The sequence below is a fragment of the Gavia stellata genome, chromosome 4 (assembly GCF_030936135.1).
Source record: "Gavia stellata isolate bGavSte3 chromosome 4, bGavSte3.hap2, whole genome shotgun sequence".
Lineage (NCBI taxonomy): Eukaryota > Metazoa > Chordata > Aves > Gaviiformes > Gaviidae > Gavia > Gavia stellata.
In genome coordinates this window covers 1,918,002-1,985,083 of record NC_082597.1, presented here as the reverse complement: position 1 = coordinate 1,985,083, position 67,082 = coordinate 1,918,002, and the positions used below count along the sequence as shown (strand labels likewise).

Sequence of the window (67,082 nt, the reverse complement as noted above, 5' to 3'; positions counted from 1 at the left end):
GTTAACAGGGTGTCTTTGATTATTTTAGTTTGACCAAAGACATGACAGGGAAGGAAGATGTATACCGAGGCCCGGCCATCAGAGCGCTCTGCAGGATCACTGATGTAAGTAGAAATCACATCGCTGTTGTGGGAGAGATGATGGGTGTATTTAAAATAAAAAAACTACTCCCATGCAGGGTGTATTCTTATAGTAGTAATAGAACTGCTGCTTTAGGGAGGACTGCTCTGAGGCACTCTGCAGATGTGAGGAACTCTGTGGAGCTGTAGCACTGTAAACAAGCACTGTAAACATGGAGTTAGAAGGCAGGAGCTTTGGAGCTCTAGTTTCGAATCTGAGATAGCTTTGCTGTAGACTTTGATTGTGTCACTGAACCTTCAGGACTGGGCAGCTGATACTCATGTCTCCCTTGCAGAACTACATGTTTTCAGAATTAGCTCAAGATTTTTTTCTGAGGGCCTTTTGAATATGCTGTGCATATATTTTAGCCTTACACTGCTTTTATGCTCTGCTGCAATGTATGAACACTTTTCTTTTTTGCTTTCATAGGGTACGATGTTACAAGCCATTGAGAGATACATGAAGCAAGCCATTGTGGACAAAGTCCCCAGTGTGTCTAGTTCTGCACTGGTGTCTTCCTTAGTAAGTAAAGCAGTAGATTATTGTAAATCTGTGCATTGTGTTGTGGCTGGGAAGACTAGTCTGCTGCATGTGTAGCTCTGCCTGGACTTTGTTTTGTTCTTTCTTCATCTCCTTTTCCTTTGAGATGACTCTTCATCTCCTCACTGGAAAATAAACAAAAATAGTAGCAATGGAGTTTCCTTTATCTCGAGCACACTTTGTCTTCTCAAACTCCCTCCTTAATGTTCTGCTGCTTTAGAGTACATCAGTTGTAATAACTTCAAGTGCAAAGTGCTCAGTTATCTCTCTGCAGTTAGTGTAGAACATTAATTTCTCTGGGGAGGGGCCTTGTCAAGCCCACTGATGACTGTGAAAGTGCTTATTAGTTTGGTGAGAGTAAGTAGAAACAACCTGTTCTGTGCTGTGGAAGAGCTAACTCTGATGACTATGAAAGAGCATGTGAGTTTTGTAACAGGCAATAAAAGCAGTCTGCTTTGTGCTCTTCCAAAAACAAATCCATGAAATTGCTGCCCTGATAAGACTGCAATTCAAGATTATTTTTGCTAATATGTAGTAGGAGGGCAAGATGAAGAAGTTCACTGTTTTTCTGTCCCTTGTTTAGGAGAAAAGGCTGGAAAAGATCTCGTTAGGTTAATATTTTTATTAAAGAAGAGAACACAAGTGAAAGCATGGTAGTCTGAGACTGAGATGTAAGAAAAACAGTGGTTTATAGGTGCATAGGATAAAGAGACTGGCTGCATTGGTAAATCAAGAAGGCAGAGCAGGAGGTAAGAGGTCCAGCTGTTGAGGTGGAGTAGAGCCTGTGTTAGGACCCTGAGGGTGCAAACAAAGCTGTATTAATACTGACAACTGGAGTCTTCCTACTGGACTAACCATAGGCAGGTGAATTGTCCTAGTCTTGCCTTCTGTCCTCTTTGAACATAAACAAAAACTCTCCGAGTTACTTTTCTCTTTATTAAAACAAGTGCATCCATACAAACTATGTACTTGGGAGTTATTCTTTCTTACCTGTAGTATGCAACAAAGCCCTAGATTATTGTGAAGTCTTTAAACTTAAAAACTGAAAACAAGGTTCACGGTACTTCACTGTGCTTCTAATGTTAGTTTGTCTGCAGTCTCAATTTGTGGCTTCTTCCAGCACATGATGAAGATCAGTTATGATGTAGTCAAACGGTGGATCAACGAAGCTCAAGAAGCAGCTTCTAGTGACAACATCATGGTGCAGGTATGTTTGAGGGTGGTTGCCCCAGCAAGCTCTAAACACACTACAGGGCTTTAATGGTATTCTGTGAGCTCTTAAGATAACCTTAGAAAAAGTAACTGGTTTTCCTTTTTCCCTTATTCTTTTAAAAACAAGAATTGTGACTTGAGGGAAACAACTTGACTGTTTCAAAAAATCACCAGTTTCTCCGTGATCCCAGTGCAAGATTCTTAATTAAGAGCTGGCTTTTTAGTGCAGTCCTCTGTCCTTCCCCTGCTAACCTTCTGGCAGCTGGGATGCTACTGACTGTTTCACAGTAGTTGTTGCAGAAGGGCTTTGAACCTAAGTTTTCAAAAAGCTTAAGAAATTATCTCGCTGCCTCCCAGAACACCAGCATCTCTTGTCTTGGCCTTCAGAAAACTGGCAAGTTGCTACAGGACCACAGAGATTGGCCCAAATATCAGTAAGATATCCATATGAGCAAAATCTTTGCACAAATATTCCAAATAGCTGTGGAAATGAAAGTGTTCTGTATGTTCAGTCAGTGTTACAGACTAACGATCAGAAACAAGACTGTAAAATCAGCTTTGTTCTTGCCCAGTTAGCAGCTTCATTAAGCCTTACTGTGAATAAGTCTTATGGCAAAAAAAAAAAAACCCCAAAACAACTTGGCAAGCAACTAGAAATGTTCCTTTGTACTTTCATCATAAATGCCTCGAGGCTTTTTGTAAGGTCAGGTGTCATTTAAAGGCCTTGGGATATCCTGGATGTTGAGTGTGCTAGAAATGGAAGTGTTATTGTGCAGTATGATTTAGTAAGCTGAAGCCTTTGAAGTTCTGATATTTAATGGGGAGAGAAGGGAGTAAACTAACTTCATAGCTCTTTCAGAAGAGCTCTTCATAGCTCATTCAGAAATATGTTGAGGCTTTCTTACAGTGAACAGGAAGGGGAAGGAAATACTGCGGATCTTTGTAACTTGTCAGGGAACTTGGATCATTTGAGGTTAGAAGGCATTTCTGCTAGGAAACAGCTATTATTAGCCCTCTTTTGTGTCTTAACAGCCTGGCTTTTCCAACTGCAGTGTGTATTCAATACCTGCACATCTCTGTTTCACATTTCCTAGTACCATGCTTTGGGGCTGCTTTATCACCTTAGAAAAAATGATCGCCTTGCAGTTTCCAAGATGTTGAATAAGTTCACTAAATCTGGACTGAAATCCCAGTTTGCATACTGCATGCTGATCCGAATTGCAAGCAAACTCTTGAAGGAGTCTGAAGAGGGGTGAGTAAGAGGCAGCATGTGAATTACAAAACTAATTATAGTTTGAGGTAAACAGTAGCTGGGAAATCTGTATTTTTTTTAAAGTTTGTGGAAATCTACACACAGAGAGAACTGTAGTGTTAAAAATAAAACACAGGTAGAAGCAGAATGCTAAACTGAACTGGGTGTGAGTATGTGTGGCAGTTGTGTGGTGGGGCTTGGATTGTTGGTTTGGTACCATACCACCAAAACTTAGCTGAAAAGTATGAGTAAAACTGCAGAATAACCTCTGGAGAGGTTTTGTACTTTAAAATGCAATAAGGATCTACCTATGTTGTGGGGATATAAATAAAAGGATCTCTCTTATTCTGGTCTTGTACTAGCAGAGGAGGGTGTAGTTACCTGAGAAATTCACCTCCTGATGAAATTCTTTTATCAGTGGAAATTTTTTTAGTGGTGTGTGTGATATGTGATTAATAATAAATTATGTATTTCTGGAGTGTAGCATTTCGAGCTTGAAGAAGATAATGTAAAGATGAATAGAATAACAGTAAATAGAAAGTTTAGAGCTCAAGTATGAGTTGAGCAGTAGGGCAGTGTAGGAAACGTGAAAGCCAGTGCATTAGCTGTGCTTTCTGTCAAGTTCTCAGAAATGCAATATTAGTGGTTTGTACATAATCCAGCATCACACTGTGAAATGTCTTCTGTTTGTAGCCATGAAAGTCCACTGTTTGACTTCATTGAGAGCTGTCTGCGGAATAAGCACGAAATGGTTATTTACGAAGCTGCTTCTGCAATCATCCATCTCCCAAACTGCACAGCCAGGGAGCTGGCACCGGCTGTTTCAGGTTGGTCATAGAGTCCTTTGTACCACTGATGCAGCTGAAAGAAAGGGTGGTAAAGCACGTCAGAGTCAGTACAGAATAACTAAAATACTGGACTCAAAACCCGAATTTTCTGATTGTCCCCACGTTAGAGGGCTTTTGGATGAGAAGCAGCTTGATCCCTTTTTCCCATTTTATCCAAAGCTTTAGAGAATGGGCACAGGGTGATGCTTGCCTTTTTCCAGCTGCAGGAAGTTGTGGTGGGAGGGAAGGTAGAGGAGAACTGGATAGCACAGATGTGCCACAGACGACTACACAAACAACCTATTACTGATACAAGATGAAAAACGGGAGGTTATTTTTAACTTGCTTGTGAAGCTAGTGATAAATTATGAATAGAGCTGCATGAATGTTTAGCGGCACATAGTTTAATGTGGATACATTAGACTTTCCTCTTTATTCCCTTTCTTTGAAAGAGACCATATCTGGTGTTCTGCTGTGGTGAATTCTGACTAAACTATTTGCACCTTTCAATATCAAAGTGTTGGCACAAGGCAATTTCCCTTTCCTCATCTGGTATGGTCATGAGGGCTCTCGCCTTCTGCTCTCCAGACAGTACAGGTGCCTAGAGTTGCAGTAATGGAAGCCAGTTTTTGTTAAACAGTCTCTACTCTGTAACATTTTGTTGTGAGTTACTTCTCTTGGTTTTATTTATTTATTTATGTATTTATTTTCAGTGCTGCAGCTTTTCTGTAGTTCTCCCAAACCTGTCTTGAGATATGCAGCTGTACGGACCCTTAATAAAGTGAGTGCTTCCAAAACCTTGTAAACAAGCGTAAATCTCTGATCATCAGAGGAAGCCAGGCTTCAGTGCCTAATGATGTGCTACCTAAAGTAGAGCACTGCTCTTGTGACTGCTGTATTTGGAAATACTCCGTGCTGGAGAATTGGCTTTTCCATGCCAGATCTCCTGGTGTGAAATCTTCTTTGCACTCAAGCTATGTTTGCTTATTTCTGGACCACTGGGCTATAACAAGCTGTAGTCAGACAGCTTGTGAGCTCTCAGCTGTAAGGAAGCAGAGTCTCATATATTTAATACTGCAAAAAGTGTGAAAAGGATGTGTGTGAAGGAAGTAACATTCTGATTTCAAAGCTGCACATCACAACAGAAGCAGTTTGTGACTGTCAAACCCATGAGCTCTAACTTAGAGGAGTTCATTGGAAATGCTGAAACAAGAACCTGAGCTTTGATTGCATTCTGCCAGCCGTCATATGATGTAGGTTTAGTTGTGATCCTTGTGGAACAGAGCAGTGCTTGAAAAAAAAAATACGGGCTTTAATCCTTGCCCCATCGAAAGCTTTGAATTGTATGATGTTATTGCTCCCATATAATTTGGAAATGCATTCTTTACAGGTGGCCATGAAGCATCCATCTGCCGTCACTGCCTGCAACCTGGACCTGGAAAACCTCATCACTGACTCCAACCGCAGTATCGCTACCCTTGCCATCACCACGCTGCTGAAGACAGGGAGTGAGAGCAGTGTAGACAGGCTCATGAAACAGATCTCTTCCTTCGTGTCAGAAATATCAGATGAGTTTAAGGTGTGGCATTGGAGGCCTCTGCTCTTTCCAGCTGCAGGTTTTTCTCCCATTCTTGTTTTTATGAAGCTTTTCCCATTTGTTAATCCTTCAGTGACTTAGTCTGATAGAGCAAAGCCAGCTTGAAATTCGGGAGGTGTAGTCCTCTGCTTTCCAACTTAAATATACTATGTCATTTCCTCCCACCGCTCCAAGAAAGGATAAATGTCATTTGGTGGATTCCTGGCTCCTGTGCAGTACCCTGCAAAGCCTTATACTGCCTTCTGGTTGCCTCTTGGGAGAGGAAGAGGGATTTTAACTGTTCTGATTGAGTCTGTATCACTTCAGTCTCATATAGTTAGGAAACAGTGTGAACTGTAAATTTCAACCTAATTTGTTAAGGTTAGTCACTATGAACTCGGGTAATAACTTGGGTACAAGTGAACTACCATTCTTAACAATCTCTTTTACACCATGGAGTTGCCTTGAGGAGCATAGCGTCTCTACAAAGTCATTATCTGCTGGTGTTCAGTGGTCTTAAGTTCTGTTTTTATGAGAAAAGGAAGTAAGTATTAAACAAGTATAAAGTTGCAAAGAGATATAATGACAAAATGTAACTAGTTAAGTTAGAATTAGATCAGTATCATGACTGGGCAGAGGAAGCTAGGGGAAGCCTTTGAATTAATGTAGTCCATCCTAAATTACAGTTTCTCTAGCAGAGCCAGGTCTTGCAGCACACTAGCACAAGGTTGTTAACATCCTTATGCTGAGAGTCCACCACCTGATTTTTATCCTTCTTGTACATGAATTTGATTCATCAAGGTGACAGCTTGAGATAGTGAGAAGCCTGTATTTTTCATAGAAAAATAAAGGCATGTGACCAACGTTCTTCTTTGTTGTTTTGCAGGTTGTGGTAGTACAGGCTATCAGTGCTTTGTGCCAGAAATACCCTCGGAAACACAGCGTCATGATGACCTTTCTTTCCAATATGCTCAGGGATGATGTACGTTTGAAACTTTCTTTGCATAGTTATTGGCAGGTGGCTCTGATAGATAGTATGAAGGGTTTCTTATGTCAGTGGGTATGCAGCAATGATGGGGCCTGACTAATTACCAAGACCTTGTTTATCTCGTGGGTCAGACCTGTCTGAAATGTGCTTATGAATTAGAGCTGATACATCAAAAACTGATCTGAAGGGATTGCTCAGATAACGTGCCTTTATGGGTCAGGGGGGACTGAGAAGACCCTGTTAGGTTATCCAGCACGCGTTCTCTTTTCTCTTTATGAACAAATGCTTGTTTTTCTCAGTGGAAAGAAGTAATTGAAGCGTGAGGGGAAGTGAGCGGCACTGCGGTCTGAGCTCTGCCTGCTGGGTCAGTGTCCTTGATTTTCCTTTCCCAGGGTGGCTTTGAGTACAAGCGAGCCATTGTGGACTGTATAATCAGCATCATTGAGGAGAATCCTGAGAGTAAGGAATCGGGCTTGGCTCACCTTTGCGAATTCATTGAAGACTGCGAACATACTGTCCTAGCCACAAAGATCCTGCACTTGCTGGGGAAAGAGGGGCCGAGAACTCCATCCCCGTCCAAGTACATCCGCTTCATATTCAACAGGGTGGTGCTGGAGAATGAGGCTGTGAGGGCTGGTAAGTTCAGCTCAAACACTTGAGGGTTTCATCTCTGAGCTGTGCTAGAAACCTCGGGGCTGAAACAGGGTTTTGGGGGTGGGCAGCAATGGTTACTCCACAGGCACTGTGAAGAGCTAGCTCTTACATACATCAGCTGTGAAGGTGTTTTTTATCCTGCAGTGTGTTTAAACTCCTCATATCATCTTCGCATCAGCACTTGGTCCTCTTGCTTTGCAGAACATAAGCAATATGTTAGCTACTAGTCCCTTCTTTGAATGTCTCCCAAAAGTCGAGAGGTAATACATGAGGAGGGGATGCAGCTACTTCCCTAAGAAGCGTAATTGTCTGCTATAGACTATCATCTCTTTATATGGAAGTTTCCCCTCCTCAAGATAAGGATTCCTCCTTGGAAGCGTGTTGCAGACTGATACTTCCTGCAGAGCCTTTACAACAAACTCTGAATTTAGAGTGTTCAGCCTTTTTTTTTGACACCTGGGACTTGGCCTTGGCGGGATAGCAGCATCAGCTTGATCTCCTGCATGTTAGAACAGGAAGTACTACTGGGAGAGAGGAAGCAGAGTGAGCTCACAAATACAGCATGGTCCAGATTGCATTTGATTTTTGGTGACAGCTCTTCTGGTCACAGTTTCCTAATTGTGACCTGGGAGCACATGAAGAGCATCTCCCAGAGAAGCATATGCTGTCGAGAAACTTTGTCATTGTAAAAATATGGATTATTTTTTAACCACCAAGGCCATAAAGCTTGTACTTTTTTTATAGAGCTTTCTTTTCTTTCTGTATGTGGAGTTTCTTCAAGCCGATGCTGAGCTGAAATTAGATTAGTTTGAAGAGGCAGCTCTAAGTGGTTGCTGAGGGGTTTCAGCTCCTTGAAAAGTCACTGGATGCGGTCTGGCCCTGGTCACCACTGGATACGTGTCACCCCTTTGTGTGAAAAATAGATTTAGCTGGGGGCGTGAGCTACAGCTGATGGCAGAGAGGCCAACAACTGGAATTAGCCATGGAGCTTGAACTAACTTTATCTGTTAGAGAGTTCTCTCAGAACAGAGTTGCAGGGCTGTTAAGCTGATCTTGTTCTGGTATTCCCTGACACAAAACTATTTCTGCTTGAAAACATGGAAATAGTTTAGTCTTTCTGTAACACTAAAAGGTTTATGGTATGGAAGTGAAAACCTGGGTAACTGGAACTTCAGGACAACAGTGCGCACAGTGCTTTGAATCATGACTGTGACAATGTGTTTGCGTATAGCTTGAGCACCTCTGACATCTCCCCGTTTTCTTCTCTAGCCGCTGTAAGTGCGCTAGCGAAGTTTGGTGCCCAGAATGAGAATCTTCTTCCGAGCATCTTGGTGCTTTTGCAGAGGTGAGTGGGTGTGGCTGTGCTGTGCTGTGCATGTGCTGAGCTTGTTGGTGACGCTGGGTGGTCTGGCTCTGCAGAAGAAGCAAGGTCAGACCAGGTCAGAACTCACACTGGGGTTATCACAACATACCGGTAGAGGAATCAGGAGATGGCTGTCTTCCACCTTTCCTTCCTGGCTGGAGGGAGCATAGCACTGCTGGAGATAAGCAAATGAAAGATGTGATTAGACATGAAAACATCTGATAGTAATCTGGTCTGAGAACATTCCTCAGTGGGTAATAAATCTACAGTAGTTTAGCATATGTTTACATTTTTTTCCATCCCTTGAAGCAAGAAAATATATTTCCGTGTTACTCATAAATAACTTCTGTATGTGGCTGAGTAGTCGTCTCGGGTGTTCCCATTTCACAGGTTTGTGTCCCTTCTTAAGACCATCCAGCCTCCTTAAATTGTCTGTACCATGTCATGTTCTTCATTTGTATAGCACTATAATGTAAACCCATGCAACATCTGACTTCTGTGGTGAGAGAAATAATTCAAATTATGAAGTGCTTCAGGCAGAAGGCAACCTCAGTGTAGGTGCAAGTGAATTACAACTGCAAGAAGTGACTGGAGCAATGCGGGGAGGGAGGGAAGTTGCCAGGAGGGAGAGACAATCTCTCTTTATAAAGCACCTGCTATAACTGAAAAACTAGGTGAATACTTGAGCACACAACCATTTTTTCAGCCTGAAATAGAAAGCAGCTTTAACATGTTTATTTTTGTAATCTATCTATTTCTTTTGCTTTTGTTCTATTGTGAAAGAATGCTGTAAAAAAAAAAAAAAAGAAAAAAGAAAAAACAGTGCAACCACGTGGTGCCCATCAGAATTATTAGTTGTAAAATGCAGGTGTGTGTTTTATAATCTAGTTCATGGGTTCATGGGTCTAGGGTTCATGGTGTTAACAATTCACATACACATCTCCTTTAATCTTAGTTTCTGATGTGACACTTGAAGTTTAACTTGAAGTTTATATACAACTACTGTGTTGTGTGAACATTTTGGTTTTGCACAATTTGAAAATCTGTTGAGGGAGCTCAGACTATCAAGTATGAATTCCAGTCTGGTCAGTGACATTTTTAGCTCAGCTCTCACCATGTCCTGAGCTGGCTGACTGCTGTTGTCTTGTTCCCCAAAACAGGTGCATGATGGACAGTGATGACGAAGTTCGGGACAGAGCAACATTTTACTTGAATGTGCTGCAACAGAGACAGATAGCACTGAATGCTGCCTATATTTTTAACGGTCAGTGATAGAAAGGAAAGAAGTCTGCGCTGTTATTTCACATTCTGTATTATGGGTGGGCTTTGTTGCTGTAAGAATAGTTTTCTGTAATGTACTTGGGTCAGAATAACTAGAAAGGACAGAACTGTGCGTTTTTTGTGGCCCTAGCGCTTTCCAGTGGAGTACTTGTGCTAACTAAGAATGGCAGATTTAGCAAAATATGGGAAGGGAATGTCTAGGAGATGGAGCAGGAGTATGGGTTGGGCTTTTTTCGTGATTGCCACTTTCTTCGCTTGGGACAATTTTCTTAACCTTTGCTCCATCTTCTCCATTACAAAATGAGGATGACACATGTTGTTTGCCAGGGTTGGTTATAAAAATGTTTTATGGTCTGTGGTTGAAAGTTCATGCAAGCAGAGTACATAATGTATTTAAGACTATTGCAAGATTACTTTTGAGTGAACTGTTTAGACTGCAGTACCCTCTGTAGTGCCAACTTTCTGTGTCATCTTCAGAGCAGTTTTTTTATTCTGTCCAGTATCTTGAAGTACTCAGAGTGTGTTTTGTGTTTACTGAGAAATGAAAGTGCTTCTACCCATCTTTTGTTAGCTAAAATCCAAACCGTATCTATCTAGCTGTAAACAAACTCTAGATTCCTCACAAAAATTTTTCTCTGCAGCCTGAACCAATGGACAGGCTACAGAGAAGAGCTCTTTAAATAATCTTCCTTGTTTATATCTCAAGAGGGAGGTAACTGAGACACAGGTAAGTTTGGTTTTTGGGTTGCTTTTTTTTCAGACTCCGGCCTCTTACTGCTTTTTGTGCAGAGGGCAATCCAAAATTCGCACTGTTCATTTGTGAACCCTATATTGTAGTGCCTACAGGCCCCTGACAGTTCCTGCTGTTAAAACTGAAATTTTCTGCCTGTGCTTCTGCTTTTGCAGGGTTGACCGTCTCTGTTCCTGGGATGGAGAAAGCCCTGCACCAATACACACTGGAACCTTCTGACAAACCTTTTGATATGAAAACAGTTCCACTGGCTACTGCACCAATCTTTGAGCAGAAAGCAGGTAACACTCGTGCTTCATTTAAATAGGCTGTAGGCAAGGCTATAAGCATTCAGATGGCTGTAATGATACTTGACTTCTGTAAACTGGCTGCTGTCCTAGTAGGGTCAGGCCAAGACCAGAGATCGCTCAACCGAATGCCATGCAGGTTACAGTGTCACTGGCTTTGCAGAAGCAAGCCTGCCTCATCTTCACAGATAACGGAAGACAGCACCTCTTCCAAAGGAGTAATAAGCAAGAACACTGTTATTTGTTCTGTAATCTTGTCATCAGAGAGGAGATTGTACATCATCATAATTTATTAGTTCATAGATGTTTGAAAAAAATACATTCCAGAGCACTTAGTCACTTCCGTGGCTTTCTTCCATGTTCTTGCACAACTCTTGCATTTTGACTTTGCACAAGTTTTTAAGAAAAGGTTTGGGTTTTTCTTTTCCTCTTCTTCCAGCTTTTTTGCTGGATATTCTGGACTAAAGTGTGGTTTCTTCATCATTACTCAAACAGCTCTCCTCTTCTTTCCTTACAATCCAATGTTGCCTTGCAGAAAAGGTATTTCGGTGTGTGTGTGTGAGGAACCATGCTGGCAACATTTGGCAGCAGAATGTGTGAAACACTACAGGTTAAGGAATTTTTAGTGGATATATAAAGGCATTTAAAACTCCTGCATGGTGTAGCTGACAGCATAATGTCTTTGCTTTTTTCTTCACAGAGATTGCCCTAGTGACCAGCAAGCCTGAGAAAGTTGCTCCTTCACGTCAGGATATATTTCAAGGTATGAGAGAAGATCAGTGGGTCTCCAGTGCTTGAAGTGTTGGGAGGATTGCTGCAGGTCAGGCAGGAGCAATGAACGAGCCTGTCACTAAGTGTCTGTCATCTTCTTTTCCTTTCTGCGCAGAACAACTGGCAGCCATTCCTGAGTTTAAGAGCTTGGGTCCGTTATTCAAGTCTTCAGAACCCGTGCAGCTCACAGAAGCAGAAACAGAGTATTTTGTTCGTTGCATTAAACACGTGTTCACAAATCACATTGTTTTTCAGGTAAGAGAAGTTACATGCTTTTGCCAAGGTGCAGTAGGAGTTGGCCCTTAATGATGCCTGGGCATAGCATAAACAGTGTTGTTGCTGTGCCGTGGAGGGGACAGCTTTTCTCTTAAGGGAGTTGCACAGTAGAGTTAGGAGGGTGTGTGCTGCTTGCTTCAACAATCAAAAAAGGATGGGGTTGTGATTTGGAACATCTTTCTTATGAGGAAAGGCTGAGGGATTTGGGTCTTTTCAGTCTGGAGAAGAGAAGACTGAGGTGGGATCTTACTGATGCTTATAAATACTTCAGGGGTGGGTGCCAGGAGGATGGGGCCAGTCTTTTTTTAGTGGTGCCCAGTGACAGGACAAGAGGTAACGGGCACAAACTTGGTCATAGGAAGTTCCATCTAAACATGAGGAGGACCTTCTTTACTTTGAGAGTGGCAGAGCACTGGAACAAGCTGCCCAGAGAGGCTGTGGAGTCTCCTTCTCTGGAGATGTTCAAAACTCGCCTGGATGCATTCCTGTCCAACCTGCTCTAGGTGACTCTGCTCTTGCAGGAGGGTTGGACTACATGAGCTCCAGAGGTCCCTTCCAACCGCTGTGATTCTGTGATTCCATCTGTTAAAGAATTCCAGTAAAATTGGAGAGAAAAGCTGCTCAGTGAGAATGGCAGGCTTGATCAAAGATGTGGGATGTCTGCTGTATGCTGTGGAGTATTGTAGCGGATTTGGGGAAAAATTCTTAGAAATGTTTCTTCTATGCTCAAGTCCTTTTCAATTTATTCTTCTGCAGTTTGATTGCACAAACACGTTAAATGATCAGCTGTTAGAGAGAGTCACTGTGCAGATGGAGCCGTCGGACGCTTACGATGTGATCTGTTGCATCCCAGCACCCAGCCTGGCTTACAACCAGCCGGGCATGTGTTACACCCTTGTCCAGATTCCCCAGGATGACCCCACTGCAGGTACCCACTCAGAGGGAATAGTTCTGCATGACAGATCCCTCAAATGAAGTTTTTTGGAGGACATAAAATGTTTAGGGTGTGGGATTCGGAGACTGCATACTGAGATTCTAGTACTGTTTCTTTCTCATGTGTCACACGTGCTGGTATTTGATGGTTAAAAATGGGATGTTTAAGAAGACTGGAGAGTGTGCAGGTAAGACAATAAATTCATTTTCCTGTATTAAGTCAATAAAAGGAGAAAATTTGAAAACATGGATGTTTGTTGGTAGTATTCAGGAACAGAATCAGTAAAAGGAAAATGCAAATAGAAAAAAAGGATTAGGAGTTTGGGCCTCTACATATTTGACTAATGCAATTTTTCGTCTCTTTAGAAAATTAGAAACAACTATGAAATGTAGGAATGAGATTTTCTTGGGCATAAAACTTCCCTTTCTTGCTTTTTTATTCACTCCTAAAAGAAACTCCATTGGATTTGCAGGTGGTTTAACATGACTCAGCTCATCAGCAGGCTGGATTTCTTGGTTATCGCTTTAACACCAGAGAAGATTAGAACGAGTCTGAATTCCTCGAACTATGGTTTTGGATCATAATCCACTTGTCAGAAACCCTTGCAGAGTTTCTCGGTGTAGCTAATGCTGACCAAATCACACTGCAGCACTCTGCAGTGGACCTGGGCTTGTTACACTATGACCCTGGCATAATCCTCCTCTGAGAGCCTCTTTTGGCCTTCATCTTAGAGTCTGAGGGGAAGTTTTCTCTGAGTTGAAAAATGCTCTGACTACGACCATCTCATATCTTTTGGGGCAGAGTTAAAGCACGTTCTTTCCAGTCCCTTTTTGGGAAGCGAGGGCTCGAGCAGAAGAAACTGCACCACTAACCTATATGGGCTTTTCTTCTCCTCCCCAGTTGCTTGTACTTTCAGTTGCACAATGAAGTTCACTGTTCGAGACTGTGACCCGAACACGGGCCTGCCAGAAGAAGATGGCTATGACGATGAGTATGTGGTAAGTTCAGAACTGTTCTGTGGTTTTATTTTTCTTGTCACTGATTCTGAATACATGTGGCCATTGGCTTGACAGTTTCCTTTTCAGATCTGAAACCAGTAGGAGAGAACAGCAGGCCTGCCTGAAACACCATTTCCAAAATACGGCAGCTTGTACCTTCAGATGCTTCCCCAAAACCTTGCTTCTGCCAATAGTTTAGCTTTAGTGCCCTGTAGAGATAAGATTTGTGGGGACAGACAGGAAGAAGGGAATAGCTTCCATTGCCTTTTTTCAGAACTGTGGCCCAATCTTTCTCTCCACCCCAAGCATTTGCACTTCTGTTTATTGTGTTCATGTTATCAATCACTGAAAGACAAGTCAGATCTCAGGAAAATGCTTGTCTTCTGGGCTTGTAGGAAGCAAAAGCTCCATCTGCATTCTGAGAAAGTCTCTGCTCAGATGCCCAGTAAAGGGCTTTGACTCACAAAGCGCTTGCCCCATTTTCTGCTCTCCTTTAGTCTCACAGATGTTTTTGTGTAAATGTTTTTAAGCTTTACAGATGACCTCCATAAGTGATCACTGTTATTATGCGCTTCTCCTGAAATTAAAGCTAGGCATGCCAGAGTTGTCTTGGCAAAATGCTGCTGTCTCTCTTTGTCTTTTTTTCCCTTTCTAAGATTAGGATCATTTCTGTTACTGGCAGCTGAAAATCTCCCTTGCTTTTCTGTCAGTTGGAAGATTTGGAGGTGACCGTGTCTGACCATATTCAGAAGGTTTTAAAGCCTAACTTTGCAGCTGCCTGGGAAGAAGTGGGAGATGACTTTGAGAAAGAAGAAACCTTTGCACTTGGTTCAATTAAAACCCTTGACGGTGAGATGATCTCTCCTCGTTTATTGGTGACCCACATAGTAATGCTGGTGAATCTGCCATGCTGGGGATATATTTAGTGTGGTAGGAGGAGAATTTGGTGCCTTCCAACATGACGTTATCTCCCAGCAACGAGGCTTTGTGTTGCAGTGTCGGGATTATAGTGAGTGGAAGTTTGGCGGTGCTCTCTTGCTTGAGGCTGGTTGAAGGGAGGGGTGCATTCCTAGGCTGTTAAGACAGCAGAAGGGACATAGCACGGTAGGTGTGTTGGTGGGGCTGCAACCACGATAATGAATGGAAATGGTTAAGCCACATGGGTGCTTAGGGAATGTTCTTTAATTGCCAACTAGTTCTCACAGAAAGCTTGGCTGGAGGTAATTTTCTTCTTCAATCTCTGAATGCAGAAGCTGTCAATAACATCATCAAGTTCTTGGGCATGCAGCCCTGTGAGAGATCAGATAAAGTGCCAGAGAACAAAAATTCTCACACGCTTTATTTAGCTGGTAAGTATTCGTGCTGTTGAACTCAATGTTTCCATGTCCCTACAGATTTTTTTAATCATTTTTTTTTTTTCTTTTCTTTACTAAATGAAGGGAAACGGGTTAGGAGATTCTGCTCTTGTTTCGAGAGTTTTTTCTCTATAGAAAGCTGAAGTGAACCAGTGAGTTGAACACAGCTGGTGCTAATTTGGAGCCTGTTGTTGCGAGTGTACTTAAGCTAGGCTCTGTGTCTCTCAGAATGGAGGTATTCTTCCTATGGGAATGGTAGTGAATCCTTTGAATGAAGAACTTTCAGAGCAGACACCTAACTAAATTTCTTGCCTGTTATCTCAGACAGGGGTTCATAGGACCATCTGGTTTTTTCAAGTTCCTGTCACTAAAGGCACATCCTGAATTGGCCTGCAGTACCTGCAACTTCTTGTTCGATGACTGTGCTCCAGGCTTACAGTTTTTGGGTAATCCCTGGAAGTGCTCTACAAAACTTTACTGCAGTTGTTAAAGCAAAACTGCAATGAACATGGCACATAGTGGTCCAACAGAAGGGTTGGATCTCAGTTTATTTCAGGCACAGAATTGGTAACTCCAGATCTGTCTGCGCAGTGATGTTGAAGCGGGACTGGAGGTGGCTCGTCCGGCAGTCTGAATTGCCTCCAGGACTGCCACTTCCAAGTCCTCTAGTAGAAGCATAGGAGGATTATTCCTCCGTTAACGGCAAGGGCACGAGCAAATGGTCTGTGCCTTCGTGGCAGAATTACAGTATGTGTTGCCTTCTCAAACTGGAAGTGAGCTTCAGCTACCCACTTTCTGGTTTCTACCTATTTAAATCAGCCTAGCCCTCCAGCAGCACTTGCTGACTCTGTCTAATTAGGATGGTATCTGTTATCTTCAGTCTTGGCCTCAAGAGTTTAGGGCATTTTTGGGTTTTGGTATTTTTTTTGTCATTTTCCCCCCCCTCTCTGCAACTGGCCGTAGACTGAATCTGTCTTGCACTCAACAGGTTGTTGGGTCCTGGGTTAGGACTAGATCACTGAGCCTCTCTTAAAGTAATCTCTCAAACGTTGCTTTGTCCCCAGGAGTATACAGAGGCGGCTACGATGTGTTGGTAAGGTCCAGGCTTGCACTTGGAGATGGTGTGACCATGCAGGTGACGGTTAGGAGCAAGGAAGAAACGCCCGTAGATGTCATCCTGGCTTCTGTAGGCTGAGTCTTACAGCACATCGACTGTGGTGGAAACCTCCTTTGCAAGCACCGGTTGGGTATTTACTGGATATCAAGCAGCCTGTCTGTCCTTCTGCATGTAGTTTTTATTCCTCGATTTGGTAAATATTTTGTATGATGTTACAGTAGTGGCAATAGTGGCTGGCTGGTACTGAGCCTTTCCCATGTCCCTTCCCTTGTTGTCACTTACACATTCCCATCTAACTTATTGTATCTCTGGCCACTTGCAGTAGAGCAGGGAAGATAAAAGATGCAGGTGGTAAGAAAATGGCATCAGACTTTTGTCAAAACTGATTTTTATTAACAGAAAATAAACACTGGTCCAAGTGGTGGAATTCATATGAATTACTGTTAATAAAATAGAAATTTCTTGTTCTAATTCTGTCTCCCTCAGTACAGAAAAAGGAGCCCATAATGGCTGTTTACTCAGCAGAAACCCCTTATTCCTAAAGGGATGCTATTAAATTTCAGACATAAGCAGTTTAAAACCACACAAAACCTGCAGAGTCTGCCAACCTGCAACTTCAGTTTCTTGATGATTCTGTTCCTCACAGAAAAAAATCAATGTACAGAGAGAGAGATTAAACTTCATCTATCAAGGCATATTCAATTCTCTGAGCCTTATGTCAGATAATACCAAACAACTGTGCAGCCTTTTCCTGGGCTCAAAGATGTGAAATATCCTGTACCAAAAGTTGGGAAGAGAAGGGGAAGGAGGGAACTTGCGGTGACTTCCTCGTGAGGGAAGTTCTGCATCTCTCTGGTGATGAACTGGTGTTTCTTTAGGTATCGACTCAGAGTGAGGAAGGAAGGAATACTATTTTAATCCTAGCTTAAACACCTGTCCCAGATCCCTGTGGTTCAAATGGCTATTGCTCAGAAGAACACCTTGGCTTTTGCTAGTGCCAGTATTGCATATTCAGCTTGCTCTAGTGAAACAGGTATAAGCCTGCCCTGGTAGAACTGTGTGCTACAGCCAGGGTTCGGCAAAGCTCCTGACATAGTCCCAGGGGTGTAGTGTCAGTGAGCAGCTCTCCTTGTCGAAATCCAGGAAACAAGGGCTGTGGTAAAAACTTGAGGTTTAGGGCTTGCCTTTGGCTAACTGGCCATTAAAAAGAGATTACCGAAGACATAATTACAATGCTTAAATGCCCCTTTCTGGGTGCAGAGCATCATTACCTATACTTTAGGGGACTGCAGATCCAGCTCTCCTGCTGTATTTAGTGTAGGTAAACTCAGTTTCAAATTCTTCAGTCCCCACGAGCTGGGCAGATATTCTAACACTTAGCAGAAGGATATAATTTAAACTGCCTGTGCAGCAACTCAAAAAACAGACCAACATCCATCTTAGGAATATGTGTATCAACCCTTGGCTGCTAGCGGTCCTGTCTACCTGTGGCTCACAGCACAGCCTAGCAGTGAAGGCAAGTAAGGATTCTCGGACTGACATACGTGCTCTGCCTCCCCTCAAGTGCCCCTGTTCTCCCTTGAGCCTTCCTGGCTCTAAATACAGAGCTAGGCCGGTCAAGAAGCAAGGTGAGTGCAGGCCTGGAAGAGCTGTCAGCGTCCTGTAACTCTACTTAGGCTGGCGGTTTTGTCCATGCCTCCCTGCAGGCTAATCTTTTCCGGTGCTCAAAGGATTTGACTGCATAAATGCAGCAGTTTAGCAGCCGAAGATTAGGGTGTTAGTGCAAAGTGTTGGATCTGGAGATAAAAATCAAGGTTTCTTCCTGCCCCCAAAGCCTGACTCATAAACAGAGAGCGAGAACTGAGCTGCAGCAGCTCAGAAGGAGTTGATGAAGTTCAGATACGCGTTCAGGAAGCCTGTCGGGTCCTCCAGCTGTGGATAGTGGCTAATGTGGTCATCCAGCACAGACACCGTGGACATGGGAAGCACCTTCCTGTTGGAAGAATGCAGCAAGGCTTAAGCACAGGAACTGCAGCTCAGCCTGCAGCCAGCCAGATGCTACCGGTGAGGAGGACAGTACCCTCTTGCACAGTTGGGACTGTGCCCATAACATGGTTTTGCGACAAAAAAACCTGTAGCAGCTACAGTTGACAACTCTTCCAAGTGCTGGATTTACTTCAGGTTAGTTTGGAGGAGAAGACTTCCTTAGTCAATAAATCTTACCTCTGTCAGATATGGTTTTAAAACGCATGATTGATTTGACTGAGAATTGTGACTTTGATTCCTAAAATGGGGAAGCAATTTCCAAATGGCAGAAGGCCGGATCCAACTGAAGTATGTGGCTGTGCAGGTGACGGGTGGGAATTAAAGACAGCCTCCATGAAAAGGAAATTGAAGGAAAAGTCTGAGAGAAAATCTCCCTCCAAATGAAACCCCAGCTGCATATTCCCGCTTTGTGGTGGTTATTGTCTTACTTGTAAAGCTGTAGAAACTCTGGGTGTGGATTCACAGGGTCCAGGGGCCCATAGATTAGATGCACTGCAAGAGAGAAGCACAGACAGCGCTTTTATATCCAAGGACATCCCTAAACTAAGCCAAAGAGACCTGTTGCAGACACATTCCCCCCTCTCACGGAGCTTGGGAAGCTTTCCGCAAAACACTGAGCAAACCAGCTGCCGAAAGGGCTCTTGCTGCTCTGCCCTGGGGTCAAGTTCAGCCTCGAACCCTCCTCCTGCAAACACCAAACCGTTCCCTGAGTAGTTACAACTTCTCCTAAGCTTGAAAAGCACCTTGGCTTCCCTGGGGCACCAGCTGGAGAAACCGGAGGCTATGAACCAGCCTCTAAATGAAAGTTCCCTTTGCTCAGCGGGACAAACTCCTTCTTGCCTTAACGGAGCTCTCTGCCCTAACCAAGCCTTAAACTGGAGCAGGGAAGTTTGCTGTTCCCTACACAAACCAGATTTGTGCCACATCATCCTCATCAGAATAACAAGAGGCTCCAGCGATTAGCGGTAAGAGCCAGCATCACACTCCAGCGCCTGCAGGCAAGGGGCATGATTCCCAATGTCCCAACAAGTAAGTCAAAGAAAACGGGATTCCTACTCACATGGGACAGAGGTGGACATCAAAGCCCCAACCCAGCGGTCTCTGTGCTTCTTTCTCTGGTTTATGTACTGCAAAATACTGAAGAGAAACCTGTTGTTACGCAGCGGACGGTACCTCTGGGTGCTGCACAGCCTGGAAATTGCTCTCAGGGCAAAGTACACCTGTGAAATGAGACTGAGGTGGAATCTGCATCTCCCATGGACCGCTTCCTTGGGGCAGCAGCAACACAAAATCGGTCTGCCGACCATCCCTGAGCTTAGTGACTTGCCTAAGGTGGGGTTTTTTCATTTATTTAGACAGTAAATAAAAGTGCAAATGAGGTTGGACCCTGACTCCAGGTCTTGCCCCTGCCAGCTCCGTGCCCTAAGTGCAGAGTCCAGTTCAGAGTCCTGCTGGAGGATAACCCGAGTTCATTTATGAAGGGAGAAATGGTCCGTAGCCTGGGGAGATGGGAGGATGAGGTTTGAATCCAGAAGCAAATTTGGGTCCTCTGCTCCCGGTCAAATGCCGCTGGGTTTTAAAAGGGGGTGAATCATCATAATCCTGTGCAGTAAGTCACAGTGGGCTGCAGGCAGCTGGCAAACGAGCACCCAAAGGTCAGTTACCCCCAAGCCGCCTTAGCAAACCCCTTCATTTGGACAGCGGGCAAAAAGTGGGTTTGCAATCGGATCCTACGCAATGTCGGGGCAGAAACCTGCCAACACAGAAGCAATGGCTCACAGGCATTGCAGTGGTTCTGAAACCATTTCCATGTCCCGCAAAAGAGGAGTCAACACTGAACTGCTGAGTGTGGAGGAGCACAGGAGAACATAAATTACAATGGTTAGGACTTACAGCGAAAATCTGAAATGCTAACAGCTCCTCAGCCTGTCTCATCACCCCAGCCAGCAACTCAGGGCGACTCCTTGCTTCAGCACAGCTCTCAGGCTGAGGCTCACAATTTAAACAGCAGGTTCAAGTCAGTTGGGTTATAAAAAGCCTTCCAAGGACAGGAAGCTACGCTAAATAAACATACCCATACTCTGACACTCGACATTTAAGGGGTGGGGGTATTTCGGCACTGAGCTTTCCAGCGCGGCTGCGCTGCCAGCAAAGGTGACACTGCAAAATTTTGTGACGACGGGACTTGCCAAGTGGGCAGCGCATCAGCTGTGTATCCATTGCTGGGCTTCGGCAAGCATTCCCTCGTTATAAGAGGCAATGAGCAGGCGCCCTTTGGAGAGGCTGAGCTATTTGGTCCTTACTGTGTTTTGTGATTTGTCCAGAGATTCTCCCCAGTGGGAGGAGAGAGGAGTTTACACGCTACGGGAGAAAGACACTGAATGGGGAGACTGAACTCACAACCACCAGCCTGAGGTCTTTCCAAAAGTCCCAAACTGGAGAAAACCAGATTTAGCTCTGTTTGTTAACAAAACCCTACAAATTCAAACCCCTAATTTCCAAAGAAGAAAAAAACCCCACATTGTACATCTCCAGCATTGTCCTTCTCCCACCATGTGCAGGCTCAGATCCTCCTGATTCCAGATTTCATTTACCTGCCTTGCATCATCCCAGCAAGAATCCCTGCTCCTACATCACACCCCAGCTCTTTTTTGGGGGGCAATGATGATCCCAGACCCCAACAGAAGCAGCTGGAGGCTCCGGGGAGCCAATGTCCAGGGACCTGGCTGAGCTCTGGTAACCTTTGAGCCACGGCCTGGCTCTGCCTGCAAACAAGAGGGATGCGGCGCATGTAAAACATAGCTCATGCAGCGATTAACGGCAACGTACCTGTCAACAACAAGATTGCCATCGTTGGTCCGCACTGCCGTCCACATATCCCAGTATTCTGCCTGCGAAGGCTGTGTGTAGGGTCCAAAGACTGCCCCGAGCCTGAAAAAGAAAGAGTTCATAGCGGCACGGCAGCAGGCGTGTTAGTGTACGGCTTGAAAACTAGCTGAGGGCAGAAAAACAGTTGAGCACTTCCAGTTTCCACTGTGAAACACGTGGGTGCAAGCACAGCACTGCAAATATCCCCCCAAGGCACCCAGCGTTGGACTTAGCGGCCAGTCTGAAGGGCTTTTTGGAAAAAAAGAGAGCTTGCAACATCTGATAAAAACATGTATCTGATGGCGCACCGTATGTAGAGTGCGGTTAGGGTTTTCATTGCCTCTGTCACACTCACAAGTCCAATACTCGTGGGAGAGAAGGATTTCAGCATACAGTGAAAAGCCATGCGGTTTATGATTAGGCTGAAGCGCTTTGCCAACCTGGAAAGGGAATGGCCTGGAGGACCAAGGTCATTCAAATCCAGGGGCAAATCTCTCCAGGGACAGTGCTGGGGGATCCGCTCACCAGCCAAATACCCGCTGCACTAATTCCTACGTTGGCCCCCTCCCTGCTTGGCCCACACTCCCTATACAGACTTTGCCCGGCAGCACGGAGACCCGACTTACCCCCTGGAGAAGAAAAAGAAGTTCATCAGCCGTGTGATGATGGGGGACAGCAAACCCCCATCCTTGAGGATCTTGGGCAGAAGGGAAAAAGGAGACAGCACCACTTGGTATCGCACAGACGGGTAAATCCTGCCTCCCCGGAGGGTTTTTCCCCCGGCTCCCCGTATCGCAGCAGTTTCCCAGCTCAGCCCCGACCCTCAGTAATGCTGAGATGTATGTGAACTCTCAACAGTGAGACATCAGCACTTCAAGGGGTGATTAGCCGGGATGTTTGGATGAGACAAGCCACATCCTGACAGCCCCTGCCTCTCCCCACCGCCTCTAACGATGCCTGCGAGCAGATCAGGTGCCATTACCAAAGTGGGAATAGCAGCAGGCATCTGAGCCAGGTAAAACCCCAAACTCACAGAGTCAGACTTCTGCTGGAGGAGCAATTCAGTACAACTAAAGGGGGTAGCAGCTCACCTTCTGGATGAACCGGGGGTAGTGCGTTTCGGGGAAAATCCCTGGAAGGATGTCACAGAACAGAGTTGTAACGCTACAAGTGTTTTGCTCCGCATCTCCCAGTCTCTCCCCTTCTTTGTCGTGCCACGACAGGCACCACAAATGCAGCCCGAGGACTGACGCTCTCAGTTAATTACAGCATCTTAATTGCAATTTGCTTGGGGTTCAGGTGGTGCTTTCCCCTGGGTGATGGAGATGGGAAGGCCATCCCTTCCCATGGGTCCCCATCCCTCCCAGCCCACCACGCCGGGCAAACCTTACCTCCGTTGGATAAACAGAGGCTGTTGATCAAGATGCTTCCAGTTTTATTGTGCTCATACCTGGGGACAGAAGAGAAGAAGTGAAACACAACTAGACCTCTCCAGGCTCCAAGAACTGCCCGACCAGCAGGTCAAATTAACAGTGTCAGATCATCTCTACTCCTCTGCTGTCCCTGGCTTGATAAGAAGGAGCTCAGGAGGGAAGTTAAACATCCTAGCAGCTGGGATTTGATGGGTGGGAGCCTCAGATCTGCCCACTATGGATGTGCCCTGAGACCTCCCAGCCTTCGTTACAGTTGTAGGTACAGAGAAAAGGGGGTTCTGCACTACTTCCTTCCACTTATCTGCTGGAAATCATCTTGATGGGGACGACAAAGAGCAGCCAGAGCATCAGTGGTTGTAGTGACCTGTGTAGCAGCTCCTGTGCGACTGTATCCCCGTAATCATGGGACAGGAGATTAATCCTCTGGTGGTGGAGGCCGAGGTGACGCACCAGCCCCTCGACGATACTGGCTTGCTCAAAGATGGAATAGTGGTGGGGCCTCTGCAAAGCAAGGCGAGAGAGGAGCTGCAGTGAGAGCCTGACCCACCAGGAGCCCACAAACTCCAGAACAAACACCCAAATTGAGGAATACAGGGTGGAGACCAGCAGTTCGTGACTCCGGACAGAGCAATCGGGATCTCCTGGGCCAGCAGCTACATCCACAAGCCCATGGAAGCACTGCCCATGCCCCAAAGGCGTCAAGGTGTGCTTTTGAGTCACATCACATCCAAGTAAAGGCAAGATGGTGACAGAGCGGATCTCCACCACGCACCTTCCCCATCCCTTCTGCTATTATAATGTCTTATTCCTTTTCCAGACGTAAATCGGAGAAGAAACTGGACTGCAAACACCAGTTTTCCAGGGATGCTGGCACAGCAGAACAACCTCTGGGCCAAAAGCAACTGCAAAAATCCTCCTCCCAGGCTACTTACAGGCTTGTCACTGAAACCGAATCCTACAAAATCCAGAGCAATCACCCGGTGAAACCGCTGGGTCAGCCCTTCCCAGATCTGGAAAGAGGAGAAATGCATTAAAAAAACCAGCTGACAGGAATGGAGAGAGGAAAAGTCTGCGGCGAGGCGCAGCCATGCATGGCCACGCTCCCCTCTGCTCCCACAGACAGCACCTTCCATCTCTAAGAAAACTGGAGGAGGTTGAAATTTCCCAATAAACAGCAAGACCATCCCAAAAAAACCCCCAATAAATAGTTGTGCATCTTTTCCTCCCACTTTGGGCTGGAGTGTGGGAAAGGGCAACGTGAAAAGAGCTTGGGTCCCATGGAAGGTGTTGGGAGAGGAACAGGGCTTATATCCCGGAGCACAGTGGTTCCCTCAGCAGAAACTCCTCCGGAGCATCACCCACTCCGGGCTGACCCACCATCCGTGTCCATCTGCTCATCCCTGGGAGGGAGAAACTGTGGGGTTTGCTGTTGGCATCCAACCCCCCATGTATTCACTCCCCTCACCTTGCACCAGTCGTAGCTGGAGGTTGGGAAGCCGTGCAGGAGGATGACGACGTCGGAGCTGCCAACAGCGCCGGTTGAATCTAGGGAGGGAATGGGGCACCTCAGGGTCAGCTTTCCCCCCCCGCCAATTTCCTCCCCTTTAAGACAGGCGTTGCCCTTCGCCCCGCTGGGAGCCCAACCAGCAGCATGGTGTTACCTCTCTCCCTGCTCCCCCAAAACCAAGCGTAGGTTTGACTCACGCCACAGCCTCCCGGTGCCAGCGTGGCTTCGGAAACCCCACCAGACAAGCCACCATGGCCACCAGCACCGGCTACTTGATGCAAACCAGGGTTTTATTAAGCACAATTTAATTGTAGCTGCCCCTAAGTTGCTGTGATGGATGACAACCACACCAGCAAAAAGGTTTTTCGGTATCTTTTCCTTGCTGTGACCCGTCAGAGGCTCCTGGGATCCTTCCCCGCCAACACCAAGGTATTGCCGCGGCTGCACAAGAACCAACCTTCGTGGCTTCACTAAAGCGTTTTGATAATGAACAGCCACACTGTGCCTGGATCCACGCAGCAGCTCCCCTTAAAGCCATTACGTTTTGGGAGGGATTTGCTATCTCCCTGCCTGGCCTTGGGGACATGCCCGGAGCCACTGAGTGGAACACAGCCCCCAGCCCCGCTCCCCACCGGGACGGACGAGGTGTCCCCGGGGCTCGGCGCGGCCCCGTCACCTCTGTAGAAGATGTTCTGGTCCTTGTAGGTGAAGTAGCCTCCGGAGGACCTCCAGGAGAGGAGAGCCGGGGAGAGCTTGGGGGGCGGGATGTGCAGGTAGACGGCGAGGAGGGGCACGCTCAGCAGCCCCACCTGCACCCACCACTCCTTCATCCTGCGGGAGAGAGCGAGGTGCCTGTCTACCGGGATTTGCCCCATAACCCCCACGTCCCCATATCCCACCCCCAAGTCCCCATAACCCCCACGTCCCCCTAACCCACCCCCAAGTCCCCATAACCCCCATGTCCCCATATCCCACCCCCAAGTCCCCATAACCCCCACGTCCCCCTAACCCACCCCCAAGTCCCCATAACCCCCATGTCCCCATATCCCACCCCCAAGTCCCCATAACCCCCACGTCCCCCTAACCCACCCCTAAGTCCCCATAACCCCCACGTCCCCCTAACCCACCCCCAAGTCCCCATACCCTGCGCATCCCTGGGATGGCAGGTCTGTGACAGAAAGTGGTCTCTGACGTAAAGGTTAGGGGATCTGAGGGGGGACATGGGCCCCACTGGGGGTCTGAGGGATGGATGTGGGCCCCACAGGGGGTCTGAGGGGGTGTGTGGCCCCATTGAGGGACTGAGGGGGCACATGGGCCCCATAGCAGGTCTGAGGGGGTGTGTGGCCCCATTGAGGGGCTGAGGGGGCATATGGGACCCACAGGGGGTCTGAGGGGGTGTGTGGCCCCATTGAGGGGCTGAGGGGGCACATGGGCCCCATAGCAGGTCTGAGGGGGTTTGTGGCCCCATTGAGGGGCTGAGGGGGCACATGGGCCCCACAGGGGGGCTGAGGGGATGTGTGGCCCCATTGAGGGGCTGAGGGGGCACATGGGCCCCACAGGGGGGCTGAGGGGATGTGTGGCCCCATTGAGGGGCTGAGGGGGCACATGGGCCCCACAGGGGGGCTGAGGGGATGTGTGGCCCCATTGAGGGGCTGAGGGGGCACATGGGACCCACAGGGGGTCTGAGGGGGTGTGTGGCCCCATTGAGGGGCTGAGGGGGCACATGGGCCCCATAGCAGGTCTGAGGGGGTGTGTGACCCCATTGAGGGGCTGAGGGGGCACATGGGCCCCATAGCAGGTCTGAGGGGGTTTGTGGCCCCATTGAGGGGCTGAGGGGGCACATGGGCCCCACAGGGGGGCTGAGGGGATGTGTGGCCCCATTGAGGGGCTGAGGGGGCACATGGGCCCCATAGCAGGTCTGAGGGGGTGTGTGGCCCCATTGAGGGGCTGAGGGGGCACATGGGCCCCATAGCAGGTCTGAGGGGGTGTGTGGCCCCATTGAGGGGCTGAGGGGGCACATGGGCCCCATAGCAGGTCTGAGGGGGTTTGTGGCCCCATTGAGGGGCTGAGGGGGCACATGGGCCCACAGGGGGGCTGAGGCGGGGCGTGGCCCTAATCTGAGGGCTCGGGGTCAAAGGGAAGTCAAAGGCCGGGTCAGGGGTGCCAAAGCACCGCCCCCCGACCGCCCCCTCAATAAGCACCGCCCACACATTAAACAAGTCCCCGCCCCATGAACAAGCTCCGCCCCCAGCCCCAGCCACGCCCCTCCAAGGGCCAAGCGTCACCCCCAGTAGACCCCGCCCCTCGGGGCAGCACTTGCCCCCGAAGGCCACGCCCCCCTCCCCGCCGTGTGCCCCCGCTCCTGAGGGTGCAGGCCGCGCCCCCCGGCGGCGGTGGGCGGAGCCTCCGCGCCTGGCCGGGCCGCGGGGCGGGCGGGCAGGGGGACCGCGCGGCCTCACCTGTCTCAGGTGCTTCGGCCGCGCGCCGGCATGGCGCTCCGAGGGCGGGGCCAGCGCCCCGCCCTCCGCATGCGCCGCCCGGACGCCCCGCCCCCCCGCTTCCCGCGCGTCACGGCGCGTGCAGCCGCGGCGTCCCGCGTTGCCCGGCGACGATTGAGCGCTGTCAGCCGCTCGCCCCACTGCGCGGCGTCTGATTGGCCGCGGGCGCGACGAGCGGCCAATCGGGGCGGGGGTAGTTGCGGGGTGGGCAGGCGGGAGTGAGGGAAGGAGGGGAGCGGCGGGCTGTCTGCCGCGGCCGCTGCGGGAAGATGTCGAGCAGGAGGAGTGTCGGGGACCCGGAGGTGGGATGAGGGGCCCGTCCCCTCGCCGGCACCCTCCCGCCGGCGGGCGGGGAGCGGGGGAGTCTCGGAGGTTCGGGCCGGGGAGCGGCGGCGGCCTTCTCCCCTGAGGGCGGGGAGCCCTGGGTGGCCCGTGGGGCGCAGAGGCCCCAGCGGCCGGGGCGTCCCTGAGGGCTGCGGGACGTGGGGGCCCGTTCGGTGGGGTGCCCGGAGGGTTGGGGGGCTCTCGGGGGCCGCAGTGGGCCGGTGCAGCTTCCAGCGGCGTAACTCGGGGTCGGGGGGAGGTTTCCTGCGGCCCCTGGAGTCGGGCGTGCGTCGGGCGAGTGGCGAGAGAAAGGGAGAGAAATTCGCTGTTTGAGGCTTTAAAGTGGCGGTTTGGCAGGGGATTGGATATCGAGTTGGAGATTGGGAGGTCTGTCCTTTTGCCGGAGAGCAGAGGATGTCTGAGACGATGCCTGTGGTGTCATTCCTCTTCTTGCTGTCTCTTGGAGCTCTTTTTAAATTGCCTTTTCTGTTAATGTTTTTTTGCCTTTAAAACAAATACATGGCTGTATATTGACTTCCTCTTATCTTTTCCTTTTTAAAACAGTATTTAACCAGGCGCATCCCTCAGAATCCCAGATATCAACATATAAAAACCCGCCTCGATACTGGTAAGTGGCATTGTCATAAGGTAAAAACACCAAACGTGGATGTAGGAATATACAAAAATATGCTGAATGTCTTAACTGCCTCTGTCCTGGGCTGCTTTACCCCAGATACTGTGCAGCTGTGTCAGAATCATAGAATCGTTTAGCTTGGAAAAGACCTTTAAGATCACCGAGTCCAACCACAAACATAACCTTGCCAAGTCCACCACTAAACCATGTCCCTGAGCGCCTCATCCACAGGTCTTTTAAATACCTCCAGGGATGGGGACTCAACCACCTCCCTGGGCAGCCTGTTCCAATGCTTGACAACCCTCTCAGTGAAGAAATTTTTCCTAATATCCAATCTAAACCTCCCCTGGCACAGCTTGCGACCATTTCGCCCATCGCTATTATAATGTGTCTCACCTTATGATGTCATGCTCTGTTGTGACAGCTACCATAGAAATAACTGGTCTTGGGAGTTTCTATATGTGGGCTTTTCTTGTATGAACTAATATCTTGACAAGGGTGTAAGTCAAGATAATTATTTGGGGGTGTCTTTGGGGATTATTTTTGTTGTTAAAGCAGTTGAATTTTATCCAGTAACACCTGCCTATAATATGCACACAAAAATGTTGGGAAAGAGACAGTGTAGCCACAGTTGTGTTTGAAGCAGTGTGTCGGAGGCAGGATTTGAATACCAAGGTCCTGATTTTAGCTCCCTTAGAGAGAGGGCTGTAACGTACTCAGTTTTAGGTAGTGACTTTCTGAAGGTTCTGACTTTGTTCTCCAAAGCATCATCAAAACAGCTTACTCCTCTGAGTAGAGAGGGCTTGCTGTAGAACTTGTAAATGGGAAGGGTGCTACGAGGCTGGTTTTTTGGGAATATTGCCATTCTGACTAGCAGGGTGCGGGTATTTCTGTACCCTTTACTGAAAATCCTGTAAAATAAAACTTGGGTGCGTTCTGTAGAAGAACTGAAATAGCCCCGTGGGTATGTACAGAAGATTTGAGCTCCTTCTGGTCATGAACGTTCATGGTGACTTCCTCAAGCCAGCGTGGAGGCTTTAAGCTAGGGAGCACTGCCCGTTCCCAGAGGCGGTTGGTAGCCGGGGTCCAGCAAGTCGTGTGACTGACTTTGCTATTTAGCTCAGCCTTCCTTGTGAGAGAAAAGCACTAAAAGGAAAATCATTGTGCTTTTTGATTTATGGTTGCCTTGTATTGTCATGGGGAAAGAGGATCTGCAACAAACATTTGTTATCATAGTCTGATCTTTTTCCTTCAAAAGAAATTTAAGTCTTAATAGTGTTGAAGAAAACCACTAATAAAAAAAATTGTAACAAACTGATTGATTTTGTTGTTGTTGTTACAGGAAACAGTTTAACAAAATACACTGAGAAGTTGGAAGAGATCAAAAGAAGTGAGTATCTGGAGAGGAGCAGAATGTAACTTCTTGTGGGTTAGTTCAAAACTGAAAGAGCACAGAGGAGCCAGGGTTGAATCCCAGACCCTCCGTTTCCTTGGAAATCACCTTGATGATTCCGACAGCCATTTACAGGAATGAACTGTAGAAACATGCAGCAGTAGGATACAAAGGTGCTCCTACCTTGATTCTTTGCTGGGCACCTTCCACTCTGTCCTGCACTTTGTTTTTCTGTCTCTCACAGTGCTTTACAGATTTAACTTAAGAAACCAGGCAGGCAGGTCGAGGAGTCTTTCCAGGTCCTTCTTTGTGCAATTTTTGTTATTGAATGGAAACCAGACAGGAAGAAGCTCTCTAGACTAAGAAAACTAGACTAGGCTCATCTGAGAAGTCTCTGACTGCGCTTCTGAGACTTTATTTCACTTTTAGGTAACAAAATTATTCAACTTGAGATCTTTCACCTTTGTATAATTTTAGCATACTTAGATTTCTATTAGAATACTCCAAGATAGGAAAGAGACAAGCTCATTCCTGAGTAACTCATTGATTTTACCAGAATAACATTGTTTACCTGAGCAACATCAATGTTTTGAAGACTTTGGGTGGTTCAGGCTCATGAAAGCCTAACTGATTTTTATTTCAGTCTGTTTTCCCACTGAAAATAGGCTTTTTTAAAAATTCTTACTACTTTATTTTCAGCTACTGTCTGGATTAGTTTTGCATAGAGAACCAGGAAAGCTATTAACCCCAAAAGCTGCATTTATCAATATGAAAAGAAAACTCCTCCCCATTAATGAGGAGTAATTCGGATTTTGAATGTTCAGTTTTAGTTCTTAGACCCACTTACTGTATTCCTCTAAGATGGTAACATTCAGGTTATAAGGGAGGTCATTAATCTGTCATAAATATATTTGTGCTTGGCTTTGTCCAAAATGGTTCTTTGTTGCTGGTTTGTTTGGTTTTGGTTTTTTTTTTTTTTAAAACACCACGGGTCTTTGGGGAAAATCAAAAGAGAAATGACCTTGCTTTCCAAAATCCTGCGTGGACTGACTAAGATTTCAGCGCCTAACACTGGATTGCCATCGCTTTTTATCTGTGCTGAAAATCTTGTTGTATGGGTCTTAGTTGGTTTTCAACCTCTGCTGTGAATCTGATTTCGTTTCATGTAGGAGTTCTTTTGTTTAATCGTGGTTCTGGAGTCCAGTAGAAACTTTCTCATTATATTTGTGCTGAATAGGCACCTTGTCTTCCCAGGCAGTTTAGAAACTTCTCCCCTTTAATTTCTCATGGATAGATGACACCATTTGGACACAACTTTAAATACCCAGTACAGGCAACTCTCTGTCTCTTGTGTAATGTGAGAGAGTGGGACTTAATACCGCGAGCCCACTGTGGAATCAAAAATGATAAGAGAGCTGGAACCACGATGATTTGTCCTGCGGAGGACTGACTTGAGGAGAGACACTAAGTCTCTTCCCTCTCTCTGGTGTTGCTTTACTCATTTCCGAAGCCCCGAGGAGCACATCCTTGACTACACAATAATTACAGCTTTAGACCAGTTCACTGAAGGAAAAAAATGTCAGAAAATCCAAATGGACCTTCCAGGACAGAACCAGGTACGTCATGTCGCTTTTGTAGTCGGAAGCGGCACTTCTGAACTTTCTGATAACCGCTGGGAGGCTCGTGCAAGCATTCAGATTGGTTTGCTCCAGGTCAGGCTTTCTAATAATGACAGTTTTGTTTTGGTTTTGTTTGTTGATAGAAATAATTTTGGGTGGTAAAGGCAAGATCTAGGTCATAAAGGCTTATTCTGGAGTAAATAATGCTTGAGGTGGGAGGAAACCATCCAGCAGCCGTATTGTACAAGCGCTGTGACAACGGTTCTGCTTTGTCAGTGTTTATATATGTCCAGCACTTCATAAGCTTTGCTGCTTTTATTTGTCCTTCTAAATTAAACTTATTTCTTGCTCTTCACATGACTGAAGGGCTCTTTTTGTCCATGGCTGGGGAGTTTGAATCATTTGGATATGGGCTACACCTAAGTTTTGTGTCGGGCAGATGAAATGGGCTTATGAAAGATAATTGTTGCTGTTATTTTCAAGTTAAAGGGAGACTTTAGCAACCTGAACTTGAGGCTTGAAGCCAGGTGGATTTGCAAGAACCGCGAGGGTTATTTTCAAGTTAATTGACGTACCGAAATCTAGTTTATGCACAGGTCTTGGACTTCAGACCCATGGTATGAAATGCATAGTGCACGTTGCAGTGCACCGGTGTATTTTGGATGGTCTCCTTTTTTCTAAAGTTGTTGAGTAGCAAGTAGGCACTTGCTTTGCAGCCTAATAAAAATTAAATAGGATAGGATGTTGAATTTGGGAACTCTGCTTGCTCTGAATGCTGAAAATTAATTGGCCTACCTCTTCAGGAAGTGTATTTAAGAGGCAAGGGATAGGAATAAAAAAAAAAGGAGATGAAAACTCACAATTGCTCTTTTTCTGTCTGTCCTGCTACCATAATGTGTCCGTGGGTTGTGTACGGGGAGAATCTTGTCCGAGCAGAATGTCTGTCAGGAAGTACGTGATCACTGCTTGTATTGGGAAGAGATCTCAGCCTTCAGCGTCCGCGTGGCTCCTTCTCTAAACACATGTCAGCTTGAGAGTTTCCATAAGCTAATTTTGTGATAATTTTTTGTGTGGTGGTTACAGGAATATGGATTGGAGCCCTTCCCCCCCAGCCTTCCCTTGTTTAAGCTATGGAGCATTCAGCAGATGGTTTTAGAGGATTTAGAATTGCTTAACTGGCTGGATTTGATAAAAGGTCCTGTTCTCTGTTGTTAGCCCTCTTAGCTGAACAGCTGGAGAGAGACCGGTTTGGAATATCCTCCGACAGTTACTAAAATTGTTAGAAAAAATGCAAAGGATTTTTCTTTTTTAAAAATTAAAAATCTGTGACTTGAGAGGTGGAGCCTAGTAAGGGAGAAGGAGGAAAAGAAAAGAAAGGAGGAGCAATTTTATTTTTTGAGAGAGCTTAGATTCGTTAGAGCATGGTTTCAAGAGCTGCATGCAGAACTCAGTTACAGCTGCAGTGCCTGACACGGGAGGAATTTTGTTCATCTTCCTTGGCTTTCCCTGCCAGTGCAGGATTGATTTTTCTCTTCTCCGTGCCCCACCCCCTTGCCTGCTGTCTCCTTTCTATCTGTAAATTTCCCAAAGGACGAGGCATCCGTTAGTTCCCATGGGAGGCTATTTCATGTCATGATGTTCCTACTGATACTCGTCTTAGCTTCTCTCTCCTACTACTTACACCCTTTTGTTTCACACTAGAAGGCTTCTCTTTCCCTAGTGTTTACGCATCTCGAGTATCTGTATGCAATCAGACTTCCATCCTTGTCATCACTTACTTAGCACTGTTAATCTCTGCTCTGGTTGTCTGCCAGTTGTTCCAACAGACCGCTCAGTTTTCTTGCTGCCTGAGCTTTGTCTTCAGGTTTAAGACTCCATTAGTCCAGTTTCTCCATAGCAATTATGTGTGCTTCAAGCTGGTATCCACACTGGTCTGCTGTTTAGTTTTCTGCATTAAACACCATGTGTAGGTTCTCCATTTCTTTAGATCTCTATATTAGCAAATTTTAGGAATCGGAATGTAATTGTCAGATAAAGTAAGAAAACCCGGAGCATTTTAATTGGTAAGATTAAACATACCTGTTTAGCTTAGTATTTAAAAAGACATAGTCTGAGATACAGTGCCCCTATGCTCTGATTCTGCTCTAACTTACGCAAATTAAAAATTCAGGTAAATTAAATCTTCTGGTTTAAGAGGCTTTGTGACCGTAGCAGGCTTCAAAGAACAGCAGGCAAGGTGATAAATTCATGAAACTGTTCGCTTCCCCCAGTGAGCCCAGAAAGCACAAAAAAATACAGTTTTGGGTCTAAAAGCAACTAACCATGCCTTCTCCGCTTGAGTCATATCTGGGCAAGATCTCTCTTTATAACTGGTTTTACTTTTCACAAAGCCTTCGGGTTTGCAGCTCTGATCCTTCAGCGGAAGCTAGTGCCCAGAAATCCTGCCTTGCTGGAGGAGAGTCTACGAGAATAGCTGGGACTAAGCCTATTGCCTGGTATTTGCAAAAGCTGGGAATTAACTGAAAATTTCCATTGTCTTCTTCTGTTTTGTTTTTGAAGATTACAGATATAAAAAGGATGAGCTGTTTAAAAGACTGAAAGTGACTACTTTTGCCCAGTTGGTATGTATAATTCCCTCTCTAGCCTCTGTCTAAAGCCTTTTATGTAGTTATGTAGCCTTAGTGTGTAATTCTTCTGTACTGGCTTCTTCCTGCCCTCAGATTTCCCTTAATAAAAGCAAACCATTCAGGCCAATGTTTTCGGAGCAGTCAAACACTTTTAATTTCAAATTGAAGTTTGTAGTGACTGGTTTTGAAATCAGTTCCCTATTTTTTCCCATTCACTTAAGAGGAACTTCAAGCCTCTTACCAAAGAAAAGGGCTGTGTAAAGAAGTATTCAAATCCGATCTCGTCGAGCTTTGTGTCAAGTAGCCTGAAACCCTCCCTAATAGTGGTTTTAACTGCAGAAGATGGGAAGGTTGTGACTTCAAGGCTTTCTGTGTGTTTGGTTTTTTAATTAAAAAAGTAACAAATGAAAATACTAAAAACTGGGAAATCTGATCAGTAAATAAAGAGCTGTGTGTTGCTTATATGTTGGTTCAAGAAAATTAGTGAAAGCTAGAAAAAGACAAGCTTTCTTCTAAGGTGAGAAGGAAAGGGAAGATTGAACTTGCAGATATTGAAGGAGTGGGTTTCTGCAGAATCATATCTTTGGTTCCCCTGGATTGTTAAGACCAATCCTGTGACTCTCGCTGGTGTGATGAACTGATTTAGTATGTGAGTATCTCAGGTCTGCCCTCACAGGCCGATTAACCATGTGCAATTTTATCCTATTTAGTGTATGTTCTGAAAAGTTTCAGTTGCTGCCAGTGACTGAACTTCATAAATATCAGAAAATGTTCTGGTATTTGATATTGCCAGCACGGCATATCTGATTATTCTAAGGTTGAGCATTCTTTTTTTGCTACAACTTTTGTTTAATAAAAGGACCCACTTGCAGTAGAAGTTGCACTGAGTTAAATGTGTTTTGGCTTGAGGATTGTTTTTCCTTAAGCTGATCCCTGCTGTCTTTCACTGACACGGGTGCGTGCATATCAAGGTCTCGTTGCTTGCTTTTGTTTCCTGCAGGTCATCCAGGTTGCCTCTCTATCTGATGAAACCTTAGAAGTGACAAATGAGGAGATCCACAAGCTGGAAGGTAAAAATATTTATTGTAAGCACAAAGAGAAAGAGCTGTAGATTGCTGTCATATGGTGAACGGTGTCCTGACAGACATAGCTTTTAATCAGGGAGAAGAAAATACCTTAACCTGTGGCCTGCAGCCATTCCACTTTGGGATGCATCACTCCTAAAACAGAAAGGCTTGCAAATAAGAAAGGCCTCGTGCTGCCAAGTTTATTGTAATAACTCAGTAGACATCATGCATCAAGAACTACATTTTTATTGAATTCTTAAAATGAGATCTTGAGCCATTAAAAATCATATGGCTTTCTATTTTTTTAATATGAGGCTCTTGGTAAGTCATTCTTATAAGAGGATGAAGATTAGGTTGTCTTTAAGAGACACACTTTCTTCTTAGAATAGAAACTGGGCTTAAAACCTACTTGTTTATTTCCTGTGGCATTTTAACTCTTCATACCCTGTTCTCTCCCCAGATGGTGATTCTGCTGCTCCAGATGCAGATGCTGAACTCACGGCAGGGACAAATGGGAAAGGAAGCCCCGATGGGACACCTAGTCCGGTCCTGTTCATAAACAACACAGGAGCTGGGGAATCCTATCGGTCCACGCTGCAGAGGTGCCTGATAATAATACACCATTTTCTTCCTGTCTTAGCAGATAATTACTTTTATCTAGCTAGTTATTTTAAATTGCTGCTAAGTGGCTTTATATTGTATTTCTCATTAAAGCCTGATTTTTACAGGTCCAGGGATGTGAGCGAGGGAGAGGGTTGGCAGGTTTTCCTGTCTGAATGAGTTTGGTTTGAGGCTGTAACCCAACCCTGTTGCCACCTGATGATTGTCTAAATGGCTGACAAGGAAATACGTTTGTGGCATTCGATCCAGGTCTCTGGGTTCCAGAATCTGTGTTATAAACTGCTCTGGTAAACTCAGTAATGTGCCTTCCTGATGATCTTAACGGATTGTCCTGTGATTGAGAATGAGAGTCCAATTTCCAAACCCAATACATCGCTAGTCAAGGTCAGAGATACAAGGAAGACACTGTAAGAGGAAGCTTTGTCTCAGGCCTTCCTTTGCTCTACGTGCGCAAATGTTAACAGAAGAGTTGAGGCGCTAACCTGACGGGCTTGGCGATCGCCTAGCAAAGCCACCAATTCAGCGACCACTAAGAGTATCTGGAGGTTTCTGTTCATGTCCTGTATCCAATCTAGTGATGAAATGGAAATCCTCTGCATAGCACTGTAGATGACCGGCAGTTATTTACTGTGTCTGACTTGCTGAGATCTCCACGTTCGCAGCTACTTAGAATTATTCCCCCTCACCTCAAAGTCACTTAGGACATAAAACACCTGGACTTGATTGATCCAGAAGAGTATGGTAAGTTTACATAGCAAGGCCATACTCTTTATATTGATAAAAATAAAATCAGTCTCTTATAATGTACTGGAAAGCCTGTGTCTGGCTGTACTGGAACATAAGTGGACTTCTGGAACAGTTGATGGAAAAGCACTCTGACCTGGTGAAGAGGTACACAAGTGTTCTGAGTGAGAGCTTGCACCATAACCTCCTCTTCTCTCTTGTAGCGTGATAAGTGGCGTTGGTGAACTGGATATAGAAAAGGACGCTCCAAAGAAAGTGGACGCTCAGGCTAAAGACATGCCTTATCCCGACTGCCCCTTCCTGCTTTTGGATGTACGAGACCGAGATGCATATGACCAATGTCACATTGTTGGAGGTGAGGAGACCGGAATCCCACAGCAGTCTAGTGTCAACTGGGATCATATATTCAGCTTTTTGTGTCATATTCTGTCTGGCTTCATTTTTTGCCCCAAGGAGGGACATCACTTGGGTGCAGAATGCTCTCGGCACTCACGAAGTACACCCATCTTTCCTGGAAAGGGAGGAGGGGACCGAGCTGATGTTAATCTCATATTTAGTGGGTTTTCAAGTCTGTTGAGCTTTAAGAAGTCTGTGTCAGTTGTATTCCAGGTTGTGTAATGGTTGGAATTCAGCCGCTGTATGATTTTTCTCTCTTTTTTTTTTTTTCTTCTCCTCTGCAGCTTATTCCTACCCTATCGCAACACTGTCTAGAACCATGAACCCATATACGAATAGTATTCTGGAATATGTATCCTTTGCATATAAAGGGCTGGAATAAAAAAAAAAAAAGATAAACTGGGGGGATGTTGGTGGGGGCTTCGAAAAACAATTGGAGTTATAGCAGTCACTGTGACCGGGACACTGCTTAACCATCAAAATCCGGGGATTTCAAGGGGGGTGGGAGGGGAGATCCTTTATGCTGGCTGTGATTACCTGGTACGGCTCCACTGCCACCATCAGATGCTGGATTCTAGTTCCTCAAGGCTCCCCACCTCTTGACTCCAGTGGGAGCTGCCTGAATTTGACATTTCTTGGGATTTTGGCTGCTGGAAGGCAAAGGCATACTTGGGCACCTGTCCCCCACTGTTGCTGGAGCGCTGGGCTTCTTGAGGGATGCTTTCATCAAATTCTTTGGCTTCCTCTCAGCACCTTGATGGGGATTGGCTTTTCTCTGGAGGACAGAAAGAGGATTATTAGCTAGGATTAGGCTGATAACTTCTTGGGTTGTTAGCTTGTGAGGGCTGCAGGGGAGAGGAGATGTTGTAAACGAAGGTGCTTCTTGCTATTGCCTGTTGCTAACCTTCAAAACAGTGGTGGGCACTTGCTGCAGGGGCTGTGCTCCAGTGGGCATTAGGCTGTGTCCTTCCAGCGTCTGGCAAGCCCCAGCTACTGAGAAACCAGTTTTAAAGCACTGGTGAAGGGAAGGCATTCCTGTCTGATACTCAATCAAGTAGGGAGCCTCTGGTCCTGTTTGTCTCTCTTTTTCTTTCTAAAAGATATTAACGGTCACCTTAAGTTTACAAATTAATCCTTAGCTCTCCTACCTATCAGAAAAATGCACATGGAAAAATTATCATTTTGTATGACAATGATGAGAGGTTAGCCAGCCAGGCTGCAACAACCATGTGTGAGAGGGGCTTTGAGAACTTGTTCATGTTATCTGGAGGTAAGTGGGGATGGGCAGGACTCCCTGAGGTCTCGGGTGGGTAGATCGAGAGCAGAGAGCAAGGGTTGAATCAGCTGGAGATTGGAAGGAGCTGGATCACAGACTCACTAAGGTTGGAAAAGACCTGTGAGATCATCAAGTCCAACCATCAACCCAACACCACCATGCCCATTAAACCATGTCCCACAGTGCCACGTCCACATGTTCCTTGAACACCTCCAGGGATGGTGACTCCACCACCTCCCTGGGCAGCTTATTCCAGTGTCTCAGCACTCTCTCAGTAAAGAAATTTTTCCTAATGTCCAGCCTGAGATATTCAGCTCTGTTGAGTGTTTTACTTGTGACTGGTAAAATCACTGATCCCATCTTAGCTGGTGGTTGCTGACGTGTGATCTGTATGTCTGCAGGCCTGAAGGTCCTTGCACAGAAGATTCCAGAAGGACTGATCACCGGCTCACTCCCTGTGTCCTGCCAGGTGGCAGCTCCCACGGGCTCTGCTCGAAAAAAGACCTCTCCCAAAGTGCCACCCGCACATGCTGAGAATAAATGGAGGTTTTCTGCAGATGATCTACAAAAGATAAAGTACTACCTAGAAGAGGAGCATATTCCTTCAGACACTGCCAGTAAGACTCCACAACAAATGCTGCAGCTGCTTTCTGTAGCTCTCGAGCCTGCCCTGCAGCAGTTCTCTGCTTTGTTATATTCTGTCCATGAGATTACGGGGAGAGGGAGAGGTTTTGTTCCAAACTGACAGAAGATCCACCAAAACCTGTGCTATGTCAATCCCAGAGGACTTAAATCTTCTATAACTACATGATGGCAAAATCCTGGGCCTGATGAGGGTGGGCATATACCATTCTGCCCACTATCTTTCAATGTCTTTAGGTTTTCCTGGTGATTAGTAGATTTGTCAAATTCTTAGGCCTGCACAGCTAGATAGAGACTGCCCAAAACTCCCCACTGAATTATTGATGGGTCTATGTGCTCACAGTGAGAGCTGGAGAGCCAGTGAGGGGCAACAGATCATTTGTGTGTCCTTGTGCTCCATCATGCACACAGCTTCTGGTCTACTTTTTTTTTTCCCCAGGCCGTCTTAGCTGTGGTTCTTCAGGCCGTGATTCCAAGGTGACGACTGTGAGGAGCAGCCCCAGTCTCCCCAGCACCGCTGGCAACATGGGATCCCTCACCGCCCGCTCACTCAGCAGGAGCAGCCTCCAGAACAGGCCATGGAAATAAGCAGCGGTGTCTTCTTCCACTGAATAAATGAATGTCCAGGTTCTGGGAACCCTGAACAGTGCAGCCCGTTTGTCGTTTTAGGAATCTGCAGAGAAAAGCGGCGGTGGTATAAAAATGGCAGCTCGGGTAAGGCTGGGGGAGCTGGAACAGTTGACGTTTCGTAGAAGCAGGACCGGTATCGCTTTGGCAAGGCTGACTTTTAGGTGCAGTGTCAGGACAGAGTTGATATAACTGATTTTGTAGGGGAGGGAGAAAACTGATAGTAAAGCCTGTGACCAGTAGAAACGGTTCTGCGAAGCTTGTAGTTCAGACAAATGAATTTGCGTCTGTAACAAATACTCCCTCTGTGCTGTGCCCAGAACTGCAGACTGCGAACAGAACACATGTGAAAGTAAATGGGCCAGAAATCATCTGTGAGCAGAAACCTTGGAGTTCTGTAGCAGAGATACAGACATTCAGCAACTTGCCAAAATGTTGGAGAGAGGATTCTGTAGGGTTTTTTTTTTTAAAAAAAAAAAATATATATGTTCATGAACAGAAGTATTTGTAATAAAGTTGGTTTTGGAAATAATGCCCATCGTGGCACTGTAACCTGACAGATGTGTTTACTCATGGACAGTTTGTGAAACAGTTCTGTATTTTTAAATGTGAGCTGGAGGAGAAAATAACTGTGTTTTCCCTCTCTTCTCCTTTATTGTCTACAACGTTTGGCTTCGAACTGCACTTCTCCTGCTTTCTTCCTTGATGTGGTTACAAAGAGCTACTGCTGTGTGGTGGTTTTGGTTCTAAATGAGATTAGAGAATAGGGCTGCCAGATGTGCTGAGCAGGGTTTTAGCTGACATGTCTTAGGGCAAAATCATCTGCTGTGCCCCTCTTGGTGTGCAGGCAGAGTGTCTCCTTAGTGCACTGGTGGGTTGCTTCTTTTCTGACCTGCAAGAGCAGGCTGCTGGTCGCTGGAGCTGCAGAAAACCACGATGTACATGGAGGAGCCAGTCACTCTTCTGCTGACAAGGCTGACTTCCCTAACCATTGTACAGGCAGCTGCAAGTCGAGGTTGGGAGGCAGAATGTCATTTTTTGCTTCATAAAATGCTTTTGTGATGCTTGGAGGCAAACTGTATTCTTCAGTGTAGCAGCAAATAGCTCTGCAGTGCCTGACAGGGGCTGGAAACTTATTCCCAGATACGCCCTTGCCAGTGTTTTTGGAGTAGCTTCTTTAAGGTTAGGGTGGCTGAAGGGGAATTTTCTTATGCCCTCTCACCAGGATCCCCAAAACCTAGCAGGGACCAGGAATCTGGTGACTGAACAGGGCGTGAAGATTTCCTAGAAAACAAGTATCACAGCTTTCATCAAATCGGTGCTTCTACCATACCAGTATTGGCTGGGTGACCTAGAAATCATCTGAAGCTACCCAGTGACAAAGCAGAGTTGCCTGCTTAGAGACATCATAGGTGGTTACGGAGAGGTTCTGCTCTCTAGCCTTTATGTACGGTATTGCTCAGCTTGCCCCAGCTTTGGCTTCTTGGTCTTGTGGGTTTTATGCTTGAGTTTTTGGGTTTCAATGGGGTTTTTTTTCCCCCTTTCTGAAGTAGACAAGTAATCTTCAACAGTCCCCAAAATTCACCACTGGTGCAGATCATCTGTGTAATTGTGGTGAAAGGACAAGGTGAGAGAAATGGCACACAATTTCCAGTTTGGCAGTTTAAGACTCAACATCCCTGAGCACATTTATCATGTTTATCGTGTCTCCGTGAGTCTTAAATCAGAGGAGTGCTGATTCAGGGACTGGGAGTCTCATTCTGATGAGACCCATAACCTCAGTCCTCTCCAGAGAAGAGCGAGGTGATCAGCACAAACCACTGATGCTGTGTTGGGATCCCCCGGAGGGAGAATAAGGGGAGAAATCAAGGGGCATAGGGCAGAGCCAGCATTTAAAATGTACCAAGCAAAGTACTTCAGAGCTGAATGCCCCTGTGTGTTTGAACACGCATCTATAATTTTATATGTAAAAAAAAAAAATCTGATTGCAGGGAGGTAACTTAAAGCTCCCGGTTTCCCAGAGAAGCCCTTGGATGTTTTAAGATGTACAAACCAGCTCTAATTTGTACAAACTGTCCTTCCAACCCATCCGCTAAGGATCGCATGTGTCCTGGGTTTCCACAGGGAGTGTGTGTGTACGTATGTACTGTAAGAGTTGGTCTGGTCAGGTATGAAGATGAAAAAGTAAAGATCTTATTTCAGCCCATCCTTAAGAAGCTGGATGCATCTCACCGTCTTACTAACTGCTCTGCTTTCTTACCTTCCTCCTCAGTCATGCTTCTGGAAGACTTCTTGTTGGTTTAGTTGTAGGCGTATTTATTTTGAATGAAGTAGCTTGTCCTCCTAGGTCAGACCGGTTGGCTTTCTGTGGAACGGCAGCATCACTTCTTGAGAGAAAAGTGTTTATTTAAATGGTCTGAGCCTAAAACAGGAGCTGTAGGGTTCTTGTCCGCACTCTTCTTCACTCGCAGCCTTGGGAAGCTGACTCACCTTTTGGGGCTTTAGTTACTGACTAGCAATGCTATTAGGTGGCCTAATAAAATAAATAAAAGCTAAATAAAGATTTCAAAGGAGTTTGGTACTGAAGCGTCGTGGAAATGTCACGTTTAGCTTTGAACATATAACGTGGCTCATGCAGCTGCATAGTCTGATCTTGATGTCCTGAGTCCGCTGCTCCTTCTTGTACCGCAGCTCCATTTTTATGTCGTCGTGAAATACAAACACTGAACGAAGCGGCATCTCCTGCATAATTCAGTTGGTAGCTTGCCTAGGCTGGTTGCCTGAAAAATGATACTACCTGATTGATTTAGCTGAATGTGCACAGGAGAGGTGAGAGCCAAGAGAGCCATTTATTACGTGCTTCAAAGGCAGGGTCCGGTACAGCATGCAGGGTCCCACTGGTGTGCAAGTAGATCTTTCAGCTCTGTGAGCACTTGGAAGTGTATAAAATGCATCTGTCTGAAAAGGGAGATGAGAGTAGTGGTCATTGTTTTGGCTTAAAGTCCTGATTTTGCTCTCCAGCTGTGGGAGACAGATCCAAAATCCCTGGCTGCTCTGGGCTGCATGAATACCTCTTTCTGAATCAGATGGACAAAACTAATCCGAGCTGTTTGAGATGCTCCAAATCCAGGGCATCAAAGGAAGAACTGAATGTACTTCCTGTTGTCTTGATGGATTTGTATGTTTTTGGACTCTTGACTCGGTGGTGTTTGGAGGATAGAGTCAAACTCTATATAGTCTGGGAGTTTTAATTGTTTAATTTAATAAAAAGTAAATTATACCAAATGGCTGAGTACCTCTTTTCAGTTTGAGCTTTGACAGCTCATGGAGAGCGTGGAGCAGCGCCTGCAGAAGCTGGGAGTTGGCAGGGCTTGGCTCCCCCTCCCCAGGGGACTGCAGCGGGTGAGGAGGAACCTTTCGACCAGCGCTCCAAGTTGGTGTTCAGCCACAAAGATACGCAGAATAAATTGCGCTAACCCGATTGCCTCACGTCCCAGAGCCACCCCAGCCCCTGGGAGGGCCGTGTCCAAGGTCTCTGCTTGCCCAGTAAGTGTCAGACTGCACCTCTTCCCCTTCCGTCCTCTGCCAGAGCGGAGGGAAAACAAGCACTTCTCTTTCTTTTGACTCCCACTATTTTAATGTGGTTTTAATCCCCTTTTTGGGCCGCTGGCCCAGCACTCGTTGTTTATGTTGGCTGCTGCCACGTGTACCTGCAGGAGCGCTGAGTCAGTCTCCAAAAAAAGCTTTTCAACGTGATTTAAAAAAAAAAAAAATCAAACAACAAAAGGCATTTCTCATCCTTCTTTACATTTATTTGTTGCATTCTTTTCCCCCTCCAGCTAAGTCAACCATCACTCAGCCCCCGATCCCGGTTAGTAGGGATGGTCCCGCGCGTGCAGCATGATGACCTTCAGCCCCAGCCACGTCTCCTGGGCGGTTGGGACGATCTGTTTTGCGGGGAGCAGGAACCCGTAGCGCCCCGTGTCCCGCAGCTCGAAGGTGAAGGAGTACTTAATGCCCTGATTGTACGTCCAGTCAATGGTTCCTCCGCTCGCTTGATCTGAGGAGGGAAACAATGGGAGGGATGCAAAACATCAGTCGCTCTGCGTCGAACGAGTGTTTCATAGGACCTTTTGTCTAAGCCGAGGTGTGAGTGATGATTTTGGTTTATTTTGGGGGAACCACTGCTATCCCGTTACTTACAGATGGTGGTGATGATGCTGCCGTACTTGTAGTTAGTGCCGTACAGAGAAGACAGAGCTGTGACCGCCTTCTCGGAAATCTGGTGCTGGGAATACACAGAAGGGAGAAAGATGAGCCAAAGAAGGGAAAAGCCTGCAGGATACAGCCTGCAGGAGAGGTTATTTGCTTGTGCCACAGGCAAAAAAGATGCCAAAGCTCAAGAGTCTTGGCCTGGGGGAGTCCGCAGGGACTGGCAAAGGAGCCAGGGCTTCTTCCCAGTTTGCCAATACCCCCTTTGCGATGCATGATGGAGGCTGCTCCTCTTCAGAGGAGGAGAGCAGCCTCACATCATCCCAGCCCCCTTCAAACCTCTGTGTCAGCCCTACCAGCTCTTTCTGGTCAGGCACTGGGGTGCTGGTGTAGCCGTAGGGGTAGAGCAGGAGTTGGGAGTAGCTGTGGATGGAGACGAAAGCCTTGATGTTCCCGTGGTTCTTCACAAAGTCCACGATGGCCTTCACCTCAGGCTCCGAGTTGGCGTAGGGTCCATGATATGTCTCTGAGCAGGGGTTTCTGCTGGCCCCGGGCCCTGTGGAGAAGTGAAAACACATTGTGGGTGTTTGGTGGCTTTGGTGGCAGTCGGGTGGCTCAGAATGTCGCAAGGGCAAACGGCCTTTTCCCTTTCCAAGCCCAAGAGCTTTTCCCACCCCACAGCTGCTTGGTGGCCAGTGAGGAATGCTCTTGGAGCTCCTCCTAGACGTTTGTATGATGGCTTTCATTTCTGGTCCCCATCGTGCTGGTCACTAGGGGACATCAAAGTCCTGGGGAGCCTAAAACCCACGTCTCTGCCACAGAGAGCAAATCCCATCCCTTCCTCAAGGGACATCCGTAAATCTTTCTGAGCCAGAAATGGCCTCAGAGCCTCCGCCTGGAGGGCAGAACCCAGCTGTGCTGTGAGTGGGAGAGCTCTGACCTCCGAAACCTGCATCCCAGTTGCGGTTGGGGTCCACGCCGATGCAAACGGAGCCCGACTGCCTGGACCTGGTCTTGCGCCACATACGGTTCTGGAAGGGCAGAGCCATCTCAGCTGGTGTCCAGGGCCGGAGCTCCACTGGCCTCGAGCGGACAGGGGGCTGTCATCTGGGGGGGCTAATGGGTCATGGTGGTCCCCTTCCCACCCCATGGAAATGTAGACAAGGAGGACTTGAGCCTTCAGGGGCCTCCATGTGCAGCACCCCAGTCCTGCTCCTCAGCCCCATCCAGCATGGCCATAGGAGCCGGGGAGAGGAAAGCTGGGGCAATACCTGGGTTTGGGTGAATACGAAGCCGTCAGGGTTGGTGACGATCTCCAGGAAGATGTCCATCTTGTCCAGGATGGAGGCCAGACCTTCGTCATTCTCGTGATCCAAGGCAATCTAGAGAGGATGGTGGTTTGGGGCTCCCTGGGGCTGCTGGAGCACCGTCCTCTCCGTGGGGTCAGCCACTTGGCATCCACCGTGGCTGCAGGACCTTGTGGCCCTTTGGGGACGTAAGACGTGTCCGGGAGGTGCCCATACCTTCTTGGCAAACCAAACGCCGCTGGCCTGTGTCACCCATTCACGAGAGTGGATGCCGGTGTCGATCCAAATGGCCGGGCGGTTCGTCCCCCCTTTGCTGAACTGGAAGAGCAGAGATGGGGGGAGGTTGGCTTTGCCCCTCGCCCTGCTCCCGCCTCCGGTCACCCCACGAACCCCAAATCCTCACCTTGAGCACGTAGAGGGGGCGGTTCTCTGTCGAACGGCCGATCTCGAGCTTGCTGACCAGGTTGGGGTTTTCGGCCACCATCAGGTCCATGAAGGTGTAGATCTGGGGGAGAGGGATGGGGGGATCACGCCTGGCTCACCCCCTGCCCTTGCTGCACATAGAGCAAAGGGCTTTGCGAGAGCACTTCCAGGATGCGATTTTTCCCCCCAAAAAAATGCCCCAAATTTTGTGCTTTCTCACCTCATCTAGGCTGTGGTAGGTGTCATAGTTGAAGGTGTTGGTGGAAAGCGGCAGCTGGCTGCGGCCACGAAGCATCTCCATCTGCTCGTTGTCCACCAGCGCCTGAGAGACACGGGGCAGGATGAGACCTCATCCCCTGCTGCGCTGAGACCCCGCATGTCACCCGCCTCCCCTCCGCCACCGCTGACCTGCACGTCCTCGATCATGATGGAGTAGGAGATGCCGTTGGCCTCCAGGTGGGCTTTGAGGGGCTGCAGGCTGGGGAAGGGCACGCGGACGTCGACCGGGTACCCGAGGCCACGGGGTGCCAGCCAGAAATCCAGCTGGAAGGGGAGAAAGTGAGACGAGGGGGTTGGATCCGGCTTTGGGCCACCCCCCCTGCACGAGCTTCTCTCTTGTTTTTCACCAGCTGGTCCCCATCATCCCACATCCAGCCCTCACCAGCCCCATCCCTGCTCTACAGCATGGTTTGGGGGGTGCAAAGCAAGGGGCACAGGCTACGGGGGGGGGTGGGGGGGTGGCCCCAAAAACCACCCCTGCCACTGCACCCGATACCTGCAGCTCCTCGAGGTCCTCCAGCTCCTGCACCTTCTGCAGCTCCTCATCGCTGGTGGGGACGATGCGCAGCACCTGGTGCCTGCGGGGTCAGGGGGTGCTGGGGGGCACGGGGCCAAGCTCCAGCACCCGTGGGTCCAGCTTAACCCCCACCCATCCATCCCCATTCCCCCCCCCGCCCCGAGATTTGCACTGAGCCTCTTCCCGCAGGTGTCTGTGCCCCCTCAGGGCTGAACCAGCTCCTTCTGCCCCGACCGGTGCCACCGTCCCCATCGCAGCCACCCCCCGCCGGCCGGACCCCCCTACCCAACAAAAGTCTCGGTGCCGGCGGCTGCTGCCACCAGGGCAGCCAGCAGCAGGAGGGCCCTCATCGTCAGCCGAAAGAGTCTGTCCCGTGCCCCAACAGCACCCCGGGGCCTCTTAAATCCCATCGGGACGGTGGCCTCCCCACCAGCCGTCCCCTTTCCCAGGGCCGTGGGAAGGCTCCGGCTGGCACCGGCCAAGGTTGGGCACCGCAGCCCTGCCGTCCCCCCTCTGCGGTGCTCCCGGCCCTGGCCAAACCTGTCCTGGGAACCGGCTGGGGCCGTCGTCGGTGAGTCAGCCGCCGGCGGGGCGAGAGGCGGGGAGGTGCCAAAATCCCACCGCCCACGGCACCGGCTGCAGCTGGGAGCTGCAAGGAGGAAAAGGGCAAAATTGGGTCGAGAAAGTGCGAGATGTGAATTTTGGTGTGGGGGACTTGGTGAGGTGGATACCTAAACCGTGGCCGTGGCACGGAGGAAATTGGTTTAAAGTTTGGCGCAGGGCAGAGGTCAGAGCAGGTGACAGTCATCTCAGGTGGCAAAAATAAAATAGCAAATAGCACTTCTCACCCAGCGATGGCCCTGAGGGTGCCCAGTGTCCCTCCTCCCAGCCCCTGGGGAAGGGATGATGGAGCAGTGCTGCCCAAAAACCCACAAATTTGGGTTTGGTTGCCCAAAAACCACCCATCCCCTCCCAGCTCCTTCAGGGCTGTTGAGCCCAAAGCATGGGGACTGGAAGGGCCAAAGCCACAAGGGGGGAATAAACACCTGCAGGGCTGGGAATCCTTTTTCACTGTTTTTTTGAAGTCTAACATGAGAAAATAAAGGTGCCAGCTTTAAACCATAAAGAGCCTCCAGGATTATTTATTGAGATGAGGGGATGCCGTGGGAGGTGCCGGGTTCAGTACGGATGCTCCAGGACGTGGACCATGATGTCCAGCAGTGCTGGCCAGGTCTCGGTAGCGGTGGGGATGATCTGGGTGCTGGGCAGGAGGAAGCCGTAGCGCCCCGTGTCCCTCAGCTCGAAGGTGAAAGAGTATTTCACCCCGTTGTCGTAGGCCCAGTCAACAGTGGTGCCGTCTGCCTTGTCTACAGGGAGAGAAGACGTGATCCCAACGCTGAGCGTTCGTGGTGGACACGATGCCACCAGGAAGGGGAAAGTTAAGGGACACTTACAGATGGTGTCTGCGATGCTGCCGTAGGTGTATTTTGTCCCATACACAGCCGTCAAGTCACTCACTGCCTTTTTAGCCAGTTCATTCTGCAAGGAAGAGCCCAAAAGTGGTGAGACCTGGTGGACCAAGACCTTGGGGCAGCAGAAACCCTGGGGCAGTGGGTTCTAGAGCCCAGCACTGTTTCCCACCCCCTCTGCTCTTGCTTTTCCCCAAAACGCTCTTAGTTTTTGACGGATGGGAGGTATCTCTTGCAATCGCCCTCCCTCCAAGAGCCAGGTGATGGGCTTCAATATGCAGGTTGCATCTAATGAGAGGAGCAGGGAGGGTCCTGGGATGATCCAACCTGACTCTTCCAGCAAGGCTGGCGCTTGCAGCCCCACATCTGCCTTTTGGGGCCATCTCACCAGTTCCTGGTGGTGGGGTGCAGGTGCTGTCTTGTAGCCATAGGGGAAAAGCAGCATCTGGGAGTAGCTGTGGATGGAGATGACCGATTTCACATTCCCGTGGCCGCTGATGAAGTCCACGATGGCTTTCACTTCCACCTCGGAGTGGGCGTAAGGGCCATGGTAGGTCTCGGAGCAGGGGTTGCTGCTGGATCCAGAGCCTGGGGCACGGTGGAAGAGTCACCATGCAGAGAGGCTGCCCCGGGGAAGCGTTTCTAGCCCCCACATTACTCCCCTCTATCAGGAAGCTTTGATGCTTCAAGGCATGAGCGATGGCCCTCATGGGGACTTGGCAGCCTGGTCCTCACCTCCAAAGCCCGCATCCCAGTTTCGGTTGGGGTCCACACCAATGCAGTGGGAGCCGGCGTTGATGGATCTCGTTTTGCGCCACATGCGGTTCTATGGATGAGACCGTCACAGGGATGTGAACCCCCTGACCTTGGGGGAAAGATGACGCCCTGCTGCCCAAGCATCTCTAGGGATGGGAGTAAACCGCCTCCACCCTCTCACCATCCCACATGGGGACATCCCCCCCCACCCAAAAACCGCAGCCAGTCAAGTTTGCCAGAGCCAAGAGCCAGGACAAGTTACCCCCACAGTGTCCCCACACTCACGGAGCTGTGGGTGAAGGCAAAGCCATCGGGGTTGGTGACGATCTCAAAGAAGATGTCCATGCTATCCAGGATGGCGGTGATGGAGGGGTCCTGGCCGTAGTCCTCAGCGATCTGCATGGGGAGGGGAGCAGGAGCTGCCTCAGTGCCCCTCGGGGACAAGGGACGTGACCGAGCAGCACCACGGGGAGGTGTTAAAAAAGGGCTGGGGTAAGAATTGGGGTCCCATGTCCCGGGCCATGTGGTCACCTTGTTGGCCGTCCAGACGCCGGTGGCGTGGGTGATCCATTCCCGTGAGTGGATGCCGGTGTCCAGCCAGATGGCCGGCCGGTTCGATCCCCCGGTGCTGAACTGTACGGAGAGGGGGGATTTCAGCCCCGCGCCCTCCCAGGGCTGGGCAAGGTGAGGCTGTCCCCAGTACCCACCTTCAGCACGTACAGGGGTCTGTTCTCGTAGCTCTGCCCGATCTGGATCTTGCTAACAAGGCTGGGATGATCGTTCACCAGCATGTCCATCCAGTCATAGATCTGAAAGGAGAAGTTGCTGGGTCATGAGGCTCACCTTGGCTTTCCTTTTGGTTTTTAGGGTATCCAGCACCAGATGCAACATGCAGAGCCTCCCTGGAAAAGATCTGGTGCTTCCCTGGAGAAGACCAGGTGCTTGGACCTCTGTGCAAGCAGGGAGGTGCACATCACAAAGGCTTTTGCAAAAGCAGAATGAAAAGTGGGGGAAAAAAAGGTCTGAGATCCCCCAACACCATCACAGTCTCCATCAGCCACCCACTGGGCTCCAAGCACAGGGTTTGACACCCAAAATGAAGTTGAAGGTGTCTTCCAGCCAGGTGGGGAGGTGCCAGGAGAGGCCACTCTGCACGTGGAGGAATGCCCGGTCTTCTGGCTCAGCTAAAACCTCTGCCCAAGCAGGAAAGACGTGTCCTGGGAGGGTCTCACTGCCACAAGGTACGTCACCGCATGGATGCAACCATTGCACGGGCTAAGCATGACCCCAGCAAGATGAAATAAATGCTCTGCAGAGCAAAGTACCTCCTCTATCGTGTGGTAGGAGGCAAAATCGAACGTATTGGTGCTTCTCTCTGTCCTCCTCGACTTCATCATGGTTTTCTTTTCCTCATCCAATAATTCCTGTTTAGGAGAGGAAAAAGCAAACAAACAAACAGGCTGGAAGGAGCAGGGGGTCGGGTTTTCTTCCATGTCCTGATGGTTTCCAACTTTTGGGACCTTCTCGTGGGACTGAACTGCAGGAGCTCGTCCCACTCCCCACCACAGTCCTTACCTGCACGTCCTCTATCATGATGCTGTAGGAAATGCTATTGGACTCCAGGAAGATTTTGACAGCTTGGAGGCTGGGGAAGGGCACCCGCAGGTCAGCTGGGTGGCCAGGGCTGGTGGGCTCATGCCAGAAGTCAACCTGGTGTGGGAGAGAGGAGAGAGCTCAGCCCCATCCCATGCTGGTGCTCATCCATTGAGCTCCCCAGCACCACAAGGTGTCTCATAAGAATTTCCATTGAAGGATTCAAAAAGGTCTTTGGACAAGTTTTGGGACACGCATGGGTACCAGGGTGGGTCAGGGTCCCTTTGCCTCACTCAGTGGCTCTTCTACAGAAACACGTTTCAGCCCAAGTCACTTGTTGGCTGCAAATGTCCCTTTGAACGATAAGTTTTTGTGATTTGAACTGACACGATGAGACACCGGGGTTGCTTTGTGCTGGTTTTGCTCCTCAATTCAATAGACGTATCTCCTTACATCAGCTTTGAGGTGCAGATGTTGTTCCCCACCACCTAAATCTCTCCTGCTGCTCCCGCTGCTTCAATTGTTTGCCAGGATTCACCCCCCACCAAAGCAACCAGGGAAAACGCAGTGGGAGCAGAGTCATGTTGTAATTGAAGCCAAAAAAAAAAAGAAGTAAATACTTTTTAGACCAGAATACTCAGTCCAGGTATGACGATGCTGCAGTGGCCAGGGCATTCCCGCTTTGTCTGAAACAGGAGGGCTGAGCTCAAGGCGCCCCAAGCTAAATATTATATTTATATAGCTATAAATTATATGTATCCAAATGGGAATGAAAATTGGATGGGAGGCCAAAAGGAGGAGGGAGCCCTGGATGTCACCAGGGTCTGTTTAACATTGGGGGATGCTCAGGGTCCCATCGCAGCTCACCTGCAGCTCTGCCTGCTCGCCCAGCACCCTGAGCAGGGTGATCTGCTCCTCGTCGCTGGCCGTGACACGGAGGACCTGGTCCCTGCAGGGAGGCAGAGCCATCAGCGTATGCGGGAGGGATCACAGGAGTGGGGGAAGGAGCTGAGCCTCCAGTGCTGACGTGGTCCCATCACGGACTGGGTGGAGGCTGTGAAAGGTCTACACTGGCTCAGTGGGTTGGAAAGTGCATCAGTTGTTGGAGATTTGGTGCCGAGAGCAAAAAATGCAGGTTCAGAACAGCTACAATGAGAAAAACAGCAAGTGCCGGAAAGCCCGAGGCAGACTCCATCCTTCCTTTGATCACGAGAGCTCCCAAAATGTTAGGAAATATCTAACATATAGTTATGTTCTGTCTATATCTATCTATATGTTAGATATTTCCTAACATAGCCTCTGCTCCAACCCTGCTGGGCTCCCCAAAGGATGGGTACAACCCCCAGCAGAGAAGGAAACGCTCTCCTTCCCCAGCAGCAAGGTTTCCCTATCTCGGGTCAGTCCTTCCCCCAGAAAAGCTCAGGGTAATGCTCTTGGGATTTAGCGTCCCCTAATTTCTACCTGCTGTGTGCTCAAAACCTCCCTCCAAAGCTGGAGTGAAACTACATCTTTCCCAGTGTCCATGTGGCAAGAGCTACTGGACTTCCCTCCTTTGGGATGTTGTCCTTGTTGACCCCAAAAGAGGGCAGAGAGGGCCGGGCATCTCTCACCCCAGTCCCCATCCCCACCCAGGGTGCCCCACCACCCCTGCTTTTGGCAGGACTCACCCCACGAAAAGCTGCTCGCTGCAGGCGGCTGCCACAAGGGTGGTGAAGAGCAGGAGGATCTTCATGGCGGGCGGACGCGGATGAGCCTCAGCCCCTGAGAGCATATACAGTCCCCCTATATAGTGCTCTGGGGGCACTTGTGGACCTTCTCACCAAGGCCACATCTGCTGTCCCCGCAGAGCCGGCAGCTACAAACAGATAAGCCAGGAACTGCTCCTGGGAGCCCAAATGTTTGCTTTATTTGGCAAAGTCAATAAAAGAGCAGCCAAATTAGGGAGGATCTGATAAGGTCTTCCCCGGGTGCTCGGGTCCTGCTGGGGAGGGCGTGTGCCCGTGCACCCAGCTTGGTGCGAGTAGGTGTCATGGTCACAGTCACCACCCAACCCATGGGCGTGGGACGGTGGCAACGGTGGGGTCGTAGGGCCCCAGAGTAGACAAGGACACGGCGCTTTGTTTCCATGAATTTCTTTATTACCGATAACTATTAGTAAGTCAAGTATAATTATGATTAGTAAAGCAAGTGTATATTACAAGTTACTACAAAATTACTAGCAGAAAAGGAAGCACATAAACATATATATATATATTTATGATTAATTACTTATATGCACACCTCTATATATTTAAAAAATCAAAATAGTTCAATTTAAAAAATCAAAATATATCATTCAAATTGTTACCGGTGCCGTTCGTCAAACCGCTCCCAGGAGTGGGGCCAGTTGACGATAGATGAAGTCTCACTTCAAAGACGATGGGTGTCACGGAGCCCAGAGCCAGGCGTTCCCAGTGAGGGTCTGAGGGGTCGCACAGGGACGTTCACCCGGGGGTAGTGCCTGGAGAGAGAGAAAGAGGGGCTCGGTTTTGGGTAGAAAGCGAGTTATTTTAATGTCTTTAGTATAGATACATGAGTGGGCGCAGGACAGCAGCTCCTGGAGCAGCCGTTGCTGACTTTTGCTGTCTTAGGAGGTCAGTTTGTTACAGTGGTTTCTTTGTTCCGCAGGTTATAGCAGCGTCTTTGTTCCCCAAGTTATAGCAGTGTCTTTGTTGTGCACTTATCTACGATGGCCCCAAGCTCCCGCCCGTGCTTGTCAAGGATGCTCCGGGTTCCCGGGCCGGGTTCCCAGAGCGGCAGACATCATCTCAATCAGTATTTTAGCAGACATCTTCTAATCGTGGGTTTTTTTCCCATTAAAACCAGGTCACCTTTCTGGTTGCACCAACAGCAGGGTGTGCCACGGGGAAGATGCCACGGTCAGAGGTCCATTACGACTTCATAATGTGGAACCGGTGATGTTGGTGAGCTGGTCCTGGCCAGTGGTGCCAGCACAGACGTCCTGGTTGAGGCAGGATCATGGGGTAGTTGAGGTGGGAAGGGGACCACAGGAGGTCTGTACCCGACCTTCTGGACAAAGCAAGATCAGCTCTGGGGGCAGACCAGGTCCCTCCATGTCGGGTCTTGGAATCCTCCAAGGATGGAGGCTGCACAGCCCCTCAGGGTGATGTGTCCCACTGCTGGACTGTCCTCCCGGTGGAAAAGCGTTTTCCTATGTCCAGCCTGGCTCTCGTTTCAGCTGATGCCACTGCCTCTCCCATCATGCTTTGTAGTGAAGAGCTTGACTCCATTTTCTCAACCTCCTTGTAAAGACAGGAGGGCCCCGTTAGGTCCCCCCACCCCAATGCTGCCTCATCTCCAGGCCAAACCAGGCCATCTCGCTCAGCATCCCATCATGGGACACATCCTCCTGTCCCTCTTGGTGGCCTCCATCGGACTTGCTCCGTTGTCATCAAGCCACGCACCTACAAGAAGAGGCCCCAGGTGGCCTCAAGACCTGGATGGTTGGATGGAGCTTCAAAGCCAGGGTGAGGTCACAGGTCTACAACCCCGGCTGAGGCTCCTCAGGCTCCGCAGCTCCTGACCACCACTGGCCACAAGGTCCACGCTCTGGTGGCAGCAGGTCAGCTGGATCCAGGAGCCAACCACGTGCCCTGGGCCCTCCCCATCAGCGGGGTTTTACTGGGGGTGTTTTTTATCACCAGCTGGAGGATGGGATTTTGGAAAGGCGTGTCAGTTTGGGAAGCAGGTGCCACCGGACGGGGCTGTAAGCAGAGGGGACGGGGACACGTGCGGGGAGCACTGGCCGCCCCGTGCTTGGGTTTGCTTTCCAAAACGGCTCCACCCAAAACCAAACCCACGTGGAGCTTCCCAATGCCTCAGCTGCACCTTCACCTTCCTTCCCCTGCCAACAGCCTCGCGTCCTTTGAGTCTGACCTAACATTTCACCCGCTGTGTCAGGTGTTTGCTCTCCCGCCAAGCTCACGGAGGAGTGAGTAACTCACCGGCTGCTGGGGGGATCACAGGACATCGAGATAAACCTGTTAGACTTGATAATCACTGCAACAGCAGCCAGGATTGCTAATCTCTGTTCCTTTGGTGGCTCCCATGCACGGCCCTGAGCTGTTTGCTCTTAATCCCACACGAAATTAGCAGGCTGAACAACAGAAGGAGGGAAGCTGGCTCTTGAGGGACCACGGGCTGGCTGTGCTGGGTGAGAGAGGCGTCCTCGCACCTCCGTCCTCCCTCTAACCGTGCCCAGTGGGCAAATCTGGGAGGGAGAAAAAGGGCAGGACAAATATATGGGGACATTAGGCCAGGAGACCCACCCCTCCCACCAGCAGTCAGTGACCTGGCAGCGTCCTGAGGCTCATTAAAGGAAATTAAATTCCTTTAATCAGTCTCAGAGGCTGGATTACGCTGCTTAACATCAGGCCCTCCGCACCAGCCCGTTCTGCCCCCAGAAACGAGCTCCCTCAGAGCCCCCAGGTTTACAAGAGCAGCAACACAGAGCTGTTGTGCACAAAGAAATTCTTCCCTGTCCTCTCTAAACAGCCACTGGACGCTACCAGGGTGTAAGGCAGGCTCACGTAATCCCCCCAGCTGTAGCTACGCTGCAGTAGTGGAGCTATTAACTTTCCAGATGATGTAGTTTATCATTCAAGTCTTTCAGCGGCTCTGAAGAGTTCACACCACTTTCAATCCACAAATTTCAGAAATACTTTTGAAAACTTCCACCCTCACCATGCTGGGAGCCAGTTTCTGCACTGGTGACAGGGCTGGTTGCGAGGAGGGGGTTTTGCAGAAGTACAGAACACTGCTAAGGGCTAGCGCTGCTCGGAGCAAACACCTTTCGCATTTACTGATAGAGATGGAGCTGCAGAGGGCAGAAGGCAGGACCGTTTGCAGCAGTCATGAGCTATGGGACGAGCATCTCCTCCTTTCCCAACACAGCTTTCTGCTCTTAATCTCCCCTCAGCCTCTGCACTGACGCAATTCCCTCAGCTGACTTCTTTTTTAGCTGGGTGGGAAAAGGCTTGCTCTCTTTGTCTCACCAGAGGTCACTCTGACATCTCTATAGCCACAAAAGTGGTCACATCTTCCATCCTCCTCTTGTCACTCTTCCTGTGTCTCCTGTGTTCCTGTCTTACTGTGTCTCATTGAGGTGGACCGCAACCGAGTCCTAAATCTTCTGAGGGGTCTACCACGCACGCAGAGAGGCAGTGAACGAGACAAGCATGAAACATCTTTTATACGCAGACACATATTGCTGTAGGAGGAATGCACACGGGGTTTTTATTCAGCCAGGTACCGCATCATTACAGCTGCCTCAAGCACACCAAGGGAAAAGGATTTATGAGCTTGCTGCTACAGACAGCTGATTCCCACCCCGGCTTTTAATACGGATTGTCTCGCACGTGCTCCATGATTGTTTTCAGACCCAGCCAGGTCTCCTCTGCAGTTGGGATAATTTGGCTGGCTGGCAGGAGGAAACCGTAGCGACCCGTGTCTCGCAGCTCAAAGGCGAAAGAGTATTTGATGCCATAATCGTAGCTCCAGTCAATGCTGCCTCCACTGGCTTGGTCTGAAAGAGAAAGGGAGAAGAGCCAGAGGGGTGAACAGAGGCTCGATTTGAGTTCTGCTGTCCTAGTTTTTATATTTCTAAGGGACGAGTATTAGGTTTTTATGCGAACACTCCAACGTTTGACTGGTGGGATGTCTCTGCAGAAGCATCACTGCTTCCGAGAGGGAGAGACCTTGTGGGGGGGACAGAGATTGTTGCCCTGGGACAGCCCATAAAAGCTCAGACTAGCAAAATACTCACAGATAGTAGTGCAAATGCTCCCCACTGTAAAGGTGGTGCCGTACAGGGACTGGATGGAACTGGCGGCAGCTCTTCCCAAGGCATCCTGGAGAGGAGAAGATGGACAAGTCAGAAAGTAGCCACGCTTAATGGAGACTAAATGTTAAGATTTTGCCAACCTGAACCATACTCAGGGAAATCTCCAGTCTTTCACAAAATCTCCAATCTTTCGCCCCCTGCAATAAACTAGTGCCAAATCAATCCATTTCTTAATCACTCATTCTAGTGACAGCACTCACAGTTTCCACAGTATTTTGGGGAGGTGACATTGTAGGTGAATTAAATCATAGCAGGTTCTATATCTGATCATCCAGTGTTTCATCTCACCGACTGTCTCGTCAAGAGAAGGTTCAAGAGATACCAGAAAATCCCAAGGCAGTCAGAGGTCTTCCAATAGTCAGTGGTCAACAGGTGGTTGTAGAGAAAACGGAGCTAGGCTCTTCTTGGAGGTGTAGGGAAAAAGCACGAGTGGCAACAAACAAATTGCCACAAGGGGAATTGCACTTAGGTATTAGGGAAAAAGAAAATCCTCATGACAGTGGGGAAACTTTGGGAAGGGCTTGAAGAAGCTGTGGAATTTGTCTTTAGAAGTATCAAACCACATCAAAACAATGAATCAAAACTCAGCTGGGCAAGGCCCTAAAACAACCCAGTCCAACCTTGAAATCAGCTCTAACCCCAAAGCCTGCCTGCTTTCAGCAGAGGGTTAGACTAGAGACCTGCAGGGGTCCTTTCCACTTAAATCATATCACCTCAAAGATATTATTACAGCTGTGATGCTGTCATTAAAGCAGAAGGAAGGAAACATGGATGAGCAAAGAGGGCTGAGAATGGGTGGGGATGACACGTGTTTGCATATGACCAAGATTTCTCTTCTAAAGGCATTGCATTGCACCGGGGTTTTGTTCACTCTCACAGATGGTTACTGTTACGGATGGCAGAGTTTAGCCTCTTGTTTTAATCCTGGTATCTCACTGTAATACTCAAGTATAAAAAGCCAGCTGGACAGAACAGAGGAAGCTAAAGCTGAGTCATTATGTCTCACCAGCTCAGCGTAGTCTGCCGGTTCAGTGCATTTATAGCCATAGGGATACATCAGGAGCTGAGAGTAACTGTGGAGGGTGAGGAAGGCCCGGATGTTTCCATGATTCTTAATAAAGTTGACAACAGATTTAACTTCCACCTCTGAGTTGGCACTGGGACCACGGTAAGATTCAGAACAGGGATAACTACTAGCTCCAGGACCTGTTGGTGCAAAGAGGGAACAAAGGCAAACCTGTAAGAACTGGCGTTCGTGAAAGGTCAAAGCAGACCAACACAAAGCGGGGCTTTCCTAAGAACCGGTCTTCAGCCAAAGGTCTTAAGTGCTGATAAATGCTCAACCAGCAGCATCAGAGCGTGAATACTCAAGGGACATACTTCTAGATAATACACGTTACTGCCTTCATCTTGTGCTCACTGGCAATTAATCAACATGAAATTATCTTTACAAAAGACAGCTACCACCCTATTTGACCATTTTCTTTTTGAATCCCTTATATTAAGGCGATTGCTGGTCCTGTGTAACAGGATCCGGGAACATGAAAGGGAACTTTCTTCTCAGCGACAGCCAGAATCCAGAAACTTTATTCCTACCTCCAAAACCTGCATCCCAGTTCCTGTTTGGATCAACTCCAAAACACACACTGCCTTGGATCTTGGAGCGGGTCTTCCGCCACATGCGATCCTAAAACAAACACACATATTATGGCTTTGAAAAGGAGCAAATCTCAGTCCTTGCATGAAAACTGCTACCCAGAAATAGTTGCCATTCACCAGGAAGAGATCCCATGCACAAGCCTAAGATTATTTCTGATGGGCTGACTGCTGAGATGGGCCAATGGACAAAAATCAAAGGGCTGGTGAATTTACAGTGGATTAGGATGGGTTAGACAAGTAATTAGTATCTTTGGCTGCCCAACTCTTTTAACTCCTTCTTACAGCATTAAGAAATGGACTTTCAGAGCCTACTTCCCTCGCATTTATTGTTCGCTTGCAAGAGTGTGACAGCATTCTAAATCAGCTTAGACACACAGCATGCTTACTCACTGTGGTGTGAGTGAATACATATCCATCAGGGTTTGAGACTGTCAGCAGGAAAATGTCCATTTTGTTCAGCAGAGAGGTGATGGATGGATCCTTCCCATAGTCAGAGGCAATCTAAGCAGAGACAATATGGTATGCCATGATTATCAGCATACTTCTTTCCCGCTTGCTTACGCTCTCACAGCTAAGTATGGAGGCAAGTCTGGCTTTCAGGGTGGGGAAACAAGGACATCAATTATCTGCTAGCCATAACTGTTCCTCGTTAGACTTGGAGCTTGGAGAGAGCAATGAATCTGTTTTACTATTTTCTTCTGAAGACAGGAAGTTAATGGAAGAGGGCAATAAAATTTTTTCCTGCCTGTCCCGGAGAATGGGCCAAGGCTGGCACTAAGATTGAGATGGATTAGCCAGGTTGGGAATACACAACTGTGCTGCACTCCTCTGGTAGCTTAGTCATTTTCAGCAGAATTTAAACACTCATTTACATAGAGCTGGAATTTTTTGCCCACAGTGTTCCTCTGTGTCGGCAGACCGAAGCAGCAAACTAATCTCAAAGTCCTCGGTTATTTGTATAACTATCAGCGCTGCAGTCCTCAACGATTTCACCTGGACTACTACACTTTGTCTACCAGCTGTTCTAACAATACACAGCATTTTTCAATTCTCTGTCTAGGCAGCTGCCATATTCTCTTTGGAGTTGGCTATGTTTTAAGAGGGGTGAAGGAGAGTTAGCAGAGCTGGCTAAACACATACAGGTGTGATATACTTTCAAATAGTCAGAGGCATTCCCAAGATAAAAGAAAAATCAATCACTGCTCAAGTGACCTTTTTAGCCATCCATATCGCACTCGCTTGGGTAACCCACTCTCGGGAATGGATACCAGCATCAATCCAGATTGCGGGACGGTTGCTTCCTCCAGTGCTGAACTGTCAAATAAAACAAAGGTTTAAAACTCTTACTGTCACCTTTTAGTCAAGAATATCCCATATAGACTGGGATGCTTTGGACTGAATTGTGCTGTATCTATAATGCATCTGTATATTAGTATGCGCATACGCATACGTAGGCACACATTCTGTGATACATATTGTACCTTGAGCACATACAAAGGCCGCTTTTCATAGGATTCCCCGATCTGGAGCTTACTGACAATGTTGCTATATTCAGACGCAAGATGATCCAGTTCTGCATAAATCTGAAATGAAAAGTTACGATGACATTTACGTTACATGTGTGTATAGTAATGCCCAGAACAACTGTAGGACCTGATGAAATCTACTTTTCTTTCCATTTGCCTTCAATACTACGACCTCTTCAAAGCCCCATCTCACCTTATGTCAGTGTATTCAGTGCTGTTCCTAACATCACAAAGTAGAAGGAAGCACTGCGATATTGTCAAGATCTACTTATTTCACGAATAAGTTCAAAACCCTCTTTAAGAACTTCTGGTAGTAAAAATACCTCTGCTCTGGTTGGTGGCTATATTTCCTATATTTCCCTATTTCAAGATTCATTTATTTCTCAATCTCTTTTGAGGGTCAGAAGGAAGGGTTTTGACAGAACTCTGCAGAAGAGTTTATGAAAAATTACGATCAACACTTGTCTGCTCCAACACCCTGTCAGGGAAAGCACTGGGTTATTGTGTTGATCACAAAATTAATCCATTTAAAAACACAACCATGTGCCAAAAGAAGCCAGAAAGACATTTTAGATCTTAATATAGTGTTGTTTAAGAAATTTAAGGGAGTTAATTTTCTTAAATTAACTCCATCCCAGCCAAAACCAGGACATGTAGGACGTTTGATCAAAGACAGCATGAAAAAAAGGACAGAAAAAAGAATCTTCTTCCCCCAAAGCTGAGGTACTCACAGAATCTAAAGTGTGGTAAGTTCCATAGTTGAATTTGTTGCTGCTGCGCTCCCTTTCTTGACTGTAGGCCATATCTTGCTTTTCTTTATCTAGAATAACCTAAAAGAAGCCATTCAAATGTTCAGAAAAGCCTGTTTAATTTGCAAACTTCTGACCGAGTGTTTATCTCAAGTAACGAAACGGTGGCACTGCATACTGGCTCCAGCCCCAGACCCACAAGTTGAAGGAAACAGATGCTTCTGCTGAATGTATCTGTAGCAAAGTGGGCAAGAATATGAGTGTTTAAATGGTCAGTATTAATTTTTAAAAGCTTGTTAAGATGAACAAGAATAGCATTGGAAAGCTTGGGGGGGGGAAGGCAGTGTTTCCGCTGAGTTAATGCTATTTTAGGTGCCATTTTGGGATTACTGCTTCATGAAGAAATGCCAGATTAGTGCCCAAGGGGGTGACTTTTCTCTCACACGGTAGTGTACAGTGCTTTCGGATTGTGATCCAGAACTGCTCTTAACACAGTTTACTGAATTATGAGTAACTTTAGTGTTGTGATTCCTAAATGTCTGAGGCCAAAAGACCACAGAAAATTCCTCAGGGGTTATCAGAAGAGCTCCATGGAACCTATGAGTTTATTGATGTCACTATTCAACATGGTCTTGGATAGCATCTGCAGAGTGATCTCCACAGCTTCCCAGTGCAGCAGTGACCCACAGATCGTCTTTAAGAAATTAATCCACAGACTACAAAAATAAGGGGAGGACCTCATGGAAAGCAGAGTATAGAAGAGTCTATGAATTAATGAACGAGGCCAGATTGTGAATCTCTATTTGTTTCCAAAGGATACAAAAGCTAAATATGTGCATTGACTACCTGCAGGTCTTCGATCAGGATGGAGTACTCAATCCCATAGGACTCCAGGAAGGCTTTGACTGCCTGGACACTGTTAGCGGGGATTCGCACATCCACAGGGAGGGCAGGGGAGGAGGGATTTATCCAGAAATCAAGCTGAAAAGAGAAAGGAAAATGGATCTGGTTCGGGGAAAGCGTTCTGCAAGCAGCTCTTTTAAAGCTTTAGAAATGCTGATTTCTCCCAAATAGAACGACTCCTGCAGTATTGTGCCTCCGTCATGCTTACAGCACGCTCCATTCTTTAGCTTGGCCTCACCACAACCTTGTATCAATTAATGTGACAAACTCACAAAAATATAACAAAGGTCCGCAGGAGGCTAAAGTCAGCATTTTCACTGACTTCAGAGCTTCAGTCATATAAGCAAAAGGAAATTTTAGTCTTCTATGATGATTATTTTACTATTCTCCCGTCTACCAGAAATAGTTTCAAGAAAAGCTCTGTATTATAGTATTAGGTAATACGAAACCCATTGTTTTTATTTCTTTTATTTCTCCTTTGGTAGGGCTTTTCTAAGTTTTCATTTCTATACTATTCAAATCAATATTTTAAAAGAAAGTGATAATAAAAATTCTCTCCAATGGCAATAAGAACACTAATAACCTAGAATTTTATAGTGTGTTTTTTATAGTGTGTTTTCCTGTTTCAATACAGTGTAGACTAACTAATAAATTCCTCCCACATTTCTGGGAGACAAGTACAAAAACATTAGCATCCCCACTTTAAAGACAAGCTTTTTGATACTAAGATTAAGGGCAGATCAGTTCAAATATGATTGTAAACCCAGTAGGAAGAAAATATGAATGCAGGCACTCCTCAATATCAGGCTGGTACTAGAACTTGCAGATCAAACGCAAAGTATTGAGACAGTAATTTTTTTTATGGCAGCTGCCACGGTGGGGTATGAACCTTCCAAACACGATGCAAAGTCCTACCCTGGTAAGTCCTACCCCAGTGTGAAACATTAAAAAATGCCTCTGTGGTAATAACATACCTCAAGGTGTTCCAGCGATTCCAAAAGCTGTAACTTCTTAACCTCCTCCTCATTTCTTGTCTTGATTCGGAGAACCTGGTGCCTGCAATAAATCAGTAAGTCTTCAGAAACAGTCTCAAAACAGGGTTTGGTTGAACTCGCTTGTTATTGAGATCATGAATTTGGCGGGTAGTTACTTGCATGCTACCAGCCGATACAGACTTCTTTAATGCAATTGCCTTAGTGTCACCCAAGAGTTCAACCAACAACCTGCAGGGCCAGCCTGCTATACGTGCACTAGATCAGTAAGTAGTTAAATGGCAATTTTTAAGATTTCATCATAAACAAGACATCAAGTGGATGAGTTTTTAATTGCTTATAAGGGTCGGTCTTGCATCTATTAGTTATTTTTTGTCAACAACTTGCAGAAAAAAAATATTCTGGTTGAGTTCGCAAATGATCAAATGTTTGGGGAGCATTATACAACAAAGCAAACCGAACACAAAATATGGGATTTGTTTCACCTTTCTTCAGTTTAGTAAAGACAGTTGACAAACTTTCCTGTGTTGTCAGAAGCTGATACCATCAGAGGGTGGCTTGCGCCATTCCAGGTGCAATGAATCACCTTCTGGAAGTACCTCACTCCACCGGTTATAGAGGTAACCTCAGCAATTAACTTAGACTATGCATTGTACAACATACAGTGATCACAACGTACAGTATCTAAGTGGTTTTTAGATCATTAAAAATATATATCCCATTCAAATACAGAATGTTCTGGGCTGCTTGGTAAAATAGGTACAAGCACACAGTACCACGAGGAGAAGCTGATGAACCCAGCCTCATCTAATTGCAGCCTAAAACTACTTGAAGGGGAGTTACAAAAAAATGACAAACTCTTCTCGGTAGGTAGACGGTGATAACAAGGGGGAATACTCCATGCCTCCATGCCCTGCACTGAGCAGGAGGGTGGACTAAAGACTTCTGGAGGTCCCTTCCACCCAATGCTTTTATGAAATGACAAAAGGATCTATGAACAAGGGAATGCAACAGCTGGGGGACAGTAGATCCTATTCTGGAGAACCAGGGGGGATTCCGAAGGAAACCTGGAAGGCATAATGAATTAACAATTGGAAGTACAGCCTGGGGATCAACAGGATAGCCAAAAGAACCTATATGCTCCTTAGCTGTATAGCCTGGGGGTTACTGCAAATGAGCCGAGCTGTTAACACTGCGTTTGCAAATGGCATTTGGTGGTTAAAGCATTTGGTGTGTTTGTTTTCCTTCTCTTCCCCAGGCATCTGCATTTGGCCACCGCTGGAGACAGAACAAGTCCACAGAGCTCCATCTCCGGACCTGGCCCAGCTGCTCTGCTGGCACCGGCTGCAGGCAGTACTGAAAAATGGAGATGACTCAGAGCAAATCAACGCAAATAACTGCAGAACTGGAAAACACATCTTAAGACAGGGTAAACGGGGGACTTGGCACATGAGCTCAGTGATGTGTGTGTTTATTTACTAGTGTGGCCTCAGCTGCTGAGAACAGACACTTGTTAAGACCGGGTTTCTCAGTCTGGCCAGCTGAGGTGTAAGATTCTTTTGATGAACCAAGTTAAATCAACACTGAAGGCACTTTACCACATTTATAACTTATTATTGGATTCTCCATCACCATAAGCTTTATTTCTGGATTGGATTCTTCTGTGAAGAGATAAGGCTCATTAACCACAGCTACTGGATGTGACTGAGGAATGAATTCATGAGAATCCAGTCTACATTATGCCAGAGACCAGATTAAACGATCTAAATAGCTTCTCCTGGCTTTACAAATCCTAAGGTTTTAGGGCTACAAAGACGATTAGGGGACTGGAACATCTTTCTTATGAGGAAAGGCTGAGGGATTTGGGTCGTTTTAGTCTGGAGAAGAGAAGACTGAGGTGGGATCTCATTAATGCTTATAAATACTTCAGGGGTGGGTGCCAGGAGGATGGGGACAGTCTTTTTTCAGTGGTACCCAGTGACAGGACAAGAGGTAACAGGCACAAACTTGGTCATAGGAAGTTCCATCTAAACATGAGGAGGAACTTCTTTAGTCTGAAGGTGGCAGAGCACTGGAACAAGCTGCCCAGAGAGGCTGTGGAGTCTCCTTCTCTGGAGATACTCAAAACTCACCTGGATGCATTCCTGTGCAACCTGCTCTAGGTGACCCTGCTCTGGCGGGGGGGTTGGACTAGATGATCTCCAGAGGTCCCTTCCAACCCCTGTCATTCTGTGATTCTGTAAACTATGTGTATTATTTCTTATTCTTAATCCTTATGTCTTCGTACACAGATTTACTCACTGGAATCTAGTGCTCACTTACTACATCTCAGGAAATATCTATTATGTTTTTTAGCATCTTCTATTAAGGTTCTTACAGAGTCAGTAAGACTGTGAGGAAATACATCGGAAGGAGGTAATTTTGCAATGCAACATACAGATAAATCTTTAGAATATAATGGTTGGAAATAAGGATTTGAATTGTTTACAAAGGCTCTGAATAGGATTAAGCATTTAAAGAGAAATGAGAAACTTCAAAAACAAAGGGAAGCTAGCGACCTTTCCAATCTGAATCCAGGCTCTGGTCTTACAGCTCGGCTCTGTGCCGGACCAGATCTGTCAAGCTGAACACTCGAGCTTTGCAAGGTTCAGCTCCAGATCAAGGCTCGAGGCTGCTCTCTAGGTACAGTCTTGGGTGAACATGAATTTAGGAGTTCAACTCTGCAGGTAGACCCTTCTCCTTAGAAAACCCAAACGAAAATAGAGAGGGGTCCCTTCAAACTCTGGAGTACCAAAGCAACAAGAAAAGTCAGTCATAAAAAGCAAAGAATGTATCCCAAGGAGATTTTGTAAAGTTAAGATCATGAAGAACAACAATTGGAAAATACAGCCTTAAATGAAAAGTCTTCCACAAAAGCATAACTCACCCAACAAAAGTTTTCAGGCACAAGGAAGCCCCGAAGAGGGCACTGAAGATCAAAATCAGCTTCATGTTTGATGTGAAGTTCAACTCAGCCTAGCAAAGGTGAATTTATACAGCACTTGGTAAGAAACCCTTTTTCAGATAAAACATATCTGTATTCCATGTGACTAAGTTCTCACATTTATCAGAGCTTTCAAGGCAACCAACAGACAGGAGGCCCATGTCACCTCCAAAAAAATATTTTCCACTGACACATTCAAACCTGTAAGGGAGGAGTTGTTTTCAAAGCTTTGCCCACAAAGCTCCTCGGTGTCCTTTTACACATTTTTCTAGGTAGAGGAAAATCGACTCAAACTGAGTGTCATTCCAGCTCCCACTGGGGGTGAAGAGCTCTACCAGTCGACTCTTGGTCATGAGTTGTTCTCCTACTGTAGATTTCTAGTAGCCCAATCCTTGTTACAGAAAAGCAGAAAAGATCTCACTCCAGCAAAAATACTCAGTTTGAAATAATTGGGTGAAATAATCACTCCGGTGACAGCAGGCAGGCTCTGGGTCCTGCCCGCTGTGCAACAAGTTCTCTCTGATAGACTAGGCCAAGGCAATGCTATAAATTCACTTTTATATGCAAGTTACAGACTTCTAGATAAAAGACAGATAGTCTAAATATATTCTTTATTGAAACTACTAGCATCCCCCCAATCTTCAGTTGGGATGGCTTCATACAGATCCAGCCAGCACTTCAAGCAAAGTAAGGTTGCACCAAGATTCACGTGCAAGCAAGTTGTATAGGAGGAGGGGAAAAAAGCCTTGGGTGAAGAGGAACTTAGAGGAGCTCAACTCTGCAGCTAGACCCTCTTCCTTGGACAGGCTTGCTAGACATCCTCTTCTAATGAAGTATCTTTCTCAGGAAGAGGTGACACAGGTTTGAAGAAGTGCTGGAACAGCCACTGCCGGGTCCTCTCGGCTTTAAAATGCCCACAGGGCTGTTCCCTGATCCAGTAGCTCTCTGGGTCCTTTTGCTCTTATGCTGGACTCTATCTATATCTCGCTTCATGGGGAATAGCCTCCATCTTGTTCACCCTCCATAAAGGTGCCCAGATATTTGAGTTGTCATTATCTACGTTGAAGGAGTAATGGCAACAGGCGGTCTCCTGGCTGAGCTTTGGGAACCATCTCTCTTGCCTTTGGTCATGGGAACAGCCAGCTGCGGTTGTCCCAGAATAACAGGCAGGGCCGGAGTGCTGTTGGATACACTTTTTGTTTGTGCCATTAAAAATGTTACTGAGGAAGAGCCAGATGCTGACCCTGCTGTAACACCTGCAGATGGGGATCCTGGGAACTAACACATAAGAGAAGGGAAATGGTTCAGCTACTCTGTAATCAATGTCAGGAGACGGAGGAACCTCCCTGAGGAACCTCCCTCAATCTCCACTCCCACCCTACCCCTCCGCAGCCGGGGCAGGGGCTTCTTGTCATGTGTTCACAGCAGACTCCAAGCAAGTCTTTGGCCAGGCCTCATGTTTTTGGGAACAAAGGCAGCCTCAGGCAGGGATTCTGCCTGTTTTGACACATAAGAATTAGTCATCCTGCCACTGTTGTATCTTGGGGGCACACTGTGGAGAACATATGCTCTGCAGGGAGGTAAGGTATATTCCTGCAAGTCCCCAGGTCTTTGAGGTTTAACCTAATCCAGTCCTTGGGAAACAAGCAGACCGACACTCCCCTCAACATAAATCAGATAACATGAGTTCATCCTAAGAGACAGGAACCACCATGAGAATTTCCTGCTTCTAGCGCTACCATAATTCCAGTGGAAGTCAATCCCACCTGTAGCTTATGGCCTTCAACGTTTCATAAAGAACCGACAAACTGTCCATACCACCTCCTGTGGATTCACTCTTTGAAAACAGGAAGGAGGGACTTAATTGAGGGCAAAATTACAGCTTGCTTCATTACTCATGCTACATCCCGCATGGATTTAAAGGCTGCCAGGAGATCCCGCCAAACATGATGTCAGGGTCTAAAGTACACCAACAAGCTTCGAGCGCCCTGACCAGCCGCATCTGGGGCTTCCACTCATTGCATTTAAGGAGCTGCATTTAAGCCCAAACCTTTGTACCCATTCCTAAACCCCACTGAAGGGGCTATAGAAACCTGCAGCACTGTGACCTCCCGCTGTAGCCATAAGGTCCTGCAGGGTTTGGAGATCAGCCTTGAACCACAGGGTAAGTCCTATGGGCGAAGTCCTGCACAGGCTGAAAGCCTCTATAGTGCTCAGGGACCAAAACACTTGAGCAAATCAGGCAGCAGCAAAAACAGGGGTGCATCACCACAGCAAGCCAGAAGCCAAAAGTGACAGCAAGGCAGGCACAGGTAGAGAGCTCACCACAAGCGGCACGGCCCCACGGGACCCAAATAAGAGGAGCAGGGCAGGTCTGGTGGCACCGGCCAGGGACAGCCACGGTCCAGATCCTCAGGTAAGTCCACAGTCACACAGTAGGTCCACAGCCAGGATGTGAAGAACTACAAGCCCAAGTCCACCGTGCACCCACTGCAGCTCAAACAAGGACCAAAACAAATGGCCTCAGCTTAAATGCAGCTCCCACGCCAAGGGGCGGAGGGTATATGGGTGGGGGCCCCACATGAGCCCAGCGAGGGCAATTAGCGCGCTCAGGGCCCTGGCACACTAACGTGGGCAGGGTGGGACATACTCTCTGCACAGTCCTAAGAGGCTGTGGGATCATGCAGTGAATCACGAACACCCTAGTGACACGTTAAGAAACGAAAAGTTAAATGAATCTTGTCTACCCAAACTTTGTCTCGTTGCTTAAAATTGCTGTACTGACATACAGACAGTTTGTGCTGTCACTGACAGAGGGAAAGAATGGATACAACCCTCCCTACCAACTAGAAAGGCCTCAAAAGTCATCAAATTTAGGTGGAGTCAGTCCTCTTCTGTAAAGTCTGGACCCTTTGTTGTTGCCCCCTATCTAGAACAGGTTCTTGCAACCAAGATACAGCATAGCAGTCTCTCCTATCACGTGGGAAAGGTAAGCGAGCCCACAGCCTGCGGTCCCCCTCGTCTCCCATCCTCTCAAAATAAGTGTTCAGCAATTCAGTAGGAAAGCGGAAGAGAGGGGAGATGACTTGTGCTGGACCGAGCTTTCCTTGTGCTCCTGCTGCCCTGCTTGTCCCCTCTGCCCTCTCCACTTATCTTCTGCATCGCCTCCTGCTCTCTCACGGAGTCCG

The 67,082-nt window shown here is 47.6% G+C and overlaps 6 protein-coding genes across 11 annotated transcripts in view; 2 read left to right on the top strand and 4 right to left on the bottom strand.

The window, feature by feature from the left end:
- The window catches only part of COPG2 (COPI coat complex subunit gamma 2), a 22,049-nt gene extending 5,320 nt beyond the window's left edge, over positions 1–16,729 (top strand). Inside the window, exons 6-24 of one of the 2 annotated variants that reach the window (XM_059817241.1) lie at positions 29–104; positions 550–642; positions 1,781–1,867; positions 2,967–3,124; positions 3,818–3,951; positions 4,665–4,732; positions 5,342–5,530; positions 6,414–6,509; positions 6,908–7,151; positions 8,439–8,514; positions 9,693–9,796; positions 10,720–10,845; positions 11,552–11,614; positions 11,738–11,877; positions 12,655–12,826; positions 13,733–13,830; positions 14,541–14,679; positions 15,081–15,179; positions 16,250–16,729. In XM_059817241.1, coding sequence (XP_059673224.1) covers positions 29–104; positions 550–642; positions 1,781–1,867; positions 2,967–3,124; positions 3,818–3,951; positions 4,665–4,732; positions 5,342–5,530; positions 6,414–6,509; positions 6,908–7,151; positions 8,439–8,514; positions 9,693–9,796; positions 10,720–10,845; positions 11,552–11,614; positions 11,738–11,877; positions 12,655–12,826; positions 13,733–13,830; positions 14,541–14,679; positions 15,081–15,179; positions 16,250–16,380 — 2,293 coding nt within the window. In that variant the 3' untranslated portion in view covers positions 16,381–16,729. Of the gene's footprint in view, positions 1–28; positions 105–549; positions 643–1,780; positions 1,868–2,966; positions 3,125–3,817; positions 3,952–4,664; positions 4,733–5,341; positions 5,531–6,413; positions 6,510–6,907; positions 7,152–8,438; positions 8,515–9,692; positions 9,797–10,719; positions 10,855–11,551; positions 11,615–11,737; positions 11,878–12,654; positions 12,827–13,732; positions 13,831–14,540; positions 14,680–15,080; positions 15,180–16,249 lie in introns of both variants that reach the window. The other variant, XM_059817242.1, reaches the window with a different exon arrangement.
- A 1,206-nt stretch (positions 16,730–17,935) lies between these two features.
- On the bottom strand, positions 17,936–24,986 carry MEST (mesoderm specific transcript). 3 transcript variants are annotated; one of them, XM_009814461.2, is made up of 11 exons: positions 24,833–24,986; positions 24,115–24,194; positions 23,582–23,659; positions 23,014–23,150; positions 22,608–22,666; positions 22,308–22,348; positions 21,843–21,913; positions 21,178–21,279; positions 19,409–19,485; positions 18,777–18,840; positions 17,936–18,295 (listed from the first exon to the last, which is right to left on the bottom strand). In XM_009814461.2, exons 1-11 carry the CDS (start codon positions 24,984–24,986, stop codon positions 18,178–18,180), a joined length of 981 nt encoding a protein of 326 aa, XP_009812763.2. In that variant the 3' UTR covers positions 17,936–18,177. The 3 variants fall into 3 exon arrangements, with proteins under 3 accessions (XP_009812763.2, XP_059673227.1, XP_059673226.1); XM_059817244.1 differs by having other exon boundaries at positions 24,872–24,986; XM_059817243.1 differs by lacking the exon at positions 21,178–21,279.
- A 1,937-nt stretch (positions 24,987–26,923) lies between these two features.
- CEP41 (centrosomal protein 41) lies at positions 26,924–38,590 on the top strand. 3 transcript variants are annotated; one of them, XM_059817005.1, is made up of 11 exons: positions 26,924–26,956; positions 27,543–27,606; positions 28,955–29,002; positions 33,184–33,245; positions 34,252–34,321; positions 34,779–34,920; positions 35,887–36,038; positions 36,364–36,431; positions 37,235–37,349; positions 37,757–37,972; positions 38,437–38,590. In XM_059817005.1, exons 1-11 carry the CDS (start codon positions 26,924–26,926, stop codon positions 38,583–38,585), a joined length of 1,119 nt encoding a protein of 372 aa, XP_059672988.1. In that variant the 3' UTR covers positions 38,586–38,590. The 3 variants fall into 3 exon arrangements, with proteins under 3 accessions (XP_059672988.1, XP_059672989.1, XP_059672990.1); XM_059817006.1 differs by lacking the exon at positions 37,757–37,972; XM_059817007.1 differs by lacking the exons at positions 28,955–29,002; positions 37,757–37,972.
- A 3,906-nt stretch (positions 38,591–42,496) lies between these two features.
- On the bottom strand, positions 42,497–45,772 carry LOC104253618 (carboxypeptidase A1-like). The gene is made up of 11 exons (XM_059816871.1): positions 45,648–45,772; positions 45,342–45,423; positions 44,975–45,109; positions 44,787–44,888; positions 44,547–44,648; positions 44,360–44,461; positions 44,108–44,218; positions 43,777–43,867; positions 43,193–43,392; positions 42,828–42,912; positions 42,497–42,684 (listed from the first exon to the last, which is right to left on the bottom strand). Exons 1-11 carry the CDS (start codon positions 45,770–45,772, stop codon positions 42,497–42,499), a joined length of 1,323 nt encoding a protein of 440 aa, XP_059672854.1.
- A 769-nt stretch (positions 45,773–46,541) lies between these two features.
- LOC104255925 (carboxypeptidase A1) lies at positions 46,542–50,951 on the bottom strand. Its single transcript, XM_059816889.1, has 11 exons — positions 50,848–50,951; positions 50,048–50,129; positions 49,163–49,297; positions 48,913–49,011; positions 48,295–48,396; positions 48,119–48,220; positions 47,873–47,983; positions 47,567–47,657; positions 47,220–47,419; positions 46,817–46,901; positions 46,542–46,729 (listed from the first exon to the last, which is right to left on the bottom strand). Exons 1-11 carry the CDS (start codon positions 50,949–50,951, stop codon positions 46,542–46,544), a joined length of 1,299 nt encoding a protein of 432 aa, XP_059672872.1.
- A 3,625-nt stretch (positions 50,952–54,576) lies between these two features.
- LOC104255924 (carboxypeptidase A2) lies at positions 54,577–66,333 on the bottom strand. Its single transcript, XM_009810181.2, has 12 exons — positions 66,220–66,333; positions 63,838–63,926; positions 60,894–60,975; positions 59,863–59,997; positions 58,999–59,097; positions 58,223–58,324; positions 57,954–58,055; positions 57,132–57,242; positions 56,679–56,769; positions 56,089–56,288; positions 55,005–55,089; positions 54,577–54,764 (listed from the first exon to the last, which is right to left on the bottom strand). Exons 2-12 carry the CDS (start codon positions 63,900–63,902, stop codon positions 54,577–54,579), a joined length of 1,260 nt encoding a protein of 419 aa, XP_009808483.2. The 5' UTR covers positions 63,903–63,926; positions 66,220–66,333.
- Positions 66,334–67,082: the final 749 nt, after the last annotated feature.

Excerpts from the sequence above, each read along its gene's own strand:
- MEST (XM_009814461.2), bottom strand. The coding sequence starts at position 24,986 with ATGAAGGAGTGGTGGGTGCAGGTGGGGCTGCTGAGCGTGCCCCTCCTC. Across the intron at positions 23,660-24,114 it reads CCAGCTACGACTGGTGCAAG|ATCTGGGAAGGGCTGACCCA; the intron begins GTGAGGGGAGTG and ends TCCTCTTTCCAG. Across the intron at positions 22,349-22,607 it reads CCTCTGTTTATCCAACGGAG|GGATTTTCCCCGAAACGCAC; the intron begins GTAAGGTTTGCC and ends ACATCCTTCCAG.
- CEP41 (XM_059817005.1), top strand. The coding sequence starts at position 26,924 with ATGTCGAGCAGGAGGAGTGTCGGGGACCCGGAG. Across the intron at positions 36,432-37,234 it reads CGAATAGTATTCTGGAATAT|AAAAATGCACATGGAAAAAT; the intron begins GTATCCTTTGCA and ends CCTACCTATCAG. Across the intron at positions 37,973-38,436 it reads TATTCCTTCAGACACTGCCA|GCCGTCTTAGCTGTGGTTCT; the intron begins GTAAGACTCCAC and ends TTTTTTCCCCAG.
- LOC104253618 (XM_059816871.1), bottom strand. The coding sequence starts at position 45,772 with ATGGGATTTAAGAGGCCCCGGGGTGCTGTTGGGGCACGGGACAGACTC. Across the intron at positions 45,110-45,341 it reads AGGACCTCGAGGAGCTGCAG|CTGGATTTCTGGCTGGCACC; the intron begins GTATCGGGTGCA and ends CTCCCCTTCCAG. Across the intron at positions 44,889-44,974 it reads TCATGATCGAGGACGTGCAG|GCGCTGGTGGACAACGAGCA; the intron begins GTCAGCGGTGGC and ends CGTGTCTCTCAG.
- LOC104255925 (XM_059816889.1), bottom strand. The coding sequence starts at position 50,951 with ATGCTCTCAGGGGCTGAGGCTCATCCGCGTCCGCCCGCCATGAAGATC. Across the intron at positions 47,658-47,872 it reads TTGCCTTCACCCACAGCTCC|AACCGCATGTGGCGCAAAAC; the intron begins GTGAGTGTGGGG and ends TCTCATCCATAG. Across the intron at positions 47,420-47,566 it reads CTGGGATGCGGGCTTTGGAG|GCTCTGGATCCAGCAGCAAC; the intron begins GTGAGGACCAGG and ends ACCGTGCCCCAG.
- LOC104255924 (XM_009810181.2), bottom strand. The coding sequence starts at position 63,902 with ATGAAGCTGATTTTGATCTTCAGTGCCCTCTTCGGGGCTTCCTTGTGC. Across the intron at positions 60,976-63,837 it reads TGCCTGAAAACTTTTGTTGG|GCACCAGGTTCTCCGAATCA; the intron begins GTGAGTTATGCT and ends GATTTATTGCAG. Across the intron at positions 54,765-55,004 it reads GAGCATTTGCACTACTATCT|ACCAAGCCAGTGGAGGCAGC; the intron begins GTGAGTATTTTG and ends TTTCTCTTTCAG.